Here is a 50,968-nt window from a genome sequence, read left to right on the forward strand (position 1 = left end):
AATTGAAAAACTCCATGCTACAGAATACAACTGAGAGAGCAAGGCATTTGGCAGTTATACAGGCCTAATTTAATTTGTCAGTATGGTTTTCTTCCCCATTCATCAGCTTATATTTTCAGGTCCCCAGTAAGGCCTTATCATTCACCATGCAAATAAGTCAACTTTGATACCAAAGAATTCTGATGTTTCCCCTTCACTTTTCTGAAATACCATACTATGCAGTCTTGCAAATATAGGAAAACTGATAAAATCAAATATTTGGTTGTGCTAAAAGTGATAGGTACTTGAACTGTTTATTTGGAAATGTTTTCAAATGATTGTGGATGCAGATAATTTACCTGTCGGGATTTTGTCAATCCTCTCATAGACTCCAGCGCTGAGAGAAAATCAGTTTTTTGTCTTTTTAATTCTCAGGGCTACTCAACACATTATTTGATAAGACAAAAGTGGAGTTTGAAGTATCCATTTATTTGTGGTAATTTTAGAATTTTATCAGGACTTAAGTGGGTTAAATTTTTCTAGCAAAAGAATCAAATCAGAATTAAGAGTTGAGATCTGGTATCTGGTAAATTGAATATGCTGAGGGTGTCATATACTTAATCTACAGTTAGCATGGCTGCCTTCCTCCGCCTGGCTCCCCTCCTCTAACTTCTGGACTGTAGTTTAAAACGAAGCTATTCGGCCTTGCTCAGACCTGTACCTGGAAGGTGGAAAGGTAAGATTTCTCGCTCTTGTGAAATCACATCATTCAGGGTGGTTTGGGCAGTGTCTTTCAGAACAGCTTTGGTTGGTCTAGTGGTGTCTGAGGCTCCACTCTGGTTCTTTAGGACCCCTAAAGAGGAGATGGGGAGGGGAGTATCCTTGGGGCATTTACGCTAGGAAAGGGACTTTGTGAAATGATGTCACTTAAATTTGAACCTTTAGCAGAGACATGAGTTAACCAGTTGGGCGTCTCTTAGTGTTCTCTTTCCAGCTTTCTTATGGATTCTTTGGGAACTCTTAAATAAGGAGGAACTAACTCTCCTCTGTGTTTGTCTCTATCTAGGCAAAACATCCTGGCCTCTTTTTCTTTGAAATGCCTTTTCTCCCCACTCTTCTGCTTTATTGATTCTATATCTTCCTTGTGTTTCTTCCCTTTCCTTCTCTACACTACTTAATACTTATCTTCTAAAGTGGTTGTATTTCATTTCTGCATGCGTAGATATAGTGTCTCTGCTGAAAGTTGCATGGCAGAAAAGTGAGTAGCTACTGTTTGCCATTTGCAGTTTGTGTCTGCATGGCTCTAAGATTAGTTTGTCATCACTGATTACTGGGCATCCATAGAGAAGTTCTACAGACAGTAGGAAGTCCTTGTACTGGAAGTAACTTTTCAACCTTTTTCTTGAGTATTTAGTTTACTCTTCTTGAAGAACAATTTCTTGTTAGAACATCATTTTTGTAAATTTAATTTTTTTCAAAGTTATATGTGTGCATGGCTTATATAGTTAAATTCCATGGTGGCACTGTGGTTAGGACTTGGAGCTTTCACTGTCCAGGGTGCACGTTCAATCCCTGGTTCAGGAACTAAGATTCCATAAGCTGCATGGCGTGGTCAAAAAAAAGCAAATAGTTTGACAGATCTTATAAGACTAAATATTAATTCCATTTTTGTTCTCCAGAGACACTTTTCAACTATTTGTTTGTTTCTTTTGGTATTCATTGGTGTACTCTAAATAAATAACATTTGTATTTCTATTTCTTGATTTCTAGAACATCTCTATGTCCATAAAATCTTTTGACTTCTTTGTTATGAACTTGGATGCTCTAGGTCTCATGTATTGCTGTTCAGTTTCCCTCTTTCCCACTTCCCCTCCCTTTAACCTCCCAGTATAGTTTGCTCAAAATTTTTGTTTAAATGGATATTCAAGGTTTATATTAGTAAGATTATGTAAATATTATTTACAGCTGAGCAAGGAGTGTAATACGACAATTCTTACCTTGTGCAACTTTTTTTTATTGTTTGGAGTTAATAATTTTTGTTGCTGTTATTGGCTTGGTTTTCCATCTACCTATTACTTATTGGCTCAGCGGTAAAGAAGTCACCTGCCCATGCAGGAGCTGTGGGTTCGATCCCTGGGTTGGGAAGATCCTCTGGAGAAGGAAATGGCAACCCACTCCCATGTTCTTAGCTGGGAAATCCCCTGGACAGAGGAGTCTGGCTGGCTACAGTCCATGAGGTTGCAAAAGAGTCACACACAACTTAACAACTTAGTGACTAAACAACAAATTTCTTGTTTATCCTCAGATTATCCATCAGAAATGTCATTCTTCTCTCCTGTGTAATATCCATCTCTTCTAGCATAAACTAGTTGCTCTTTGTGTCTACTCACAGCTGTAGTCCTGGAATCTTTATCATTATTCCTGGGGTTCCTCTTTACTTCCCTTCTATGTTGAACTGTAAATTCTGGATCCCACATCTCTCTTGCCAACTTTCACATCTTCAATTATGATAGTTCTCTTTACCTTGATACTGGGGCATCTTGTAAACTCATTCCTTCATGTAGACTTTTGTCTTTGATGTCTTCTTTTTGTTCTTTTTATAAGTAGTAATTAGTAGTGATAACTAGGATCTTAGACTATTAAAGGTATGAGGGGCTTTTGAGCTTACCTAACCCTCCAGTTCTAACACTCCAGCTTCCTGGCACCTGGAAACCCTATAGATTATTTGGGGGTCCTCCCCACCCTCCTGTCTGAAATCTGACTTCCCTTTTTGTCTCTCCAGTACACTAGCAATGTGGGATTTGGAATCAGATAATCTTTGATGTCAAACCCCATTTTGTCCCTTAGCTGTGTAATCTTCATCAGGTTTCTTAGTCTTGTGAAGACTCTTTTTCCTTATCAACAATATGGAGATAATAAAACCTACCTTGCCAAAAGGTAAGAATTGGAACTGATGCAGATGAAACTGCTTATTCAAGGCTTGGCACAGTGGAAACCCTAAGACAGTTGTGGCTCTTGTTCTTGTGGGATCCTAGTTCCCAGACCAGGGATCCAATATGCAACTCCTGCATTGGAAGCATGGGGTCTTAATCATTGGACCACCAGGAAAATCCCTTAGCCTGTATTTTTGCAAATCAGAAAGAGCCACACAGTTCAAAACACTGGATCTATACCAGTCAAACATTGATGATCCAGGAAATGGTTCTTCATTTCAGGACCACATACAGTAATCTCATTAAGTAATCTTAGATAATATTAATTGAAGTAACTTAAATAATGTGCTTTTAAAGTTGTATTAGTTATAAAAGTATTTGTTAAATTAATCTATGTATTCTTCTATTTAACAGTTTTAATCCTACTAAAAAGGAGAAAAAGTTAATTTGTCAAAGGTGTAGCAGAAAGTCTCCTAATAGCTATATACTTTCCTTTTATATAGGTGTATTTTAAGTGATGTCACTTGTTCTGTTTGTTCCACTGACTATTTGTATAAATCTTTCCGTGTGTTGATGCCTGACACACACTTATTCTGTAAACCAGGTTACTCCTTCTGAAAAGACATGGATTTTTTCAGTTTTTTTGTTATTATAAAAAAAAATTTGTCTTTTTATTAAAGTTATTTCTTCAGATCTAGTTCTCAAGATGAGAAGGAGGACTTTGAACTATTGCTTTAGTTGGACGTTGTGCTGACCTAAATTTAGATTACAGGTTCCAAACAGGTATTCTTAAAAGCCTTGTTCTGTCAACTAAAGAGTTCCATTACTTGCTTTCTCCTTTGTTTCCACCATACCTGAGCTGCAGTATTAATTGAGATTCCGTTTTAAGGCATAAATCTTTAAGTATCATCTAAATGTTAAAGAAAAAAAAAATCAGTACTATTTTCCTGATGTCTTCTAATTTTTAAAAAGTTGGCCATTTGCATTCATAGGAGTAAGCTAATGGTTTATAGCGAACTTTTTCTGTAAAGGGCCAGATAATAAATATTTTATGCTTTAAAAGCCATATATTCTCTGCCAGAATTACTCAACTCTGCTTTTGTAGTGAGAATGCAGCCATAGATAGCATTTAAAGCATTTAACAAATAGCCTGGCTATGTTAAAACTTTGCTTACAAAAACAGATGAGGGCTGGATTTGGGCTCCGGGCCATAGTTTGCTAACACTTGATCTATAGCATCTGGACCCACAGATTGAAACTTGGTGGGAGAATGGTCCACAGGCCACAGTATGGAACTAAGTGTATAAAGATTTGGTGTGAAAGAATTCTGTTCTGGTTCACAAAGAAATTAGGAGCATACCTTCCTGCCATCCAGAGAAGCCTGTGTGGTTGGGCTACTTGAAAAAAGCCTCTAACTTGCCCTGCAGTCCTCTATTTCTTATGCTATGGGCTCTGGAAGGAAGGGACTGACAGGGGAATTGCTTAGGCATTTCAGAAAATCATTCTGGCACCCTGAGAACCTTCATGGGATTTTCTGCATCGTGAGCCATGTCTGGTCCATATCTTGGCATCTTAGGGCTCCCTGAGTTTTGCTTGTGAGGCTTTGGCATTTCTCAAGCAGAAGGAGAGACAGTAAGCATTGAGAGCAAGAGTATGGCAGAGTCATTTTCATAGCCTGTCATGGTTTCGGCTATAGAGGAAAAGTAGAACTTGTGCTGCTCTCAGGCAGAATAATCAACACCTGACTCACTGGAAACATTGCTAATATGCCTCCTCCAGAGGAAAGCTCTGCTGCTCCCCTTGTTGTCAGCAGGGCAGTTGCGTGAATTGGTGTTCCCTGAGCCCCGCTTTGAAATGCTCTTTGTGTCTCACCCATGAATTGATAGTTAGCAGGGCCTAGGCCTTCTACCCTCCCCCACCAAAGTGCTTGAGTTTTTCGGGTTTTTTAATTTTTTGAGGGGTATTTGGAGTAGCTGAATTTTTCTTTTTGATTTTTATTGGAGTACAGTTGCTTTACAATGTTGTGTTAGTTTCTGCTGTACAGCAAAGTAAATCAGTGTACATATATCCTCTCTTTTTTAAGTTTTCCTTCCTATTTAGGTCGCCACAGAGCATTGAGTAGAGTTCCCTGTGCTATACAGTAGGTTTTCATTAGTTAGCTATTTTATACATAATATTGTATATATTTCACTCCCAGTCTCCCAATTCTTTCCATCTGCCACTCCCCCCACCTTGGTATCCATAAATTTATTCTCTACGTCTGTGTCTCTGTTTTTCCTTTGCAAATAAGCCCATCTGTATGTATCATTTTTCTGGATTCCACATATAAGTGATATATGACATTTGTTGTTCTGTTTCTGACTTACTTCACCTGTAAGACTGTCTCTAGGTCTATCCACATCTCTGTAAATGGTACTATTTCATTCCTTGTGAGTGAGTTTTCAAGTTTACTTCCCAAGTCAATGACTACTCTGCGATAGTGATTCAGACTCTTGTATGTCTTGAGAGGAAAATAGGCATCTTCTACAAGGTACAGAAGTAGCATTAAAACAACTGAATTCTGTAATCAAAAGGAGGAACAGGCTGGGGGGGGCAGTTATTGTGGGTATAATTGTGCTGATATCAAAGAGGTGGAATAGATTGCTTATTTCTGTTCTTAGCTTTCTTTTTGGAAATCTGCTTTCCTCATTCCTGTTGGATTTTAGTGCAACAGCTGTCTCTAACTGTAAAGAAAGTCTGGCCAGAGGACAGAAGAAATTTAAACTGAGGAGCAGTCCAAAGAACTGCTCAGTGGTACCCTAGGATGGGGGTTTTCCTGTGCCTTTATGTAGGGTACATGGGGTTTTTCCTGATGTATCCTGTCTTGTGGTTTGGGCATTCACTAACATGGAACTTACTTGAGTGGACAGTGGTATCGTTTTAATCCATGTCTTATGGTGTGTAAATTTTAGTATTAAGATAGGTGGAAGCCACTTATTCTTCATCTACCCTTTTTTCAGTATCTGGCCCAGTCATTTGTGATCCATGGCTCTTGTGATATGCCGAAGATTTCCAGGCACTTTCTGTGGAACACCTTCCCAACCAGCTCTAATCAAGAACAATATAAACAAGAAATTGCTTGGTCAGACATATGAGGACTGTGCTCTGACTGCTAGAATGATCAGTACTGACACCAGAATGGCAGCCATTCTCCAGCTGTTAAAACCTATAAGATATTGGACATTTTGCAATCCTTTTACCTACAGTGCAACCCGAAGTGTGGCATGGTGGAATATAAGAAGCTACATGTGGCACAAAGGACAGGACTCTCCAGAAAACAGTCTCTGCCGTCTTGCCAGAAAAGTTAACATTTGTAGCACCTCTGCTTCTTGGAGGATTCTGACAACCGGCAATACCCTCCCAGGTTTGGAATTCAGCAGGGCTTCTGCCTCTAAGGCCAGCACGTTGAACCTGCACTCACCCAGGGCCATGAAAATTGATGAAGAGGATATAGAAACTTTTGATTCCCTTGAAGACCCTCGAGTTTTCCTCCAGCTAAGACCAGAGTATCAGCTTCACAGCTATAACAGATCTGAGACTTGTCAACCTCTGTCAGTTTCAGAAGGTGAACTAATTTTGCACAAAGTCACCATTTATCAAGATAATCTCCAGCCTCAAATTATTGTTGACTATTTCTGTAAGCTGAGTTCTTTGCCTCCAGAGCAACATCCTGTTTTGCTGTCCAGTACCAGCTTTGCTCTGCTCTGCCAGCTGAGTGTGAAAAACATACATCTCTTTGATGCCTCAGATCTGATCAGTATTTTGAAAGCTTTTGTCAGTTTAGGAATTCCTCATTCCCATTCAATGCTAGATGTGTTTGAAACAAACTTTTGCCATAAGGTATGGGAAATGAGTCTGGATCAACTTCTCTTGGTGGCTGACCTCTGGCGGTACTTGGGACGCAGAGTACCTCGGTTTTTAAAGATCTTTTTTAGTTATCTTAATTTGCACTGGAAAGATCTATCCTTGTCCCAGCTGACTCACTTAATTTATATTATAGGTGAAAGTCGTCAGGCACCCCAGGATCTAATGCAAAAACTGGAATCATTGATCCTCAAGTATATAGATTTGATCAATTTAGAAGAGGTTGGTTCAATCTGTTTGGGGTTTTTTAAATCGAGTAGTAGTCTCTCTGAATTTGTCATGCGGAAATTTGGAGATCTGGCTTGTGCTGACATGCAGCATCTGAGTAGTTATGCCTTAGTGAATATTCTTAAAATGTTCCGTTTCACTCATGTGGATCACGTAAATTTCATGAAGCAATTTGGACAGATTGCTCCTCAGCGAATTCCTTCCCTGGGAGTTCAGGGTGTCATGCACCTGACTCTGGCCTGCTCGGCATTACGCTTCCTGGATGAAAGGGTAATGAATGCTGTGGCTGCTTCTTTGCCTCCTAGGGTAGCATACTGTCGAAGTAAAGATGTTGCCAAGATTCTGTGGTCATTTGGAACTCTGAATTATAAGCCACCCAATGCAGAAGAGTTTTATTCTAGCCTGATAAATGAGATTCACAGAAAGATGCTTGAGTTCAATCGATACCCAGAACACCTGCTCACGTGCTTGCTGGGCCTGGCGTTTTCTGAGTACTTTCCAGTAGAGCTCATAGATTTCGCTTTGAGTCCAGGGTTTGTCAGGTTAGCTCAGGAGAGAAGTAAGTTTGAGGTCACCAAGGAGCTGTATACTCTTGATGGTACAGTTGGCATTGAATGTCCAGATTACAGAGGCAATCGTCTTAGTTCTCAGCTTCAACAAGAGGGGTCAGAAATGCTATGGAATTTAGCAAGGAAGGATATGAACTCAAAACCTGAATTCCTAGAAGCTCTCTTTTTACTTGAGACCATGTTGGGTGGGCCCCAGTATGTCAAACACCACATGATTTTGCCTCATACCCGATCTTCTGATTTAGAGGTTCAGCTTGATGTTAACATGAAGCCATTACCATTTAACAGAGAAGCCATACCAATTGAAGATGTAGCCAAGTTAAGGCTTAAGCATGTGGGAGTCAGCCTTACTGATGATTTGATGAATCAGCTACTAAAAGGGAAATCAAAAGGGCATTCCCAGGGGGAAATTGAGTCAGACACTGGGCAGCAGCCCTTGAAATTAGAGGAGGAGAGGGCTAAACCTGTGGGAGGTTCCCTTTGCAATAAGGTAGACAGATTGGGGGCCATCCCAATGGCTGGCCTATCCCCACCGACCTGCTTGCAGGCCCCACAAGTGAAGCTGGCTATTCAATTGACAAACAGGAACCAGTATTGCTATGGTTCCAGGGATCTGCTTGGACTGCATAATATGAAGAGGCGGCAGCTGAATCAACTTGGGTACCGTGTGGTGGAGTTATCTCACTGGGAATGGCTCCCACTACTGAAACGAACTCGCTTAGAAAAACTGGCATTTCTCCATGAGAAGGTGTTCACCTCTGCTCTCTGAAGGGCCTTTCAGGGTCATTTCTACTCATAAATGCTGTAGATATGCACTGTACCAGGTGTTGTGAAACAGTTACAAAAGCCAGAATGTAGATTTGGTAATAAAATTATCTGTTGAGATTAAGTTGTACCCTGTCTGTGGCAGATAGAAGCTAATGTACATTACTGTGAATTAATTATAACTTGGTCCAGTTGTATAAGTTGCTGCTAATTTGTACAGGTAAATAATAAACATATTAAAATATGGTCAAAAAACTCCTTATTTTCCTTTCTGTTTACTAGCCTCATCTCATGATTGCTTTGAATTTTTAGGATAAAAGTATAGTCAGGCATTGTCTAAAGCTAATTTTTTTAAAATGGTTTTCTTATATTTTGGTTTTTTTTTTTTTATATTTTGTTTTAAAATAAGAATCTTCTGCAGCTTATCTTGTACGTCATAGTTCTTCCCCCACGTGTGTTTTCTTCACACCCCCTAGAATTAAAGTCCTTTTCATTTTCCTTTAGATTTGGTTGGTTCCTGTTTTAAAGAGCCATTTCAGAAGTAGCTTAATATCTTCCCCTTAGCTCCCTCTTCTGCATTTCTACTTCTCTTGCATAATCCTTCCTAACTCCTTTCCAAGAGATATTTTCTTCCTAAAATTGGACCTAGGAGAGTAGAATTATATGAGTGCCTGGTGGGCCAGTGGTTCCCAAATCTGATGACTAGGTAGAAGAATGTTTTTCATGGCAAGCAGCTCCAACAAGAAGGAAATGCATTACTCCCATACTAGGAAGTTTAGGGAGATTCAGGTTTGTAGTAGAGCCACAGACATAAGAAGAATGTATATATGTGAGAAACTTAATACAAGTAACTTTTATAAATGCTTGAGGTCTATGAAAAACCTTTAAAATGGACTCCTCCCGCTGTTATTTAGGTTTCCCTCAAAGGTCGCTTCCCCATCCATGCTAACTACAACTGCCTCACTGGCCTGTGATCATGCTGTGTCACCCTCAGGTTTGTTTTCCCCGTTGCATTCAGCATTAACAAGTTATTCCTTATTTATATTTGTTGATTTCCCTGTTGGAAAGTAGGCCCTTGAGTTAACTTTGTCTAGAATTTATCTCCAGTGCCTAGGATAGTGGGTCCTGGTACATAATAATGTTCAGTGAGTGATCAGGGAATTAATGGTTGGGCATTGCTGGAGAGTTGGGTGTAGAGGGAAGGGAGAGGGTGGGGCTAGAGAGAGAAAAAGAATATCTGGGTAACAAAAGCCTATGACCTTGCTGAAGAGCCTAGGTTTACAGGGACTAGAGTGCCTCGGAAGGGTCCTAAGTCAGGGAATATTTGCACAGATTCATGTTTTAGAAATGTTAGGGGAAAAGCAGGACAGAACTAGATTGAGGGGTGGGGATGTGTGAGATAAGGAGAATATTTCACAAATGTGTGCAAGAGCTCATGAGAAATGATGAAAGCCAAAATTATGAGAATGGAAAGTTTACATTTCAAAGATGTTTGGGAGGGGAAAAAGACCACAACTTGCTAATTAATTGGTTTGGGGGATGAAAATGAGAATTTAAGTGCCTAGACTGATAGAGTCATCACCTAAACTTGAGACAAAAGCAGGACACATGTTTGGGTAAAGAGTTAATGCTGAGACTGCCCTGATCATGCTGAGGTGCGCCTCTGGGCAGAAGAGTTTAGGCTGGAGTCTCAACTGGGCATGAGGTCAGATGGCAAAAACCATGAGTAAAATTGCCGAGGACAGGTGGAAAGTAGGTTATTGCAGGTAGGGACAGAAAAGATGACCAACAGTAGAATACCAGGACTTAAAGGAAGGTCAAAGCAAAGAGATCCAGTGATAAAGACAAATAATCAGGAAAAAATAGGGGTATAGAAGTAAGTTTGGTCTCTCCAAGACCACTCACTAGAGAGAAAACTTACAGTTTATCATAGTGAAAGGATGCAGATTAAAAATGGTAAAAGAAAAAGGGACATGGTGTAGTATCTAGGAGAGACAAGTCACAAGCTTTTAGTTGTCTTTTTCCATTAGAGACATACAGACAGCACTTAGTTAAACCCAGCAATGATGTTTGCCAACACGTACAGATATTGCCAGTCAGGGAAGCTCAGGCCTTGGTGTGCAGGTCAGTCAGGTAGACATAAAGTGAGTGCCCACACGCTTTACCTTAGTTACTCAGTTCCCAGCCCCTGGAGACATTGAGCTTATAGCAAAAGACAAAAGACATTCAGCTTCAGTTCAGTTCAGTCGCTCAGTCGTGTCCAACTCTTTGCAACCCCATAAATCGCAGCATGCCAGGCCTCCCGACCATCACCAACTCCTGGAGTTCACTCAGATTCATGTCCATCGAGTCAGTGATGCCATCCAGCCATCTCATCCTCTGTCATCCCCTTCTCCTCCTGTCCCCAATCCCTCCCAGCATCAGAGTCTCTTCCAATGAGTCAACTCTTCGCATGAGGTAGCCAAAGTACTGGAGTTTCAGCTTTAGCATCATTCCTTCCAAAGAAATCCCAGGGCTGATCTCCTTCAGAATGGACTGGTTGGATCTCCTTGCAGTCCAAGGGACTCTCAAGAGTCTTCTCCAGCATCACAGTTCAAAACCATCAATTCTTTGGCACTCAACTTTCTTCACAGTCCAACTCTAACATCCATACGTGACTACTGGAAAAACCATAGCCTTGACTAGACAGACCTTTGTTGGCAAAGTAATGTCTCTGCTTTTGAATATGCTATCTAGGTTGGTCATAACTTTTCTTCCAAGGAGTAAGCGTCTTTTAATTTCATGGCTGCAGTCACCATCTGCAGTGATCTTGGAGCCCCCAAAAATAAAGTCTGACACTGTTCCACTGTTTCCCCATCTATTTCCCATGAAGTGATGGGACCGGATGCCATGATCTTCGTTTTCTGAATGTTGAGCTTTAAGCCAACTTTTTCACTCTCCTCTTTCACTTTCATCAAGAGGCTTTTTAGTTCCTCTTCACTTTCTGCCATAAGGGTGGTGTTATCTGCATATCTGAGGTGATTGATATTTCTCCCGGCAATCTTGATTGCAGCTTGTGTTTCTTCCAGCCCAGCGTTTCTCATGATATACTCTGCATAGAAGTTAAATAAGCAGGGTGACAATATACAGCCTTGACGTACTCCTTTTCTTATTTGGAACCAGTCTGTTGTTCCATATCCAGTTTTAACTGATCTGCATATAGGTTTCTCAAGAGGCAGGTCAGGTGGTCTGGGATTCCCATCTGTCTCAGAATTTTCCACAGTTTATTGTGATCCACCCAGTCAAAGGCTTTGGCATAGTCAGTAGAGCAGAAATAGATGTTTTTCTGGAACTCTCTTGCTTTTTCTATGATCCAATGGATGTTGGCAATTTGATCTATAGTTCCTCTGCCTTTTCTAAAACCAGCTTGAATATCTGGAAATTCACAGTTCACGTATTGCTGAAGCCTGGCTTGGAGAATTTTGAGCATTTACTAGCGTGTGAGATGAGTGCAATTATGTGGTAGTTTGAGCATTCTTTGGAATTGCCTTTCTTTGCGATTGGAATGAAAACTGCAAACTTTTCCAGTCCTGTGGCCACTGCTGAGTTTTCCAAATTTGCTGGCATATTGAGTGCAGCACTTTCACAGCATCATCTTTCAGGATTTGAAATAGCTCAACTGGAATTCCATCACCTCCACTAGCTTTGTTCGTAATGATGCTTTCTAAGGCCCACTTGACTTCACATTCCAGGATGTCTGTCTCTAGGTGAGTGATCACACCATCGTGATTATCTTGGTCTTGAAAATCTTTTTTGTACAGTTTTTCTGTGTATTCTTGCCACCTCTTCTTAATATCTTCTGCTTCTGTTAGGTCCATACCATTTCTGTCCTTTATCGAGCCCATCTTTGCATGAAATGTTCCCTTGGGATCTCTACTTTTCTTGAAGAGATCTCTAGTCTTTCCCATTCTGTTGTTTTCCTCTATTTCTTTGCATTGATCTCTGAGGAAGGCTTTCTTATCTCTTCTTGCTATTCTTTGGAACTCTGCATTCAGATGCTCATATCTTTCCTTTTCTCCTTTGCTTTTCGCTTCTCTTCTTTTCACAGCTATTTGTAAGGCCTCCCCAGGCAGCGATTTTGCTTTTTTGCATTTCTTTTTCTTGGGGATGTTCTTGATCCCTGTCTCCTGTAGAATGTCATGAACCTCAGTCCATAGTTCATCAGGCACTGTATCTATCAGATCTAGTCCCTTAAATCTATTTCTCACTTCACTGTATAATCATAAGGGATTTGATTTAGGTCATACCTGAATGGTCTAGTGGTTTTCCCCACTTTCTTCAATTTAAGTCTGAATTTGGCAATAAGGAGTTCATGATCTGAGCCACAGTCAGCTCCTGGTCTTGTTTTTGTTGACTGTATAGAGCTTCTCCATCTTTGGCTGCAAAGAATATAATCAGTCTGATTTTGGTGTTGACCATCAGGTGATGTCCATGCGTAGAGTCTTGTGTTGTTGGAAGAGGGTGTTTGCTATGAGCAGTGCATTATCTTGGCAAAACTCTATTAGCCTTTGCCCTGCTTCATTCTGTACTCCAAGGCCAAATTTGCCTGTTACTCCAGGTGTTTCTTGACTTCCTACTTTTGCATTCCAGTCCCCTATAATGAAAAGGACAACTTTTTTGGGTGTTAGTTCTAAAAGGTCTTGTAGGTCTTCAAAGAACTGTTCAACTTCAGCTTCTTCAGCGTTTCTGGTTGGGGCATAGACTTGGATTACTGTGATATTGAATGGTTTGCCTTGGAAACGAACAGAGATCATTCTGTCGTTTTTGAGATTGCATCCAAGTACTGCATTTCGGACTCTTTTGTTGACCATGATGGCTACTCCATTTCTTCTGAGGGATTCCTGCCCGCAGTAGTAGATATAATGGTCATCTGAGTTAAATTCACCCATTCCAGTCCATTTTAGTTTGCTGATTCCTAGAATGTCAACGTTCACTCTTGCCATCTCCTGTTTGACGACTTCCAATTTGCCTTGATTCATGGACCTGACATTCCAGGTTCTAATGCAGTATTGCTTTTTACAGCATTGGGCCTTGCTTCTATCACCAGTCACATCCACAGCTGGGTATTGTTTTTGGTTTGGCTCCATCCCTTCATTCTTTGTGGAGTTATTTCTCCACTGAACTCCAGTAGCATATTGAGCACCTACTGACCTGGGGAGTTCCTCTTTCAGTATCCTACCATTTTGCCTTTTCATACTGTTCATGGGGTTCTTAAAGCAAGAATACTGAAGTTGTTTGCCATTCCCTTCTCCAGTGGACCACATTCTGTCAGACTGCTCCACCGTGATCTGCCCCTCTTGGGTGGCCCCGCGGGCATGGCTTAGTTCCATTGAGTTAGACAAGGCTGTGGTCCTAGTATGATTAGATTGACTAGTTTTCTGTGATTATGGTTTCAGTGTGTCTGCCTTCTCATGCGCTCTTGCAATACCTACCGTCTTACTTGGGTTTCTCTTACCTTGGACGTGGGGTATCTCTTCGTGGCTGCTCCAGCAAAGCATAGCCACTGTTCCTTACCTTGGACGAGGGGTATCTCCTCACCGCTGCCCCTCCTGACCTTGAACGTGGAATAGCTCCTCTAGGGCCTCCTGCGCCCACGCAGCCACCACTCCTTGGACATGGGGTTGCTCCTCCCGGCTGCCGCCCCTGACCTTGGACGTGGGGTAGCTCCTCTTGGCCGTTCCTGTGCCGTTGCAGCCCGGCACTCTTGGCCGCTGCCCCTGACCTCGGACGTGGGGTAACTACTCTTGGCCGCCGCCCCTTGGGCATGGGGTCCTCCCGGCTTCTGCCCCTGACCTCGGACGTCGGGTAGCTTCTCTCGGCCGCGCTATGTGCACCGGTTGCAGCCACAGAGAAGTTCCTTTAGCAAGTTATTCCACCATAAATTACATTGTTAGTGTAAACTGTCTGGTGTTTACCTTGGGTGTGGCCCAAGGTCTTAAGTGAAAGTGAAGTCACTCAGTTGTGTCGACTCTGCGACCCCATGATTGTTGCCTCCGAGGATCCTCCGTCCATGGGATTTTCCAGGCAAGAGTACTGGAATGGGTTGCCATTTCCTTCTCCAGGGGATCTTCCCTACCCAGGGATCAAACCCAGGTCTCCCACACTGTAGGCAGACACTTTACCCCCTGAGCCACCAGGGCCCTCAAGGCCCAAGGTCTTAGGTGTATATAAGACAGTCTTATCAGGCACTGTATTCCAAAGGCTTAGAGATTATCTCTCAGGACATTTCTTTGCAATGTGAAAGATTTGAAAACTCCAAATCTACTGAGTTAACCTTTCACTGCACAGAAACCAGGGGTAAAGCCTACTTCAGAAAGGAAAAGGTATGTATTCTCAGTTCCTTGGAAGAGAAAATTAAGGCAAGAACTAGAAAATCTTCAATCAGTTTAGCAAATTGGCCATCAGTGATGACCTTAACTCTAGCAATTTGTTTGTATTTGTTTGTTTTGACTGTGCTGGGTCTTTGTTGTGTTCAGGCTGCTCTCAAGTTGTGGCAGTCGGGGGCTGCTCTCGGGTTGTGGTGCTCAGGCTTCTCACTGCCGTGGCTTCTCTTACTGCACAGTACAGGCTCTGGAGCTCTTGGGCTTCGGTAGTTGTGGCCCCCAAGCTCTAGAGCACAGGCTTAATGGTTGGGATGCATGGGCTTAGTTGCTCCGCAGCACGTGAGATCTTCCCAGATCAGAAATTAAACCCTTGTCTCCTGAGCCACTAGGGAAGCCCAACTATAGCAATTTGAATTACATTGTCATGGAAAAAGCCAGATTGCACACCTGTGGAAGGAATGGATTACAAATATGAGGCAATAGCTTGAGAACCTTGAAGGGATGGAGAAACTTGAGCAGGATTTACAATGGGACTAGAATTGCCAGATAAGTTACAGTATGCCCAGTTAAATTTGAATTTCAGATAAACAACAAATAATGTTTTCTAAAATGTGCATAAAATTGGCCATTTTAAACAGTGTACCATTCAGTGATATTTAGTACCTTGATAGTATTGTGTAGCCTGTCATCACTGTCTAATTCCAGAGCATTTTCTTCACCCCCAAAGGAAACTCTGTACCCTTTTAGCAATCGCTCCAGATTTCCCCCTTTCTCAGACCCTGACAGCCACTAATCTTTGCCTCTTTGGATTTGCATACATGGATATATGAATTTTGTATAAACGGAATATGCAGCTTTCTGTGTCTGACTTCTACTTAGCGTATTTTCAGGGTTCATTGATACTATAGCATGTTGTTGTTGTTTAGTCGTTAAGCTATGCTTGACTCTTGGCAACCCCATGGACTGTAGCCCATCAGGCTCCTCTGTCCATGGGATTTCCCAAGCAAGAATACTGGAGTGGGTTGCCATTTCCTCTACAAGGGATCTTCCTGACCCAGGTATCGAACCTGTGTCTCCTGCATTGGCTTGAATTCATTACCACTGAGCCACCTGGGAAGTTTATTATAGCATGTACTAGTACTTCATTCCTTTTTGTGGCTGAATAATATTTTGTTGCATGGATATACAGTATTTTATTTATCTATTCATCAGTTGATGGACTGGGTTTTTTTTTCCCCTTTTAGCTGTTGTGAGTAGTGCTGCTGTAAATTAGTTCAGTTCATTTCAGTCGCTCAGGCATGTCCAAAGCTTCACAGCCCCATGGACTGCATCATACCAGGCTTCCCTGTCTATCACCAACTCCCGGGGCTTGCTCAAACTCATGTACACTGAGTCAGTGATAATGTCCAATCATCTCCTCCTCTGTCGTCCCGTTCTTCTCTTGCCTTTAATCTTTCCCAGCGTCAGGTTTCTAATGAGTCAGCTTTTCACATCAGGTGGCCAAAGTATTGGAGCTTCAGTTTCAGCATCAGTCTTTCCAGTGAATATTCAGGACTGATTTCTTTTAGGATGGACTGGTTTGATCTCCTTCCTGTCCAAGAGATTCTCAAGAGTCTTCTCCAACACTACAGTTCAAAAGAATCAGTTTTTTGGCGCTCAGCCTTCTTTATGGTCCAACTCTCACATCAGTACATGACTACTGGAAAAACCATAGCTTTGACTATATGGACCTTTTTTGGCAAAGTAATATCTCTGCTTTTTAATATGCTGTCTAGGTTGGTCATAGTTTTTCTTCCAAGGAGCAAATGTCTTTTAATTTCATGGCTGTAGTCACCATCTGCAGTGATTTTGGGGCCCAAGAAAATAAAGTCTCTTACTGTTTGCATTGTTTCCCCATCTATTTGGCCATGAAGTGATGGGACTTGTATGCCATGATCTTAGTTTTTTACATGTTGAGTTTTAAGCCAACTTTTTCCACTCTTCTCTTTGGCTTTCATCAAATACCTCTTTAGCTCCTCTTCACTTTCTGCCATAAGGGTGGTGTCATCTGCATATCTGAGGTTATTGATATTTTTCCCAGAAATCTTGATTGCCGCTTGTGCTTCATCCAGCCCGGCATTTTACATGATGTACTCTGCATGTAAGTTAAATAAGCAGAATCCGTTGTTCCATGTCTGGTTCTAACTGTTGCTTCTTGACCTGCATACAGATTTCTCAAGAGGCAGGTCAAGTGGTACTCCCATCTCTTTAAGAATTTTCCAGTTTTTTGTGATCCACACATCAAAGGCTTTGGTGTAGTCTGTAAAGCTGAAGTAGATATTTTTCTGGAACTCTTCTTGCTTTTTCTACTATCCAGTGGATGTTGGCAATTTGATCTCTGGTTCCTCTGCCTTTTCTAAATCCAGCTTGAACATCCAGAAGTTCTTGGTTCACGTACAGTTGAAGCCTTGCTTGGAGAAATTTTGAGTATTACTTTGCTAACATGTGAAATGAGTGCACCTGTGTCATTGTTTGAACATTCTTTGGCATTGCCTTTCTTTGGGATTGGAATGAAAACTGATCTTTTCCAGTCTTGTGGCCGCAGCTGAGTTTTCCAAATTTGCTGGAATACTGAGTGCAGAACTTTCACAGTATCATCTTTTAGAATTTGAAATAGCTCTGCTGGAATTCCATCACCTCCAACTAGCTTTGTTCATAGTGATGCCTCCTAAGGCCCACTTGACTTCACATATCGGGATGTCTGGGTCTAGGTGAGTGATGACACCATCGTGGTTATCTGGGTCATTAAGATCTTTTTTATATAGTTCTGTGTATTGGGCTTCCCTGATAGATCAGTTGATAAAGAATCCACCTGCAGTGGTGACTGGTTAGATTCCTGAATCAGGAAGATCTGCTGGAAAAGGGATAGGCTACCCACTCCAGTATTCTTGGACTTCCCTTATGGCTCAGCTGGTAAAGAATCTCCCTGCAATGTGGAAGACCTGGGTTAGATCCCTGGGTTGGGAAGATTCCCTAGAGAAGGGAAAGGCTACCCACTCCAGTATTCTGGCCTGGAGAATTCCACAGACTATATAGTCCATGGGGTCACAAAGAGTTGGACATGATGAGCAACTCTCACTTTCTGTGTATTCTTGCCGCCTCTTAATATCTTATGCCTCTGTTAGGTCCATACCATTTCTGTCCTTTGTTGTGCCCATTGGCTCAGCTGGTAAAGAATCTGCCTGCAGTGTAGGAGACCCGAGTTCAGTCCCTGGATTGGGAAGATCCCCTGGAGAAGGGAAAGGCTATGCAGTCCAGTATTCTGGCCTAGAGAATTCCATGGACTATATAGTCCATGGGGTCACAAAGAGTCAAACACGACTGAACGACTTTCACTTTTTACTTTGCATGAAATGTACCCTTGGTATTCTGATTTTCTTGACGAGCTCTCTAGTCTTTCCCATTCTGTTGTTTTCCTCTATTTCTTTGCATTGATCACTGAAGAAGGCTTACTTACCTCTCCTTGCTATTATTTGGAACTCTGCATTCAGGTGGGTATACCTTTCCTTTTCTCCTTTGCCTTTCTCTTCTCTTCTTTTCTCAGCTATTTGTAAGGCCTCCTCAGACAACCGTTTTGCCCTTTTGCATTTCTTTTTCTTGAGGATGATTTTGATCAATGCCTCCTGTGCAGTGTCCATAGTTCTTCAGGTACTTTGTCTATCAGATATGCTGATAGACAGCTCTATCAGCTCTTTTGAATATTCACTTATAAACTTTTGTTTGAATACCTGTTTTTAGTGTTTTTAAGTATATAGAAGTAAATTGCTGAGTCATGTATTAATTCTGTGTGTAACTTATTGAGGAACCTCCAGACTTCCATGGTGGCTATACCATTTTACATTCCTAGTACCTCAGAATGTACTAGGGTTCCAGTTTCTCCACATCTTTGTTATTTGAAAAAATAGCCATCCTAGTGGATGTGAAGTGATATCTTATTGTGGTTTTGATTTGCATTTCCCTAGGGACTCATAATGCTTAGTATCTTTTCAATCATAATGTCAAATTGTCTAGCCCATGAACACAGGATGTCTTTCAGTTTTGTACCTTCTCAGTTAAATTTATCCCCAAGTATTATTTTTGATGCTATACTAAATGGAGTTTTCTTATGTTCCTATATGACTTGCTGATTGCTGAGCCTGGTGGGCTGCCGTCTGTGGGGTCGCACAGAGTCGGACACGACTGAAGCGACTTAGCAGCAGCAGCAACAGCAGTGTATAGAAATACAGCTGACTTACCCTGCATCTTTATGAACTCTTTTAAGTGGGTGTGTGTATATTCTCTGTGATTTTCTATATATGGGGTCTTGTCATCTGTGTGTTTAGTTTTACTTGTTCCTTTCTACTTTGGATGCCTTTTAATTTCATTTTCTTCCTAATTGCTCTAATTAGAACTTCTAGTACAAAATTAAATTGTAGTGGTGAAAGCAGGCATCCTTGTTTTATTCCAGATCTTAGAGGGGATGCTTTCAGTCTTTCACTATAGACTATGATAATAGACCCCATGGATTTTTCATAAATGCCCTTTACTATATTCAGGAAATTCTATTCATAGTTTGCTGAATGTGCAATAAATAATTTTTTAATGTTAGTATGTCCCAAGTAGTACATGGAACATTCTTATACTAAACAAATTATCAACCAAAAAAATCCATTTTTATCCAAATTTATCCAAATTTCATATTTAAGTCGACATTTAAATTTTTTATTTGCTAAATTGATAACCTTAAGAAGGACAAGGCTGGATTCTTTTAGGTGGTCGATGGAGGCAGAAGAGACTTTAATGTTATTTGCATATTGAGGAAAGGATCCAATAGTCAGAGATAAGTTTAAGATTCAAGAGAGAGGCAAGAACAGATGGAATAAGGCCCTGGAGGGGAGGGACAGAGTTAGGGTCAGATTTGTGCATGAAGAGCTTGGCTGCCTTACCTTGGTTCCCACATAAGTTTTCTGACTCTGCTATTAAGGTGTTAAGTAAATGGTATTAGAACCCTTTGCCCATCTGTGCCTTGTTTTGATCCTACAAAATTTTTAAGAGTAAAAACTGTGTCCATTTGTGCCTAGCAGTGTACCTTGTGCACATATTAAGCTCTTGAAGATTGCTCCAAGTATATAATGTTGCAAGCTTCTTTTGGACTTAGACCTGTGTTCTGGCCTTCCTGTGTCTGAGACAGCTGTCTTTTATTTTAACTAGCTATAAGAGAAATGAACACAAGTCAGATTTTTTACTTAGATGGACGAGTAACTCAATTTAGAAATTATAACAAGTAAGATTGCTCCAAGTATATAACATTGCAAGCTTCTTTTGGACTTACACCTGTGTTCTGGTCTTCCTGTGTCTGAGACAGCTGTCTTTTATTTTAACTAGCTGTAGGAGAAATGAACACAAGTCAAATTTTTTACTTAGATGGACGAGTAATTCAATTTAGAAATTATAACAAGTATTATACTTCTTTAAAGGCTGAAGTGCCCAATTTATAAAATTGCTCAGTGCATTGGTATTTCACCCACTCTTTGAGGCTAAATGCTTTTCTCTTATTTGACAGGTAGTCTTCTCTTTTTTTTGATCTTATAACCTGTTTGAGCCTAGTCTTTAAAATATGTGTATCTGCCAGAATTACTTTCCATTACATTTTCATGAAACTCAAAAATCAGTTTGTATAACTCAGCTATGGCAACTTCTTTGTAAGCCAAAGGAAGACGGATGTAGAGGTGTTCAGAAAGTGTCATGGTCACCTTATTCTCTTCTAAATTATCCCTCCACACTTCCCTACTTCTAGGTTCTGAGTCTTCAGCAACAAAAAGATTTGCTTGGCTGCTTGAAGGAAACACAGACAGAAACCTTTGAGATAAGATGACCAGTTTGTCCCAGTTTGCTTGGGACTTTCCTGTTTTTAGCACTGAAAATTCCACTTTCTGAATAGACCATATGGTTGGTCACCCTCCCTCTGGATCTCTTTTCAGTACTGCTCTTGTACATTCCCTTCCTCACTCTGAGTACAGGGAGGCAGAGGAGAAATGTCTGTCTCCATTTGGACATCCAGTTCTGTATCGGCTGTTAGCTGTGAGAAGTACTCCGAGCATGTATCTGGAGCCTTATTCTTACTTATATCATCCTGTGACCCCAGGAACCCAGCCCCATTGTTTTATCAACTTACAACTCTAAACATACAAAAAGAAAACTTTTCTACTGAGTCATATTTATCATTTAAGTGACAGGTACACCAAGAATAAGCATGATGGTTTGTTTCAAGTTTGTTTCTTACAGTGTGGGTTGTTGTTGTTGTTCAGTCGCTCAGTCGTGTCCAACTCTTTGCAACCTCATGGACTGCAGCACACCAGACTTCCTGTCCTTCACCATCTCCTGGAGTTTACTCAAACTCATGTCCATTGAGTCAGTGAGGCCATCCAATCCTCTGTCGTCCCCTTCTCCTCCTGCCTTTAATCTTTCCCAGCATCAGGGTCTTTTCTAATGAGTCAGCTTTTCGCATCAGGTAGCCAAAGTATTGGAGCTTCACTTTCAGCATTAGTCCTTTCAGTGAATATTCAGGACTGATTTCCTTTAGTATTGACTGGTTTGATCTCCTTGCTGTCCAAGAGATTCTCAAGAGTCTTCTCCAACACTACAGTTCAAAAGCATCAGTTGTTTGGTGCTCAACTTTCTTTATGATCCAACTCTCACATATCTACATGACTACTGGAAAAACCATAGCTTTGACTATATGGACCTTTTTTGGCAAAGTAATATCTCTGCTTTTTAATATGCTATCTAGGTTAGTCATAGCTTTTCTTCCAAGGAGCAAGCGTCTTTTAATTTCATGGCTGTAGTCACCATCTGCAGTGATTTTGGAGCCCAAGAAAATAAAGTCTCTCACTGTTTTCCTCGTTTCCCCATCTATTTGCCATGAAGTGTTGGGACCACTTGCCATGATCTTAGTTGTTTGCATATTGAGTTTTAAGCCAGCTTTTTCACTCTTCTCTTTCACCTTCATCAAGAGCCTCTTTAGTTCCTCTTCACTTTCTGCCATAAGGGTGGTGTCATCTTCATATCTGAGGTTATTACTGTTTCTCCCAGCAGTCTTGATTTCAGCTTGTGCTTCATCCAGCCTGGCATTTTACATGATGTTCTCTGCATATAAGTTAAATAAGCCGAGTGACAGTAGTGTGGATAGTGGAATTAAACTGGAATCTTCAGTTAAAGGGCTTAGATCTGGGTGAGGAACTTTAAGACTTCTGTGGTAATAGTGTGTTTGGATTTATAAAATAAAAAGACAGTACATGGGATCCTTGTGATGAAACTATTTCGTATCTTGACTTTGGCACACAGAAAGTGATTACATAGATCCGTGCAAAGAATAAAATTGCATAGAACTTAATCCACAGACAAACACAAATGAGTCCTTGTAAAACTGGTGAAATCTGAGTAAAATCAGTGGATCGTATCATTGTTCATTTCCTGGTAGTAATGTTGTACTCTCACTATGTAAGATGTTATCATTGAGGAAACTGGTTAAAGTTATGAGAGATCTCTTTGTATTGTTTCTTAACCACGCACATGGATTTACAATGTGATGTTAAAAAGTTTCATTAAAATTTTTAAAATAGAATATTTTTTAGAAGGTAGCTTTGAAATCCTTGTGAGATATTCAGTAATATCTTATACATAGTTCATTTTCCTCCTTCATGTTCTTAAAGAATCCTTTCTTTTTAGAAAAAACAAAATGTCAAGGGAAAAACTGAGACTGCTAGTTTATTTCTAAGTTTGTCCTTTGATATTCTTTGATATCTTCAGAAAGCCATTTGCGAAGATAGGCCCTCATGTAGTACAAAAAGGATAGTGCAAACACATCAACCAGAGGAACGGGAAATCCTTTGAAGGGTCAATTGCCTCTAAGTGGTTCAAAATTGCTAGTGTCATCTAGGAGGTTAATGGATGACTTCTCATTTAGTGTCATTTCTCTCCCTAGTTATAAGGTTTCTATGACTTTCGTCTGAACAGTAGCTTTCAAATACTTTTACTACACCACTTAGTAGGAAATACATTTTTCATCAAAACCCAGAATAGATATAATTTCATATGTACATATATCTGAAACTAAAGTTTCACAAAACACTGATCACCCTCATGTATGATATATTCTGACTTCTTTCTATTTTACTTAATTTTTTAAAATGCTGGTTATAGCTCAGTAATTTGAGTTCTTGATTCTTGATCTACAGTTTGGAAAAATATTGCCTCAGCCCTCCAGGTAAAGTAGTCTAAAGCCTGTTGGCATGACATTCGGGGCCCTTCCCAGCCCTTCCTCCTACAGCTAAGTGGCGTATTCAGCATTTCCTGGCTGCCCTCACACTGCCCTGCTCCTGTGCCTTGACTTTACTGGCCTTCTCCTAGTGCCTTTCCCATTTTGTTCCTGTTCTTGTCTCTCGGCTTCTATGGCCGAGCATATCTTGCATTTTTAATATTTGTCACTAGTAGATAGTGTCTGTCCTTCGAAGTTGCCCATGAGTTTAGCCATGTGCCTTAGTAGTCTCTAGTTCAGAGGTTACTCCTGTGAGTTCTTCCCTGACTGTTGGCAGGTGTTTTCAGTCTTTTTCGTCAAAAGCCACAGGATGTTTTATGTGGAACATAGTATGTATTTGTTACATGTATTTGTATAAAACTGAAACAAGTCTCATGACATAATGCACTATGTGCACTTCTGTATTATGTGCTCTTTTAGTTCATATTTCTTTTCTTCAACCCATAACTTGATTTTAAAACAAATTGAAAAACATTGATTAGACCATCCTTCCCTGCTTTGAGTGTCATCTGTGAAAAAACTTTGTATTACTACCTGTTACAAACCTTTGTATTCCATAATCACAGTTGGGAGAGATTTTGTAATGCTTCAAGACTTGAGGACAGGACTATTTTATCTTTTTTTTCCTCACAAAAAGACTTACAGAGAATATTTATTGCAGCTTTTTTTTTTTCATAGTTGAGAAAAATTTAAATATAAGTAAGGTCAGTGGAGAAATAAACTCTGTTTTTAGTAGTACAATTGAATACTATGAAGAAGTTAAAATGAACAGACTAGATATACACATTTCAACATGGAAAAACTTAATAACATTTAATAGAAAAGCAAATTGCAAGGTAATATACTGTAAATTATCAGTAATGTACATTCAGTTCCGTTCAGTTGCTAAGTCGTGTCCAACTCTTTGCAACCCCACAGACTGCAACATGCCAGGCTTCCCTGTCCTTCACCATCTCCAGGAGTTTACTCAAACTCATGCCATTGAGTTGGTGATGCCTAACCATCTGATCCTCTGTCACCCTCTTCTCCTGCCTTCAGTCTTTCCCAGCACCAGGGTCTTCTCTTCAGGTGGCCAAAGTATTGGAGCTTCAGCTTCAAGCAGCAGTTCTTCCAATGAGTATTCAGGGTTGATCTCCTTTAGGGTTGACTGGTTTGATCTCCTTGCTGTCAAGGGGATTCTCAAGAGTCTTTGCCAGCACCAGAGTTAGAAAGCATCAGTTCTTCAGCACTCAGCCTTCTTACGCTCCAGCTCTCACACCTGTACATGACTACTGGAAAACCACAGCTTTGACTATATGAACCTTTGTTGGCAAAATGATGTCTTCGCTTTTTAATATGCTGTCTAGGTTTGTCATAGCTTATCTTCCAAGGAACATAATTTCATGGCTGCACCCACCATCCACAGTGATTTTGGATCCCAAGAAAATGAAGTCTGTCTCCATTTCCATTTTATCCCTATCTGTTTGCCATGAAGTGATGGGACTGGATGCCATGATCTTAGTTTTTTGAATGTTGAGTTTTTTATTTTTAAATTATTTATTTAGTGTCTGTGCCACGCAGCATGTGGGAATCTTAGTTCTCTGACCAGAATCGAACCCATGCCCCTGGCATTGGAAGCACAGAGTCTTAACCATTGGACACCAGGGAAGTCCCAAATGTTGAGTTTTAAGACAGCATTTTCACTCTCCTCTTTCATCCTCATGAGGAGACTCTTTTTCTCTTCACTTTCTGCCATTAGGCTTCCCTGGTAGCTCAGATTCCTGGGTTGGGAAGATCCTCTGGAGAAAAGACAGGCCCAGTATTCTTGGGCTTCTCTGGTGGCTCAATTGGTAAAAAAAAATCCCCCTACAATGAGGGAGACTTGGGTTCAATCCCTGGGTTGGGAAGATCCCCTGGAGAAGGGAACAGCTACCCACTCCAGCCTTTGCCCTGCTTCATTTTGTGCTTCAAAGCTAAACTTGCCTGTTTTCCCAGGAATCTTTTGACTTCCTGCTTTTGCATTTCAGTTCCCTATGATGATGCTGGAGAAGGAAATGGCAACCCACTCTAGTATTCTTGCCTGGAGAATTCCATGGACAGAGGAGCTTGGTGGGCTATAGTCCATGGGGTCACAAAAGAGTTGAACACAACTTAGCCACTAAACAACAACAACTATCCATCCATATTCCTACCTGTTAGAGGTAATTCATGTTACTCTTTTGGAGTGATGCTAAATAACTTGTTTGTTAACATGTGAATTCAAAGCACTAACTGGTTTGCTCTTGGAGCATCTGAAGCTTCCAGTTTGAGGAATTCTCAGGTTTCTCTAGGAAGAGGCATGATCCATGAATCGGGAATGACAACAGCCAAGTCAAGAGGTCCCCCAAGGGCCAAGGTCAGAGAGGTCAGAACCACAAGAGGATGGTCCTCGAGCAGGGTGGAGTCAGAGCCAAAGGGTGGACACCACCCCTTCCCCAGCTGTGGCCACTGCAGGAAAGTTCCTGAGAGTCACAGGTCCACTAACCTCCTCGCCATCCAAATGACTGTTCTACTGCTTTCTGTGAGATCAGTCTTAAAGAAACAGAGTCTCTGTTTCATAAATGATGGAACTCTGTAAACATAAAAAATAAATAAATAAAAGGTAAAATCTGCTTAATTTTAATCTTTGTAGTGTAATAGTAAAAAGTTGCAAACAACTAAAATGTCCACCTAAAAGAGGATGGTTTATTATTTATACCCCATCCTATTCCAAAATGATTTTAAGGTAGCTTTCACAACATACCTTATTACATAAAAATAAGTGAAGAATTCAGGCAGAGAGAAATCTGAGGGTTGGGCCACAGATTTCATTCTGAGTTTTCTAGTGCCAAAGTAAAGATTGTAATCAATTACATGATTCATATTCATACTTACAATACTGAGTTGATTGGAAGAAGCAACTGTTCTAATACTGAGGCCAAAAAGAGATTTTTCTCTTGAGTCCTAGAGGATAACCATGCAGAATAAAGAATGATCATTTTGACAACTTTAGAGAGCTGTTTCATATAAAATTCCTTGCTAATAACCACACAGACCAATGAAATATTTGGTAAAGAGTATATGAGCTTCCCAGGTGGTATAGTGGTAAAGAGTCTACCTGCCAATGCAGGAAACACAGGAGACACAGGTTCAATCCTTGGGTATGGAAGATCCCTTGGAGGAGAAAGTGGCAACCCACTCAAGTAGTCTTGCCTGGAAAATTCCATGGACAGAGGTGCCTGGTAGGCTACAGTCCATGGGGTTGCAGAGTCGAACATGACTGAGCACGCACACGTGCATATGCAGTGGGGCGAGGAATGCAGTAATGGTTATGGCTAGGATGAACGTGGGGATGCTTCAGTACACTGCTCTGAGGAGCTGCTCAATGGAGTAATACATTTTAGAGACTAAAATTATGGCTCTCAGTTGATATGTGGTGCCACTGTGGTGTCCTGTGAATCTTCACAGATCCACCACTGAGTTTTTCTAAATGTGTTACATTTATTTTTGCTACAGATGAAGATCCACATTGCTAAGAAGTCTGTCAGATGGTGGTGTGGGATATGAATGCAGCAGCCATCAGGGGAGCCAGGCAGGAGGCAAGAGGTACTACTTAGGCCAGCACTAAAAAGAATTCATTGTGAATGGACTGAACAGTCTCTATAAATATTTTCTCAAATTAGATTTTGGTAAGTGCTGTGGAGAGCAGATAGGCTGTGTCTGGTCAGATACAGGTCCATATGCTTTAATAGTTGACTTAGAAATTAACCTCTGCCAGGTGGCACTAGTGGTAAAGAACCCACCTGCCAGTGCAGGAGACACAAGAGACTCGGGTTCCATACCTGGGTCAGGAAGATCCCCTGGAGAAGGGAATGGCAACCTACTCCTGTATTCTTGCCTGGAGAATCCCATGGATAGAGGAGCCTGGCACCATCCATAAGGTCACAAAGAGTTGGAAACAACTGAAGCAACTTCGCACGCATACATGAAGGTTGAGAAGCCTCATGAGGCGAGATGCTTCAACAGATGTTGCAAAGAGTAGTCAAGGTTTCTAAATTCCTGCATTGTAGAGGATAGATGCAGGGTTTTCCTGATGGCTAAGTGATAAAGAATCCGCCTGCCAATGCAGGAGATGTGGGTTTGATCCCTGAGTTGGAAAGATCTGGAGATTAAAATGGCAATCCCCTCCATTATTCTTGCCTGGTAAATCCCATGGACAGAGGAGCCTGGTAGACTACAGTCCATGGGGTCACAAAAGAGTCAGACGTGACTTAGCAATTAAACAACAACAAAAGAGCATAGCCACATTAATTGTAAGTTTGGAAGAATTGATTTTTTTTAGGTTTTGATACTAAACCTAGATATAAGTAATAGGAGGGAAAAAGGTTGTAAGTTATCCGTAGAATATCTGACTTTAAGCCATATAGCTTCCTGGTTAATCCTTTAAGGTAAATTGTGTCCAAGTAGACAATAACCAGAGTGGTTTAGAAATATTTAGAATCTGAATCCTACCTTTATCTTTCATAGAGTCTCAGTTTTTTCATCTGCAAAATAAGGATATTAGTACCCATTTTAGAGCTAATCAGTTGGTAAGATTTAAATTGAATGAAAACTCTTATGGCCTCTCCTGGCCACCATCACCAGCCAAGGATACCAGAAAAAGAAGAAATTACAGGCCAGTATCACTGATGAACATATATGTAGAAATACTCAACAAAATGCTAGCAATCTATATCCAGCAATACATTAAAAAGATCATACACCATGATCAAGTGGGATTCATCCCACAGAGGCAAGGATGTTTCAGCATCAAAAAATCAGTGTGATACACCATATCAACAAATTGAAGAATAAAAGCCATATGATCATCTCAATAGATACAGAAAAAGGTTTTGACGAAATTCAGTGCCCATGTATAATAAAAACCTTCCAGAAAGTGGGTATAGAGGGTACATACCTCAACATAATAAAGGCCATATATGACAAACCTACAGCTAGTTTCATAATTAGTGGTGAAAAGCTGAAAGCATTCCCTCTAAGATCAGGAACAAGACAAGAATGTCCACTCTCACCACTTTTATTCAACATAGTTTTGGAAGTCCTAGCTATAGCAATCAGAGAAGAAAAAGAAGTAAAGGGAATCCAAATTGTAAAAGAAGTTAAACTGTCACTGTTTGCAGATGACATGATACTATACTTAGAAGACCCTAAAGATGCTACCAGAAAACTATTAGAACTCCTCAATGAATTTGGTTAAGTTTAAGGTTATAAAATTAATACACAGAAATCAGTTGCATTTCTATACACTAACAATGAAAGATCAGAAAGAGAAATTCAAGAAATAATTCCATTTACCATTGCATCAAAAAGAAAAATACTTAGGAATAAACCTATCTAAGGAGACAAAAGACCTATACTCTGAAAACTATAAGATGCTGATGAAAGAAATCAAAGAAGACATAAACAAATGGAAAGATATACCATGTTCATGGATTGGAAGAATCAGTATTGTCAAAATGACTATACTACCCAAGGCAATCTATAGATTTAGTGCAATACCTATCAAATGACCAATGGCATTTTTCATAGAGAACAAAAAAAATCTCAGAATTTGTATGGAGACACAAAAGACCCCAAATAGCCAAAGCAAATCTTGAAAAATAGAGCTGGAGGAATCAGGCTCTTTGACTTCAGGCTATACTACAAAGTTACAGTCATCAAAACAGTATGGTACTGGCACAAAAATAGAAATATAGATCAATGGAACAGGATAGTAAACCCATAAATAAGCCTGTGCACCTATGGTCAGTTAATCTCTGACAAAGTAGGCAAAACTACACAATGTTGGAAAGACAGTCTCTTCAACAAATGGTGCTGGGAAAACTGGACAGCCCCATGTAAAAAAAAAAAGAAGTTAGATCAGTCCTTAACTCCATGCACAAAAATAAGTTCAAAATGGATTAAGAACCTAAATGTGAGATTGGACAGTATAATCCTAAAGGAAAACATAAGGCAGACCACTCTGACATAAATCACAGCAACATCATTTTTGATCCATCTCCCCAAATAATGGAAATAAAAGCAAAAATAAACATATGGGACCTACTTAAGCTCAAAAGTTTTTGCACAGCAAAGGAAATAATAAAATGTGTAGACAACTCACAGATTGGGAGAAAATATTTGCAAATGATGTTCCCAATAAGGGATTAGTCTCTAAAATTTACGAACAGCTTATGATGCTTAATAGCATCAAAATAAAATAACCCACTTAAAAAATGGGCAGACGACATGAATAGATTTTCTCCAAAGAGGACATACATGTGCCAATAGGCACATGAACAGATGTTCAACATCGCTAGTTTTTCAGTTCAGTTCAGTCGCTCAGTCATGTCCGACTCTTTGCGACCCCATGAATCGCAGCATGCCAGGCCTCCCTGTCCATCACCAACTCCTGGAGTTCACTCAGACTCATGTCCATCGAGTCAGTGATGCCATCCAGCCATCTCGTCCTCTGTCGTCCCCTTCTCCTTCTGCCCCCAATCCCTCCCAGCATCAGAGTCTTTTCCAATGAGTCAGCTCTTCGCATGAGGTGGCCAAAGTACTGGAGTTTCAGCTTTAGCATCATTCCTTCCAAAGAAATCCCAGGGCTGATCTCCTTCAGAATGGACTGGTTGGATCTCCTTGCAGTCCACGGACTCCCAAGAGTCTACTCCAAAACCACAATTCAAAAGCATCAATTCTTTGGCGTCCAGCTCGCTAGTTATTAGAGAAATGCAAATTAAAACTACAATGAAATTCCTCACTCCAGTCAGAATGGCTATCATCAAAAAATCTACAAGCAACAAATGCTGGAGAGGGTGTGGCGAGAAGGGGACCGTACTGCACCGTGGGTGGGAATATAAATTGGTGCAGCCACTTGGAGGTTCCTTAAAAAACTAAAAATGGAGCTATCACCTGACCCTGCAGTCCCACTCCTGGGCATATATCCAGAGAAAAACATGGCCCCAAAAGATACATGCACTCTAATGTTCATTACAGCACTCTTTACAATAGCCAAGACATGGAGGCAGCCTAACTGTCCATCGACAGAGGACTGGATGAAGATGTGGTACATATATACAGTGGAGTATTACTCAGCTGTTAAAAAGAATGAATGAGACCATTTGCAGCAACATGGATGGACCTAGAGAGTGTCATACTGAGTGAAGTAAGTCAGAGAAGGAGAAATATCATATGACACCCCTTGTGTGTGGAGTCTAAAAAGAAATGATACAAATGAACTTACTTACAAAACAGACTCACAGACTTAGAAAGCAAACTTATGGTTGCTTTGGGGGAAGGGATAGCTAGGGACTTTGGGATGGCCATGTACACACTGTTATATTTAAAATGGATAACCAACAAAGACCTATTGTATAGCATATGGAGCTTTGCCCAGTGTTATGGGGCAGCCTGTGGGGGAGAGGGTTTTGGAGGAGAATGGATAGATGCCTGTATGTGGCTGTTTACCTGAAACTACCACAGCGTTGTTAATCAGCTGTACCCCAATACAAAATACTTTGGGTGTTAAAAAATACTTAAAACAAACAAACAAACACTAGTGGCCTCTTCTAAGTCATTTTGTGTATGTGCTTCCCTAACCAGAGTTGTGTTTTTGCTACTAGAGGGTCTTGGTCTAATGACTCACGAAAAGAGTGAGCCTTGTGTTTGCTGAGACACAGTTCAGACAACTCTTTTAAATTACTGCACTGATTGGAAGGGCTGTCCAATTCTCTACTTTCAGGTATCTGAAGTGAAATTTTTTTTTTCCTTTTTTTTTTTTTTTTTTAAGATTTTTTTTAAGTTATGAGATAGCAAAAGTTTGAAAGCCCTTGTCCTTTTCATCCTGGTCATCTCTCAAGTCCAGTCACAAGAACAGGTATCTAGTGATAACCAAGCCACAGGTTAAAGGCAAAGGGCAGTTGTCCTGAGGGCAGTCAAATCTGAGCAACTCCATCTCATGCTACCATTTACTACATTGGGTACTCAGATAAGTTTTGAAGACTTTTCCATTTATCTTCATATTCGCAGGAAAGCTCCTCATCATGACTCCAAGAAGACCCCTACCCAGCTTCTTCTGATTCTGACATTTATATTCTCAGCTAAATAAATATCATGATAGGAAAAATAAATCAAAGTTAAAAGACCACAGTGTGAAATGTCTAAGAAGGTAACAGGAGATAGGAGGAATGTATATCTTGGTGGAATCAGTGCCTTCCACTAAGGAATCAAATCAGTACCTCAATGGGTTAACATTGTTACCTCTGCCAGAGTTTGTTTTTTTTCTCTGAAAGTCAGAGAAAAGACCTAACATGTGAACTGTGGGGATAGAGATGATTGCATTTGTCTTACTAATAGGAAACACTTCTCAGTATTTTGATATTGTAACACAGTTTCTCTCTCTATTTTTTCTTACCAAAGTCGTCTTCTATCAGGGCAAAGAAGGGAGGAGACAAGTGCTTGTGGCAGTGAAAAGAAAACCCTCACAAATGCTGGAGCTGGCTAACTTCACCAGTTTACCTAGGACCAGCTTAGTTCTGCACTTGCAAATTGGTCCTGTCACCATCTGTTGATATCATATTATCTGTTTTCCTTTGGCAAATCTTAGGCTTGCTTTCTTAGGAAAAATGTTTTGTTTCCTTGGATTGAACTATATAATCATTTATAATTGTATATAATCACACTTCAGTCGTATTCAACTGTCCGGCCCTATGGACTACAGCCTGCCAGGCTTCTCTGTCCATGGGATTCTCCAGCCAAGAACACTGGAGAGGATTGCCATGCCCTCCAACGGGATTTTCCTGACCACGAGATCGAACCCAGGTCTCTTACATCTAACTTGCATTGACAGATGGGTTCTTCACCACTAGTGTCACCTGGGAAGCCCTATATAATCATTTTAATACTTCTGTATTAAACTTAACTCAGTGGCTTAATTTTTCATTTAAAACAAAACAAAAAGTTAACAAGAAGCCACTGCCCTACTTGGGTGGGAGAATTTAAGGAAATGCTGTTCTAAATGAGTTCTAGTTTCCTGACCAAAAGGAGGCACATACAAGGGCCCTGAGAATATTTGGAGATGTAATTCCTTAGATACTAATTTTTGAGTTATTATGGAGAACAGGGATGTTAAAAGCCTGGAAACATTAAAACAATCTTCCAAAAAAGGAGTTCTGTCAACAGTCCATGTTGATTCCAGGACAGATTCTAGAAGGCTGGCAAAGAAACGGCATGTATGCCTCCAGAAATGAGAAGAACAAGTTTTCAGCACAGGTTCTGAAGAAAGACTGGGAGACTTTAGGCCAAGGATTTTCTACTCCATCAGATTCATCTCTCTCTTTTAATAATACATATTTTGTAATGTACTGTCCTGAATTTAAAGTCAAAGATAATATAACCTTACTATGTAGTTGTAAAACAAACACATATGTGTGCACACAAAAGACTTAATAGTAATTTAAAGTAGACATTTTAAAGTGTGAAAATTTATTCTCATGTGTGAATGTTTGGATATAACCATACTGGAAGGCATAAAGGAGTAATCAAGGGAATTCCCTTGTGGCTCAGCGGTTAGGACTTGGCTCTTTCACTGCTTGGGCACAGATTCTATCCCTGGTTGGGGAACTAATATCCCACAAGCCTCTTGGCATGGCCAAAAAAAAGGTAATCAAAAGCTTTTACCAACATATAGAATCACCTAGAATGCAGACTGCTACAAATGTGGACTGTCAGATATATTAGCATTTCTCTCCGTGATGTGGTTTTCAGAAGTGAACTCCTGTTGGTAAAAACCTGAAGTAAATGAACTATGTTCTTCCTATAATTTACATGGAAGTTCCCTTCTTAGAAAATTCTACATGTATTAAAACCATGTTAGAAAATATTTTGTGTTCATATGTAGGACAGACATAGGGGCTAAGCTGAGATAACAAACCTTCAAAAGTCTCATGGCAGAACTTCATTGTGCAGAAGCTGCTTACTAAAATGTTGCAGAATGCCCAATGTGCCTGGCCTCTGCAAGTAGTCCCTACTGAGCACGACAACACAAAGACTTCAGAGTGGCCCTGTCCCTACTGAGAGTTTTTCGTGGCCTTGTGTGTTAGATGGGAAAGCATGGAATGGCTGGCCTTTCCAGCCATGGAGTTCAGTGGAGTTCAGATCCATTGGAGAGGCTTGCCCCTGGGAGGGATGTTTCTAATGGCTTCCCTGCTTCTCTATAGAGAATATAACAAAGGCTGTTGGACATTAGTATATTAGTCATTTTCTTTCTTTCAGTGTTATTGAGCTATAATTGACACACAACATTGTATAGTTTAAGGGGTACAACATAATGATTTTATATATATATATATATATATATATATATATATATATATATATATATATATATATATATATAGTGAAATGGTTACCATAACAAGCTTAGCTAATATCTTATCACCTCAGTTCAGTTCAGTTCAGTCACTCAGTCGTGTCCGATTCTTTGCGACCCCATGAATCGCAGCATGCAAGGCCTCCCTGTCCATCACCAACTCCTGGAGTTCACTCAGAGTCACGTCCATCGAGTCAGTGATGCCATCCAGCCATCTCATCCTCTGTCATCCCCTTCTCCTCCTGCCCGCAATCCCTCCCAGCATCAAAGTCTTTTCCAATGAGTCAACTCTTTGTATGAGGTGGCCAAAGTACTGGAGTTTCAGCTTTAGCATCATTCCTTCCAAAGAAATCCCAGGGCTGATCTCCTTCAGAATGGACTGGTTGGATCTCCTTGCAGTCCAAGAGACTCTCAAGAGTCTTCTCCAACACCACAGTTCAAAAGCAGAAATTCTTCGGCGCTCAGCCTTCTTCACAGTCCAACTCTCACATCCATACATGACTACTGGAAAAACCATAGCCTTGACTAGACGGATCTTAGTCGGCAAAGTAATGTCTTTGCTTTTGAATATGCTATCTAGGTTGGTCATAACTTTTCTTCCAAGGAGTAAGTGTCTTTTAATTTCATGGCTGCAGTCACCATCTGCAGAGCCCCCAAAAATAAAGTCTGACACTGTTTCCACTGTTTCCCCATCTATTTCCCATGAAGTGATGGGACCGGATGCCATGATCTTCGCTTTCTGAATGTTGAGATTTAAGCCAACTTTTTCGCTCTCCTCTTTCACTTTCATCAAAAGGCTTTTTAGTTCCTCTTCACTTTCTGCCATAAGCGTGGTGTCATCTGCATATCTGAGGTTATTGATATTTCTCCCGGCAATCTTGATTCCAGCTTGTGTTTCTTCCAGTCCAGCGTTTCTCATGATGTACTCTGCATAGAAGTTAAAGAAGCAGGGTGACAGTATACAGCCTTGACGCACTCCTTTTCCTATTTGGAACCAGTCGTTGTTCCATGTCCAGTTCTAACTGTTGCTTCCTGACCTGCATACAGATTTCTCAAGAGGCAGGTCAGGTGGTCTGTTGTAGTTACATTTTTTTGTATGTGTTGAAAACTTTTAAGGTCTACTCTCTTGGGAGCTTTCATATATGCAATACAGTATTGTTAACTGTAGTCACCATGTTGTATTTTCCATCTCCAGACCTTCTCTTTTAAGTAGAAGTTTGTACTTTTTGACCTCCTTCATCGATTTCCCTTTCCCTGGATATTGGTCATCAAAATGACTACAGCTGACCCTTGAACAGCACAGGCTTGAACTGTGCAGGTCCACTTTATATGGATTTTCTTCACTAAATACATACCACAGTACCACACAATTTGAGGTTGGTTGAATTCACTTATGTGGAACCATCAATACAGAGGGCAGACTATAAAGTTATATGTGGATTTTCAACAGTTGTGTGGAAGGTCAATGCCCTTAATCCCTGCCTTGTTCAAGGATCAGTTGGATTTGAACTAGATGTTCTTTTAAGATGTTTTTCAACTCTAAGATTTTCTATTTCTCAATAATAATATTTTTTACTCTTCTAATTGTTTTCACTCTAATAAAACATAACTGCATTAACAAGCGTTAAATGAAAGAGGCATAGACCACTATGATTATTTTCTGTGACCCTTTTCATTCTAAACCTTCTGGCTAAGTAATCCTCTTTTACTTTGAGCTCATCTACCTTTGGGAGAAAGCGATGGCACCCCACTCCAGTACTCTTGCCTGGAAAATCCCATGGACGGAGGAGCCTGGTAGGCTGCAGTCCATGAGGTTGCGAAGAGTCGGACACAACTGAGCGACTTCACTTTCACTTTTCACTTTCATGCATTGGAGAAGGAAGTGGCAACCCACTCCAGTGTTCTTGCCTGGAGAATCCCAGGCACGGGGGAGCCTGGTGGGCTGCCGTCTATGGGGTCACACAGGGTCGGACATGACTGAAGTGACTTAGCAGCAGCAGCAGCATCTACTTTTGACCCTCCCTTTCCTGTTGGGAGCTCCTTGCAGAACTGATAGGCCCTTGCTTCCACTGGAGCTTTAGAACAACTGTCAGCTAGAGAACCAAACCACACAATCTGCAAAAGAAATCTCCCTTGTAATCATCGCGTGTTGTATAGAAAGAGAATAAATATAGACCATGAGAGTGTATGTTTGTTACATTTTTGTTGTTATTCTGTTTAACTGTCATCTCTTAGGAATCAACTCCTAAGACTTTAGATTTGAATTTTAACTTGTCTAATATTAAGTTTTATTTTTTCATTTAAGGCTATTTCTGATGCTTGGAAGCTATCCTTTCAGCCATAAAGATGGTAATAAATCTTTGCCTCCCACAGTTCAGACCAAGAATTTACTGCAACAAGGTAAACAGAACAAGTATATACACATAAATAAATAAATGACATCTGTTTTTCATGTTTTCCCCCATTTCCTGCCTTGTATATTAAGACAGTTCAGGCTTAATGTGCTTTCACCCTCATCGTTTCTGAGTCTACCAGATGATAGTCGGGTAAGCATGGGTCAGGCTGCGCCTCTAAAGTCAGATAGCACTGTTACAAGCTGAGTTGTGACTCATTTTGTGGAGGGTTCTCTTCTTTCCAGTTCTCATCAATTTATCATTGATGATAAATTTTAATTTCACTCAAGGTCAGAGTGAAGGTGGAAATTCTCTCACTGCTGTTCTTGCTAACTTCTCATGCTAGAAATAATGGCTTATATTTGTTATATGGATTCCTTGTGTTTTATTATTTGAATTAAGCTGCTTCCCTTTTTGTGCAAAGGAGGGTATGTTTCCACAGTCCAGAGCAGGAAGTAAGGAAACTCCAAGGGGAGAATTGAACTTCTCGCGAGTTTGGAATTTCTGCATGCAGCACATTATTTCAGGTTCCCAGATAATTAAGCTGACTCCTTCAGACAGTGATACCTTAAATTTTCCATTGGTTATGACAAGTATTGGAAATAGTAAGAGGGAGAAAAAGCTACTCATACTCTCACCCTTAGCACATTCACTGTTTTAAATTTCCCAGTCTTTTGTGGTCCTTGTTCCTATGCAAACTTTTTTCCCCCAGTTTCATCATTCAAAGATTTACAAGAAGGTCCTTTGTTGTGCCTTCCTGGGGAAACTGTTACAATTGATAGAGTCCAAATACAAAATTGGAAACTTCAGTGTACATCTTCATTTCCCCCTAAATCTGTACATTTTCATCCTCTGAAATTTAAAAATAAGATTTAAAAAAGCTTGTATATCTGCTGCTCTTTCATAGAGACGTTATTTTGAAGGGATTTTGGTTGGTTAGGCAGTTTTGTTGCTCGTTTTTTAAGGATGGGCAGTATTTAGGGGCACAGTTGCCCTCAGCCTTTCGTCTGATCTTGGACGCATGCCAAAAAAAGAAAAGGAAAACCCAGGAAAATTTGATATAATAGAGGAAATTTCATGAGGACCTTCAGATTTTCTTTAGAGTTTTACTAGAAGTGACAAGTTCTTGAAAACTCACCTTGATTTAGAGCTCATCAAATCAATGTGACTCATTTTTGTCCTTAAATCTAGATATCAGCTGATGGCTATGAAGTAGAAAATCTCATCTCTGAAGACCTGGCAAAGAGAAGTCATGGTTTTAGGACAGAGTATTTCATTAAGCCACCGGTCTGTGTGACAGTTTCCTTTCCCTTCAGTGTGGAAATCTGTAGGATTAACATGGATCTTTCAGCTGGGGGAAGCCAGAATGTCACTGGCCTGGAAATGTACACATCGGCCTTATCCAGCAGAGCATCTTGGAATACCCCTGAGTGCCGGACCCCAGACCCGGATGAGCTATCCATTCCGAACAAGGAAGCGTTCACTTTGGTGGGCAAAGTCTTGTTGAAAAACCAGAGCCAAGTGGTATTTAGCCACAGGGGCTTCAAGGCCAGGCCACCTTTTGGCCCAGTGGAAGCCACACTCCCCTCCCCTGCTGTTGTGGCCCAAGAGCTCTGGAATAAAGGGGCTCTTTCTCTTAGTCATGTGGCCCATCTCAAGATCTGTATCACCCATGTGACAGGTGGTGGTGTCCCTTGTATCAAGCGGTTGGAGGTATGGGGTCAGCCAGCCAAAACCTGCTCTCAGGAAGTGATAGACAGTGTCCTGCTGGTTGCCTCAGAGAGCCTCCCTCAGGACATGTCTTTACAGGCCCCAGCGTTGCCCATGGAGAGTGACTGTGATTCCGGGGGCCAGTCTGAGGGCCAGCAGGCCCCCTCTAGCCTACAGGAGCTGGCTGAGGTAATTCGAGATATACCTGAAGAGTTCTTAGATCCCATCACCCTGGAGATCATGCCTTTCCCTATGCTGCTGCCCTCAGGCAAGGTCATTGACCAGAGCACGCTAGAGAAGTGTAACCGCAGTGAAGCCACATGGGGCCGAGTGCCCAGTGACCCTTTCACAGGAGTAGCCTTCACTCCACACTCCCAGCCCCTGCCTCACCCCTCCTTGAAGGCGCGGATCGACCATTTCCTGCTTCAGCACTCCATCCCCGGCTGCCACCTGCTCGGGAGAGCACAGACTGCATTGGCACTGACCCCTTCTTCCATTGCTCTGCCCTCTCGGAAAAGGAAGATGGAGCAGGCCGAGCATGGCCCAGACAGTAGCCTTGGCTTAAATGCTTCCTGTTTTTCTACCACAAGCCTTCTGGCCTCACCCTCTACCTCAGAGCACACTGCTAAGAAAATGAAAGCTGCCAATGAGCTCATGGATTGCTCAACAGGTAATGCCCTGTCCTGTGTCCAAGCCTGTTGTTGTCTCTACTCCTCCTGGGTGACCCTTGGCACTGGCACTTTGTTTTGTGCTTTGCCAGCTTAAATTAAACCAAAATTTACTAGCTTAAAGAATCACACATTTATAGCTTCTCCCTCAGGGATCCAGGCATCGCTGAGCTGGATTGTCTGCTTTAGGGTCTCCCAAGGCTGCTATCAAAGTGTGGGCAGGGCTGCAGCCATCTCAAGGGAAGGATTAAGTTCCTTGCTAAACTGTTGTGCTGCGGGCTTCACTTCCTTTTTGTCTGGTGGCTGGATTCTGCCCTCAATTCCGTGCCACGTGGGCTTCTCAAGGGCAGCAAACAACGTGGTAGCTATATAAACCAGCCTGTGCAAATAAGTGGAAGTCAGTCTTGTAGAAGCTAATCACAGAGTGACATCACTTTTATTGTATTCTGTAGCAAGCAAGTCACTGAATCCAGTTCACACTCAAAGGACATGAGTATAAGGAGGTGGAGTCATTGGGGGCTTCAGACACTTTCCCGCACCAATGATTCCTATTTTATTCATTATTTTTATCCAAGATTGAATTTTGTCTGATGCCTTTTCAATATCAGTCGAGATGATACTATGATTTTTCGTCATTAGACCTTTTAATGCAGCAAAGTGATTGATATTGTGCCATATTCTTACTCACATCCTTGTACATGCTCAGTCAAGTCTGACTCTTTGCAACCCCATGGACTGTAGCCCACCAGGCCCTCCTGTCCATGAAATTTTCCAGGCAAGAATACTGGAGTAGGTTGTGATTTCCTACTCCAAAGGATCTTCCTGACCCAGGGGTCAAACCCACATCTCCTAAGTCTCCTGCATTGGCCTGCGAATTCTTTTCCACTCTATCACCTAGCTGGAATCAAGATTGCCAGGAGAAGTCTTCAACTTCAGATAGGCAGATGATATCACTCTAATGGCAGAAAGTGAAGAACTAAAGAGCCTGTTGATGAGGGTTAAAAGAAGAGAATGAAAAGCTGGCTTAAAACTCAACATTCAAAAATCTAATTTCATGGCATCTGGTTCCATCATTTCATGGCATATTTGTTTATCTGTTGAGGGGGAAAAAGTGGAAACAGTGGCAGATTTTATCTTCTTGGGCTCCAGAATCACTGTGGATGGTGACTGCAGTCACAAAATTAAAAGGTGCTTGCTCCTTGGAAGAAAAGCCATGACAGACCTTGACAGCATATTAAAAAGCAGAGACATCACTTTGCCAGCAAAGATCCATATAGTCACAGCTATAGTTTTTTCAGTAGTCATGTATGGATGCGAGAGTTGGACCATAAAGAAAGATGAGTGCCGAGGAATTGATGCTTTCAAATTGAGATGCTGGAGAAGACTTTTTCAAATCCCTTGGACAGCAAGGGGATCAAAGCAGTCAATCGTAAAGGAAATCAACCCTGAATATTCACTGGAAGGACTGAGGCTGAAGCTGAAACTCCAATCCTTTGACCTGATGCAAAGAGCTGACTCATTTGAAAAGACCCTGATGCTGGGAAAGATTGAGGGCAGGAGAAGAGGGCAACAGAGGATGAGATGGTTGGATGGCATCACTGACTCAATGGACATTAAGTTTGAGCAAACTCTGGGAGATAGTGAAGGACAGGGAAACCTGACATGCTGCAGTCCATGGGGTCACAAAGAGTTGGACACGACTTAGCGACTGAACAACAATGATAATGCTGTGAAGTATACTAGCAGGCTTCTTAATATTGAACTATTATTATAGTCCTGTAAGAAGTTTCGTTTGTTCATTCTTTTAGTGTGCTTCTTGGTTCTGTTTGCTAGTGTTTTTATTTAGGATTTTTGCATTCATTAATGAGATTGAACTGCAGTTGGGTGTGTGTGTGCACAAGGGCACACCATCTTTGGTCAGGTTTTGGTTTCGATGATTTGTTCCATAAGAATTAGGAAATTCTCCTTTTCTAAACTCTGGAATAACTTAATAGTTTTAGAATCATTTACACTTGGCATGTTGGTAAAATTCCCCTGTGATTGTCAGTGCTTGGTGCTTTTGGAGAAAGCTCTGACAACTTTTTTTTTCTTTATGAAAACTAGTCCGTTTAGATTTTACCATTCTTTAAAGTTCCTCTCTTAGTCTAAAAGGGTTACATGATTGTAATTTAAAGATTACGTCTGTGTCTTCTCTGACTTTGAGTGTAAATTTTAGTTAACTAGACTCCCAGAAACTCCTGGAAGCATCTGAGGTGCAGTGGGGCAAGATGAAGAGAAAGCTGCTTAGACCTTGATATTTGTGGAAGTCTCCATTGGTGTTAGCCTCAAGAGATCTGTTGGTGACACAGGAGCACGCTGACTAGTGCTCCTTCAAGGCCTCAGGCTGATAGCCTATATCCTACATACTGTAGAACAAACATTCTGCTCCCTACTTTGGGGTACTTTTAGCATACCGCTTTGGGGAATCCTGCTATCTGGCAAATCTCTGGGTTCTTTTTTGGGCAGCTGTCCCCATCCCCTGCTGCCTTCACCCTTAGCCCATATCCAGAGAAGGCCCTCTAGATAGTGAAATGGGTAGAGAGGTCTTCATTATTCCACTCGGTAATAACTGCTTTGCTTTACCTAAGGAGGCAAGAAGATTGGAACACCGAAAGAGTGCAGGCCAGTGGCCCTGCCCTGAAGAGCTGAGGAACTAGCAGATGGGAACGAGGAGACTAAGGCTGTTGAGGAGGGAGTGGGGGCAAGGAGCAGCGTTACAAGGCTGGGCATTTGCTTACCCCAGTTATTTCCTTGGCAAGTAGGGACACTTCGGAAAGTAGGGTGCAGTTCTGCAGATGAGCCACTAGGTGGCCCAGGCCTGCCCAGTAATTTGTACAGGAGGAGGAAAGCTGGCAGAGAGCCCAGGAATCCTGAAAGCAATGTGAGATGGGTAAGAACTGCCAGGAACATCAGGGCTTTACCTCCTGCTATCCTGTTATCACAGTCTATTAGTGGAAACTAGGGAGGACTTTCTTTATGTCTGTGTCTATTTGAAGTTAAAAGTACCATTCATTCTGTGGGGCTTCCCTGGCAGTCTAGTGGTTAGGACTCCACACTTGGACTGCAGGGCTCACATGTTCTATCCCTGGTCGAGGAAGTGAGATCCCTCACGCTGTGTGGCTTGGCCAAGGACAAGTAAATAAATAAAATGAGAATATTTTTAAAAGAAGGAGAAGAAACACTATTTTGTGGTCTTCAGAGGACTTTGTGTTTTGGTTTTCTCTTTTGCCAGAACTCTCTCTGGATATTATGGTCTGTGTATCTCTTAACAGGCCCAGTGTCCCATGAGCAAAAACTGTCACAAAGCTTGGAAATTGCCTTGACATCAACCCTTGGCTCCATGCCCTCCTTCACATCTCGGCTGACCAGGGGACAGCTCCAGCACCTCAGCACAAGAGGGGGCAGTACTTTCTGGAGGCCCGGCACCAGCTCAGGTAAGAGCTGTCCATCTCCTCAGACCCTTGAACAGAACACTGGGCCATGCCTCTGGGACTCTGGACCTCCACACCCAGGCTCCCCTAGTTCCAACAGCCAGGCCGTTCCTTTTCTAGGGGGGATTTGCCTATGAAGTGTAACTCTTCACAGGAAAGGCTTTCTGTATTTAATTCCTAGTAATTCTGGGGTGTTGGGGCTTGGTGATTTTGGTAAGATCTAACGTTAATTACTCTGTCCTGAGGACATTTGTTTGTTTCTCCTTTTTTTTTTATTTTAATGTAATCTGTCTCCCATCTGACATCTGTGGTACTTTATGTAAATGTGGAGAGTAATTTCTAGTTGAGTATGCCGTCTTCATCCCTGCCTATTAGCCAGCATCTTAGAACAGTGGGAGCTTACTGATTCAAGTTTTGCCTAAAATGAACTTGGGACCACAATGGACGATAGACTAGTCAGGATACAAAGCAAGAGAACCTGGGGCACTTTTTACAAGGTGAAATCTGGTGGGGCTAATGATAAGGTGTACACTTTCTTCCTCTTGCCTGTCTAAACTGAGTTTGTTCTCATTGCTTGGATCCCAGGCCAGCTTACCTTTTCTGCCTCTTGTCCCCACTTCCCTGTTTCTCTCATTATGGTTCCATCCTGATCATTCCCAGAACCTGTCTCATCCAGGTGGCCAGCAGTTTCCATAACCCCAGATTTGATGGTCACTCACCTTGGCAGCGTTTATTGTGGCTCCCCTCTCCCTCCTTCCTGAAACACCTTCTGTCTTGGCCTTCCAGATGTTATGCTCTTTTTCTCCAATTTTCAACAGTATCTCTTCAGTTTCCATTGCTGATGCTTTCTTCTCTTCCAGACTTTGGTCTTGGACCCTTTTCGCTATGCTGTGTCACTCAAGTGAGAGCCCGCTTGGCCAGTGACTGCCCATGTTCACGTATAGCTCCTGCCTCTTCTTGGAACTCAGACCCTGACCTCCCTTCGAGCTACTTGGCACCCCTACAGGGGAAACTCATGGATATCTTAAGTGAATTTCTAACTCAGAACTGCAGGTGCCTCCAAAGCACCCCCAACATCCAGTCACTGGTAAAGAGCAAGCATCTTCTAACCTGTAGTTAAGCCCATAACATGGGAGGTCATCCTTGGTTTCCGTCAACATTCCTGACATTCTGTTCATCTTCAGGTCCTTTTTCCACTCCTCCAAAGATGTCAGGGAGGTCCTCTCTGTTCCATCACTCTTGCTGCCACCTTGCTCTGGCTCCTGCGCTGCTCCCCCAGATTCCTGTAGCAGCCTCTGCTGCTCCTCTGCAGTCACCCTTACCCTGCCCGTCCTCTTCACAGAGCCTTCAGGATCTTCTTATAATGTCAGCCAGATCATGGTATTCCACTTCTTAGAATTCTTCCAAGATATCCTTTTGAACTTTGAATAAAGTAGAAATTGCTGCCTGTGAGGTCTTGCATGTTCTGCCAGACTCTCGAAGCCACACGCTTTCGCGTCACACCTCTTGTCTTTTCTGTGTCTCTAATGGACCAGCCTTTCTTTGTACGTGGTATCTCTTTCACCTCATGCATGGCTGGCTTCCTTTCATTCTTATGGCTCTTCACCCAAGAAGCCATCCTTGCCCTCTCCAGGTGGGTGTGGATTGATGGAGAGAGAGCAACAACCCTAGACAAGGGCCATGAGAGAAGGAAGAGTGGCAGGTATAGCTTGGGGAGGAGGGGTGGCAGGACCTGCCCACTGTGGCCTTCATTCAGGAAACATTGTGGGAATCATGAAGGGGAGAGCCTGAAGCACAAGAAGTGGGTTGATGGACGGGTTGGGAGGGGAGCTGCTGGGCTCCAGGGCTACAGTGATGCAGGGCCAGGTTCAGCAGGCAGATCTGCCACAGACAGACCTCAGCCCTACCCCTCTGGTGACCTCTGTCCCCTCTTGACATGCTCAGCCCGGGTATATCACACCATATTTTGCTTTTTCCTCTGCTTGTCACATCTCACCTTTCTTGCAGTTTATCAGGGTTGTCAGGGTGAGCTTGTGCCTTGCTCTGACCTTGGCAGCCTATCCAGGGGAAAGTCCATCTTGCTGGAGAGCCGCAGGCAGGGCCCAGTGCTGCCCAGCAGCCCTCGAAAGCCAGCTTTTCTTGAGCATTCATTGGAGCACTGATGATCGAGAGGAGGTTCCCAAGATTCTCAGACTCCCTAAAATCCTCCCCTCCCTGATCAGTAAGGGGTGACCTAGGGAGGGAGGAAGCCAGGCTGCTGCAGGGTGCAGGGTAGAGAAGCTTCTTATTCTACTCCAGGCACATGCCCTGCCTCCCAGATGGAGTCTGGACCGGGGACCACTTTCCCTAACCCTGGTTTGTTTTCCTCCCTGATTCACCAGAGCAGTCTGGGAGCAGCCTGGGCCCTGAATGCACATCCTGCAAAAGAGTGTTCTCTCCCTACTTCAAAAGGGAGCCTGCGTACCAGCTTCCCTGTGGTCACCTCCTGTGCCGGCCCTGCCTGAGCGAGAAGCAGCGCTCCCCGGCCATGACATGCACAGCCTGCCAGCAGCCATTCGCCAGCCAGGACATTCTGCGGGTTCACTTCTGAGTGACCGGCTTCAACCTAAGAAGACCCATCGCTGGGAGGAGCTGAGGAGGAGTGATTCGGGGGCTCAAAGCTCCTGAGGTCTGGCCTGGTCCCAGGCACAGGGTGGGGGGTTGCTCTGCTTTCTCCAGGGCTTTCCCTCTGTCTCTTCCCACAGTGTAGCACGTGGGCCTGCGGAATGACGGGGAAAGGGCCCTCCACACCCACTCAAGTGGCGATAGGATAGCAAAGCCATAGTTCGGGCTGGGAGGGATTGGGGAGGTGTCCCTGCCCTCCACTGCCTCCCTGCCAGCACCCCTGCCAGAGCCCAGGGTCTGCTAGAGCCAGCCCCACGCTCTGAGCCACACTTTCTGCACACACGTCTCATCCTCCAAGGCGGATGTGAGTGTGGCTCCGGATCTCAGAGAAAGCCTCCACCTTCAGTGTCACCCACAAGTGGAGTGCGGCGAGGATCTGTGGAGTGAATGACTCAGCCCTTCTGACTGGCATACCACTCTGAGCCTTAATAAAGCGATGGCTGACGCCTGCCATGGACTTCCTCTCGTCTGTGTCGTCATACTCCTGTCCCCCACTGCACCCACACAGAGTGGAACTGTCCCAGGGCAGCTGTGAGCAGTCACTGCAACCCTGTTGGACCATAATGTGGGTGAGTGACCTGAAGGGACAGGTGCCTCTGATGCAGGAGGGTCTGTGGGTGGACATGCACGCCGACGGAGAGGGCTGAGCAGCCCCCTCGGTGGGTGACCCTGGCTTAGCTGCACATTGGCAGAGCTGCACTGCCCTCTGAGGGGGGGTGTACCTTTTCTGTGTGGGGCCTATTTCAGAAAAGATACTTGTTTATAGACTGCATCTTCTTTTTTTTCCATTCAAAATTTTGTTTTATGGAAAATACACATTCCTACAACTGTTTGCTGTGTGGAGTCGGTCCTAGTCATGGGAGACTATCAGTGAGGAAATCCAGTGTGCTGTTCTCTGTTCCCTTCTGTGCATGTTGGGGAAGGAGGAGCTGAGAAGCGATGCTTCTTATTTTGTACCTGAGATTTCATCACGAGCACCTGTGGACAGGTGTGGGGGGTCTCAAGCCACTCAGGGTCTTGAACCACTTGTTCTCCCCAGCTCCCACAGGCCTGCTGCCTCCATTTTGCTCTAGGGGGACCTCCAGGGGAGGAAGCCAGCGTTCTCACTAGCTTCTGTGCTTTGCACACAGGACAGAGAGAACTATACTTCTTAGACTAATGGGGGAAGGAGGAAGCTTATTAAAAATTCCATTCTTGGACTCCATATCTAAGACTCTCGAGAGATGGGGTTGGGGTTACAGAACGTGTTTTTAAGGTGTGTATGTCCACAAAGGTGGCTGCAGAGAGGCAATCCCACCCTCCCCTCTGCCTCCTGGTGACACTTCCTTTGACCTCTCACCTGACTGAGACTCCAGGGTCTACATTGGTGGGCTTTCGAGACTCCTGTGTGTCCTTTGGCTTTAAATGTCTGAAACACTCCAGATTCTTTCCTTATCTTCCTTGTGTGCTTGTATTCTAGGAAAAGCTCCACTATTTGTAGCAAAAGCACAGCCTTGGGGAACTAATAGCCTAGTTCTCCAAGAGCAAGTTCACTGCTGAGAGGCCTTCCCTCTGGGGTTTGTCCTGTCTCTCCCAACCTGGGAGCCTGAGGAGGCTCCAGCACTGGGTCAGCATAAAGCACAGAGTGCCTAGATGAGGGTAGAATTGCCTCCCCTCCTGCAGGGGGCCTGGTGATCTGCATTTTCAACACACTTCTGCTCCCCAGGGAGCTCTGGGGGAAACCAGGCCTGGGAGCCCCTGTGATGGACAGGTGCAGACACAGGCATATCCTTGGAGATGGATCCATTTGTATCTCAAGGAGTCCCCCAGAGTGGAGTGTTCTTTTCACCATCCTTGCAGAAACACATTGAGTTTCTCTCCCCCAGCAAATGAGGATACCTTCTCTTGCTGTCCTAGACTCAAAGGGTAGTTTGTTTCTCACCAGAGCTGGGGCCAGGCACAAAGCAGCTAACCATCAAACTCAAGGAGCTGGACTCTACTGACTGAGACTCAGAACTTCAGACTTGATGTGACCCTTCTGCCCTCTCACCTGACCACAAGTTCTGTTGGGGCACAGTTCCCCTTTTTGGTAGCATTTTCTCAACTCAAATTTCATTCTGAGGACATGCAACCCTGGGCCCTTTGAGGGCAGGAAACATCCCCAGCGGCTGGTCTCTGAATCACCCTCAAAAGTGCAGCGTGAGATCTCGCGCCACAGCCTGCCGTCCTTCTTGGGGGCCCTAGGTCCCAGTCCTTGGCTACTCTGCCCTCACTCGTGCCCGCTCTGCCATCGTCCTCCAGCCCCAAAAAGAAGGGAGGGCCACTCACACTCCTGAAGTAGAAGTAGGAAAACCAAATCGCCAAGATGAGCTCTGTACCCAGGGTACTCCACCTCCAGGTGGCGTCTGGGTCTTGGGGCCAGGTGGAATCCCCAAGCCCCTCTTCAGTCCTGCTTCCTCCCCTGAGTCTCCAGGCTGAGGCCGCTCAGCTGCTGGGTGCTTTTCCATTCCCCAGGAAACAATGCTGCCTGGGTTGCTGTAAGTAGGTCTACAGACAAAGAGACCTGCCCCTGGAGGAAGCTGGCTGCCAGGCTGCCAGGCTCCTGCTTACCTCCCACCTGCAGATTGTGATGCTGGGCAGGCTGCTGGTGTGCTGGCCCCCTTCTCCAGCCCTCTCTCCAGCCTCCACCAGCCTGCCTGGCCTCTCAGTCCACCTACACAGGCAGGCTGTTTCCTTCCAATTCGAGGTTGGAAGGGGAGTGACTGGGTTGGGAATTGGCCAAAGAGGCACTGGCCAGTAGAGTGGGTATTTAATTAAAAATAAATTTGAAAAGTCCTACCAGCCATATTTGAAGTACTTCATAGTCACAGGTGCTGGTGGCACCCTGTTGGACAGCACAGAAAACAACATTCCACCCACCATCAAGGAAAGTTCTATTGTACAGTGCTGGGCCGGAGTAGGAACTTGGTGAGAATGGCCCTTGGTGTTCCCTTAACCCTTAGGAATCTGCCTCCTGGGCAATAAGGAACATGGGGTGTAGAGCTTTGAATGGAGAGCGGGACAGTGGGGTGGGGAATCAGGTATGCCTGAAAACCTTCCCTACCACCCCACCCCCAGATCTGGCAGAGGCCATAACCCCGGGCTCTGGGCTGTAATGTGCTCCCTCCTGTACAAAGAGATGCTGTGGCCCCAAGCTGTGACCAGATCTCCAGAGTGGCACAGGGAGGAGGTGAGGAGGACGGAGGATGAGACGGCCATGTGGCGGTTGGCAGAGGTTTTCCCTTAAGGTTTGCATCAGTAACAAGATAATGCTACCCATAGCCATATTACTGAAAGATAACCACTCAAACAAGGCTCTCCTGGCTCTTTCCCCTTCACTGTTTTTCTGTAAGGAAAAAGACGCACATGTATACACTGTGTGGTTCTGTTGTCTGTTTTCTCCCTTAACGTTATTTAAGGGACATTTGCCCTCGTCATACATGCTGGGTGTTTTTTTTGGTTGCATTGAGTCTTTGTTGCTGTGTGTCAGCTTTCTCTAGTTGTGGTTCATGGGCTTCTCACTGCAGTGGTTTCTCCTGTTGCAGAGCACGGGCTCTAAGCACATCGGCTTCAGTAGTTTCAGCACACAGGCTCGGTAGTTGCAGCTCTAGGGCCCTAGAGCTTGGGCTCTGCAGTTGTGGCACACATGCCCTGTGGCATGTGGAATCTTCCTGGGCCAGGGATCGAACCCATGTCCCCTGCACTGGCAGGCAGATTCCTATCCACTGCACCACCAGGGGAGTCCCACACTATTCTTATTATAGAGATCATTTTGAAGAACAGGCCAGAATAACCAAAAAAAAAAAAAAATCTTTAAAATGAACAGTTTAAGTTGGAGGTTGGGAAAACTAAAGAATATACAAACAAACCAATGAAACATTAAACAAAATCCAGAAACAGGCTCAACTGCATATGGAAATTGAGGGGGGTGGGTATCTTTCAGGAAGTGGTGCCAGAGTCACTGGAAGATGGAAATCATCTAAGAACTAGAAGAAAATGGAAAATGAGGAAATTCCTGTAAACCTGAAAATGAGAAAGACTCCTGATTTCAAAATCCACATATAGTAAGGGGAAAGACTGATACATTTGACTGCATGAAAAATTAAAACAACATATATAGAAAAAGAAATCCACTATTAGCAAACTAAGAACATAAATTACAAGCTAGACCAATATATAGCTTCTAAATACAAGAAAGATGCACAAAGAAATGCAAATGGCCTTTTCAGCAGGTCAAAAGATGCTCAGCCTTGCTCATAATATGATGAAATTTTTAGAAAAGACTGAAATACCATTTCTTGTTTAGTAGATTGACACAAATCTCAAAATTTGACCACAATCTGCTATTGAGGCTATGGGAATGCAAGCAGTATTCAAGGGAATGCAAGAGGCTGTGGGAATGGAGGGAAATATCTAACAAAGCTACAAACACACGATCCCTCTGACCCCGCCATCCCGCCTATAGGATTCCAGCCCAAAGATTCCTTGGCAGAAAATGAAGAGAACAATTCCAGCCCCATCCACAGGCAGCCTGAGCAGCCAGGACTGATCCCTGTGGGCTAAGAGCCACATTCCCCCTGTGGGAGGGGACAGCGGCTCCAGAAGTTAGGCCTAGGAACAAGTGGTTTATACACACAGGATTCTGCATGTGTTCTCTAAGAGGTTATAGAGACTGTGATGCCCACCCAGGTATGAAAACAAACAAACAGACAAAAGACCTTTGCCTCCGAAAGTCTTGTAGAAAGTTTCTATTATTGTGCACACCTGTTCTGGGCATCATGCTAAGCGCTTCATATGTATTATCTCATTTAATCCTCACAATTCTCAGTAGAAGGAGGAAGCTGAGGCCTAGTTCCATGAAGAACTCATCTCATTGACTCTAAGGTCACCAACTTAACCCCTGTGATGTTCTGTAGGTAGCAGAGGCTGGGAAAGAGCAGACTCAGGTCCCCTCTACAGAGGTGGCCTGGATATTGTCAGCACAGAGCCTCTAAGGATCCCTCCATTGAATGGGAACCTAGTGCAAGGCACAGGGGCACTGCCAGCACCCATCTTGGGGGAGACCATCCAACTCCATAGTCTATAGAAACCCATCCACTTTGGCCCAAGTTCATCATGAGACCCAGAACTAAAGGCATAAAAAAGTATGGAATAACAACTCATGACCAAGCTACAGCACAGCTTTTGAAAATTCAAAAATATTACACCTCTAGGCCCCAAAATAAGAGATTTCCCCTCCCGTCCCCATAAAGTCTCACAGCATTAAATTCATGTAAATGGATACATCTGATTGAAATGTTAATGGAAAAGTATAGATACTGAAAGAGGAGGGTGTGGGAAGGAGCAAGGAGACAGATGGGAGAGAGGCTTAGGAATGGTCTCTAGCTCGCTGTGCCAAGCACAGTGGGTGCGAGGATCCTGAAATGTGGCTGCCATGGTACAGACAGCCACTCCAGTTGTGTGATGTATGTGGCTGGGCGAGATCCAGTTTAAAAGAGAAACTGGGTTATTGGGAAACAGTAATCAATGTGGTAACCTATGTGGTCCTGGTGGGATGGGCAGGCATAAGGGATGGACAAACTGGGGGACAGTCCTGGGAAAATATCAGTAAACAGAGGTGGGAGTAGGGACACCCTCTGACCGATACCCTCTAAACTGGTAAGAGGAACTGGGTTTGAAAAGAGAGGGGCTAGAGAATCAGCATGGGGCAAGCAGAGACACAGGCTAGCCTCCCCTTCCCATGATTCCTCCGAGCCTCCCCTTGGGCCCAGGCCCAGACATCAACCGTGACTTAGCTGATGAAATGCAACCCCACGGCTCATTAATTAGGAAGTCTGTAATTAGCCTGTCTCAGAGACCAGGATCCCCCAGAGAGAGCCCCTCTCACCTGCCTTCCTCTCCCTCCCAACCCAAGAATGAGATCAGGCTTGAGGGGATCTGGCCCCTGGGAACAAGGAGCGGGAGAGGAAGCATGAACAAGGTGGGAAATGAGATGCCGGGGCACGCGTTTCTGCGCTAGGCAGCCTCGGCAGATTGACCTTCTGTAATGAGAGGACGGAAATGATGGTGTCTCAGCTCCTGAAAGTTTCCTCGACTCGAGAAACCCCTGGGCAGGTTTGGGTGGCCTGGCTGGATCTGTTCAAGCTTGGTTTGTTTGAGGCCTGAAAGCCATGGCCCACGGGGCTCGGTCTGGAGCAAAAATATAGATTCAGTTGCCAAAATGCAGTTTCACATGATGTGTGATGTCAGTCAGCAACTCTTCTTCAAGTCCCCCTGTTATCCCCCCATCTCCCACCCGCAGAATTTTGAGTGCATGCTCCCATACCTCTTTTCAGTGCTTCCTGGAAAGGTCTATTCCAGACCGTAGTCTCCAGACTTGCCTCCTGACTTCACACCACTGGGATGATTTCAAATGATGGGTTGCCAATTATTCAGCACACCTCCCACCCAAAGGAGCTCTTTGTTCCTTCTCTTGACCCTGTGGACAGGCTTGTGGCTGCTTCAGCCCATGGAATGTGGCAGCAGTGACTCTACATGATTTCTGAGGCTGTCACTCTGCTTTG

The 50,968-nt window shown here is 42.9% G+C and overlaps 2 protein-coding genes across 3 annotated transcripts; both read left to right on the forward strand.

Moving 5' to 3' along the window:
- On the forward strand, positions 610-8,632 carry FASTKD5 (FAST kinase domains 5). The gene is made up of 2 exons (XM_013968649.2): positions 610-715; positions 5,912-8,632. Exon 2 carries the CDS (start codon positions 5,937-5,939, stop codon positions 8,379-8,381), a length of 2,445 nt encoding a protein of 814 aa, XP_013824103.2. The 5' UTR covers positions 610-715; positions 5,912-5,936; the 3' UTR covers positions 8,382-8,632.
- On the forward strand, positions 614-44,838 carry UBOX5 (U-box domain containing 5). Of its 2 annotated transcripts, XM_013968650.2 has the most exons (6): positions 639-715; positions 26,588-26,677; positions 35,788-35,882; positions 37,067-38,255; positions 41,565-41,726; positions 44,105-44,838. In XM_013968650.2, exons 3-6 carry the CDS (start codon positions 35,829-35,831, stop codon positions 44,311-44,313), a joined length of 1,614 nt encoding a protein of 537 aa, XP_013824104.2. In that variant the 5' UTR covers positions 639-715; positions 26,588-26,677; positions 35,788-35,828; the 3' UTR covers positions 44,314-44,838. The 2 variants fall into 2 exon arrangements, with proteins under 2 accessions (XP_013824105.2, XP_013824104.2); XM_013968651.2 differs by lacking the exon at positions 26,588-26,677 and having other exon boundaries at positions 614-715.

Source organism: Capra hircus, chromosome 13 (assembly GCF_001704415.2).
Source record: "Capra hircus breed San Clemente chromosome 13, ASM170441v1, whole genome shotgun sequence".
Lineage (NCBI taxonomy): Eukaryota > Metazoa > Chordata > Mammalia > Artiodactyla > Bovidae > Capra > Capra hircus.

What these genes read in the sequence shown, in the direction of transcription:
- FASTKD5 (XM_013968649.2), top strand. Translation starts at nt 5,937, where the DNA reads ATGGCTCTTGTGATATGCCGAAGATTTCCAGGCACTTTCTGTGGAACA.
- UBOX5 (XM_013968651.2), top strand. Translation starts at nt 35,829, where the DNA reads ATGGTAATAAATCTTTGCCTCCCACAGTTCAGACCAAGAATTTACTGC. An exon ending in GCTCATGGATTGCTCAACAG is followed by an intron (nt 38,256 to 41,564) that starts GTAATGCCCTGT and finishes ATCTCTTAACAG; the next exon opens with GCCCAGTGTCCCATGAGCAA. An exon ending in GAGGCCCGGCACCAGCTCAG is followed by an intron (nt 41,727 to 44,104) that starts GTAAGAGCTGTC and finishes CTGATTCACCAG; the next exon opens with AGCAGTCTGGGAGCAGCCTG.